The sequence below is a fragment of the Phalaenopsis equestris genome, unplaced genomic scaffold (genome assembly GCF_001263595.1).
Source record: "Phalaenopsis equestris unplaced genomic scaffold, ASM126359v1 Scaffold000495, whole genome shotgun sequence".
Classification (NCBI taxonomy): Eukaryota; Viridiplantae; Streptophyta; class Magnoliopsida; order Asparagales; family Orchidaceae; genus Phalaenopsis; species Phalaenopsis equestris.
In genome coordinates, this window is record NW_018164935.1 from 151,427 (window position 1) to 223,515 (window position 72,089).

The following is a 72,089-nucleotide window of genomic DNA, read 5'->3' on the forward strand; positions in this document are numbered from 1 at the left end:
TTTTAGAGATTAAGATATTTGGTATGAGAGAATAAGACTATGTTTTTCTATTGTAAGTAAAGGAATTTGTATTTTTGAAGTATTAAAAATTTTAGAGGTTCACGTAAGAAGAAAAGAATAAAAATTTATGAAAAATCTTTAAAGCTAATATAACTAATATAAATTTATAAAGTAAGCTAATATAAATTTATAAAGTAAATGAATGTGAAAAGTTTTTAACTTTAAGAAGAAGATAGTGAAGTTCAAAATCATTAAAAGATATCCAAATATAGTAATTCTCACATAAAAAAAAAGAGAAAAAGGATTGAAAATGATCTTGAAAAAGAAAAGAAAAAGAAAACAAAAGAAGAGAAAAATGATTTAAAATGATAATGAAAAAGAAAAGAAAAAGAAAAGAAAAAGGAAAAAAAAGAAAAAAATGTGAGGAGAAGCTTGAGGAGATGCCTAATTAAAAATTGGCTTCACTTGAGTTAACTTAAAGAAGAAGGTTTGGCTACATTTTCTAAACTTATATTTCAGTATTAGCATATTTACTAGTAAAGTTTCATGAAACTCTTTTTCATATGAATATTCTAAGTGGCTTTAATATGAATAATTTGTAATTTTTCTTAAAAAGAATAGAGAATAAAAAATCTTAGGCCTGACTGCTAGATATTCTTATACCTTTAGTATTAACTGGAGTGTTTTTACATTTTTCTTAAGTTATGCTAGTTCTTAAGTTATGCTATTGTATTTAGTAGACTAAAATATGGAAATCTAGAAGTTAAAATCTTTGCCATGAGTCATATTTTTTATGTACTAAAGGAGTAACTTGAGAACAAGTAACATTTAAGTTTGTGGGATTTTGATACACCAAAAATATATGCATTTTTAGACCCATATTTTATACTCATTTTTGGTGATATTGCACTTTAAATGAAGGTATTTTTCATGTTTTATTGCAGGTTGTTGATTTTTAAGACTTGCAGCAAAAAAGAAGCAAAAAAGATGGAATTTGGAGTCAAAATTGAATTTTCGAAGAATTGTTCAGTGCCGACGGTGTCAGACTGGCACCGACGGTGCTGTTTGAAAGTGAACACGACGGCGCTAGTGTCAGTGCAAACCCTGTGCTAGTGTCAGTGCAAACCCTGTCGCTAGTGTCAGTGCAAACCCTGTTTCTAGAAGATTTGATAAATTTGGACACTTTTTGAAGAGTTTTTGGTTGCACCTACTGGAAAACCGACCTTAGGATCTATTTAGAGCCGAAATTGACCAAAAAAGCACCTCTTCGCACTCCTCCATTTGTTTTTTGCCCCCTTCAACCGCTTTCCACTCCATTCCACACCATTAGTTAGTTGTTTTCTTTATATTATTGAGTTTTTGTGGTGATTTTAAGTGTTAATTCTTCTCTAAGATTGTTGGAGAGGGAGAAAAGTGAGAGATTTCTTCTTCCTACATTTCCTAAGAGAGGCTACAAGGGATTTGCTTAGAGAAAGAGTCTCATATAAGTGTTGTTTGTTTATTATTGTTGTATGAACATTCTTTTATTTATGAAATTCGTGTTTTGTTATATGTTTCTCATGAAGTCTGAGTAGTTTCCTTTATCTTTCTCCCTACTCTGAGATATGGTGAAATGAAGAGATAATTTGGATGTGCCAATATTAAAATATAAAATAAATTGTGATGATTTTTCAACTTCATTCTTAATTTACTTTTCAATCTAGCCAATTGAATTGTTAAAATATGTTGTGAAACATATGATCCGGGAAATGGAGTATGAGTTCTCCAACAGATTGAGAATCACATTTAAGTCCATGAAGTATTTCGTTCATGGAATTAAGTGCAAATAAAAAGAAAAATATACATTGTTGGGTGTAAAATTAGAGATTATTAGGGTGACAGACTAAAATCCTCAATTTGATCTTAGTGTTTAAGAACTAAAGTGAGAGTTAGCCTTCATGGGAACGAAAGTGGAAGCTCTGGAGTGGGAGTCAGTATCCTTCTAGCCTAGCCATGGATTTAGAGACTAAACCTAAGATTAGCGAATGATTTTCAATAACACTGAATCAGGGTAGAGAATTAAAATTGATCCTATTTGACACAATACAAATTTAAACCATTTATCTCATCTCATTTCACCAAAAAGCTCATTATAGTGAGAAAGATGTTTTTTCATATTAAAAAACTTCATCACATAAATATAGTTTAGTAGTTACTGCTTTAAAATTTGCATTTAAATTTTACTAGTAGTTAATAATTTAGTTTTGATAGTAACTTACACATTTGAAATGAGTGACCGTAAATTTGTTTGATTTCTGTGAATTTTCTAGTTAATTTATCATTTCAAATTTAAACCTTCCTCATGGGATCGATATTTAAAACTTGAATAGAAATTCTTATATTACTTGATAATGATGTGTATACTTGCGTAGAATCCCAACATTAACTGCTTAACATTCTTATTCATAAAATACCACATCAAGTTTTTGGCATCGTTGTAAAGCAAAGTCAACTTTACAAATTTTACACAACTATATTTCCGGGATCAAACATCAGCTCCAATGCCTCAATAAATGAAATGTTGATCATTGACTTCTTGAATACTTTCAAGAATCGAGAAAATTATTGATTTAGTTTTTTTTAGTCTATGAGGAAATGGTGGTGGTGGTCTTTCTAAGTTATTCCTAGTGGGTGAGACTGGTTTTTCTAAATTTTTGGAAAGGTCTTCCATTCTTCTTTTGGGTTCCACATTTTGTTTCTCCACCTCAGAATCTTTCTGGACCACTTCCTCCAATTCCCTTCCACTTTTTAATTTGGTTGCTTTCACAAACTCACTATTAGTTTCCATAGGGTTGACCTCAATATTTTTAGGAAGCATCACTTGGGGTAGACTACCAAGTGAGTTAGCAATCTCTCTTAATTGGTTCTGTATGTTACTAATAGTCGTACCTTGGCTTTGCAGCTGATTCCCCATTTGCAAAACAATTTCTTCCCAAGATAACTTCTTCTCCTTGAATTGTTAGTTTACATTATAACCAGGAGGAGAAGGTCGCGTGTTAGAATTACCTTGTTAAAATTCCTAAAAGGGTTAGGTGGATTACTTCCCCATTGTTGGTTTTTTGCACCTTGATTATTATTTCAACCGAAGTTAGGGTGATTCTTCCAAGTGGGATTGTAATAATTAGAATATTGGTTGTTAGTCCTATTATTGATTGCATTTAGGGTCTCAAAAGATCAAGTGTTAGCATTAACCAGTTGTCCAAATGAATTGTTAGCATTAAACAATTTTCTTTAATTACTTGTGGTCCTTGAGGCTGGTTCATCTCAACTGATCTAGCTTCCTAGATATACAGCTACTTGAGATGTTAAAACTGAATACACCACCGTGTCAAGCACACTTGATACCTTTTTGGGTTTCATTCTTTTAGAAGGCATTGAAAACTATTGGTAGCCACCTCCTTAATCATAGAATAGGCCTCATTAAATGACTTTGACATAAGCGATCCACCAACGACAACATCAATGATAGTCCTAAGCGATCCTACTAACCAGTTCTAAAAATTCTAAATTATCAACCACTGAAGCAGTGCATGATGGGGGCACTTCTTAAGAAGCTCTTTGAATTGTTCACAAGCTTCATAAATCAACTAACCTTCATACTAACAAAATGAAGTGATATCATTCCTAAGTTTACCCATTTTTGATGGTGGGAAATATTTAGCTAGGAATTTCTGGGCTAAGTCATTCCACATTCTTATTGATCTTGGTGCTAATGAGTTTAACCACATTTTTGCTTCGTTCCTCAAGGTGAAGGGAAATGCATTAGCCTAACAACATCGTTGGAAACACCATTATACCGAAACATGGCGCAGAGTTCTAACAAACTCGTTAAATGTAAGTTTGGATCTTTAGATGGGGTTCCCCCTAACTGATTGTTCTGCACAATTTAGATGATAACATGCTTCAGTTCAAATATTTTAGTTTCTATGGTAAGGGTTTGAATACTCAAATGTCATATGTTTTAGGGTCTACGTTCATTTGGATGTTGATGGAGAAGTTCATGAATCTTTAGGTTGTTTTGTGGATTATTCGCCATCTCTCCTTTGAGTTATTGAAGTTTCTTTTATGTTCTAATTTTCTTAGTAGTTCTATCTAACTTAGAATCATAATGCTCAAGTCTTGTATGTCCTGAACTATGCATATATGAATTAGAGATCCCTTATAAGTTCAAACACAAGCAAACAAAAATGTATTTGGTTTTTCTTGTTTTTTTTCAAAAATTAGTAAAAAAAATTTAAAAAAGTAGTTAAGACTACATGTTTTAAAAGGTTTCAAGTTTAAGACCTCGAAGTTCAACTAAAATTTGCCTAAGTCAAATCACTATCGCTCCTTGAGAATGATGTCAAAATACTTGATATCACTTCTAAGTGCAACCACACATTAGGGGCTCACACAAGTGCATGTGTTGTAGCAGTAATGTCAGATTTTTTGATTTGTAATATTGATCCCATAATGAACTAGGCAATTCAAAATAAAAAAAATTGTAACCTGCTGGTTTTAAGTCCAAGCCTAAAATTTAAAAATTTTATAGTATGAAAAGCTAATCTAGTGTCCTACAACTAACAATAAATTTAAATCTTATATAAGTAATCCTACTTTTAGCAATTTGGATTGAAAGATATCAAATACTTAAGAGGCTCTTCCTTGTAATGAGTTAATTGAATGACATGGAATGTAAAGTTGTAAGTACTAAATTTCTAGTGACAAATAGGAGCAACAATCTTTTTTACCTTCTTCCAAGTGCATAAAAAAGCATAAATAGAAATAAATTTAATCCCTTAAATCCCATAATTATCCATTTAAAGCACATTTCCCTAATATTTGCATCTCCCCACAAAACATTATCAAACTATACCTCATAGTTTAATGTGATTAACCTAGTTGATTCTACCATGGCTCACAATACATTTTAACAAACTACCTAGCTAGAATAAAAAGTAAATTAAGTTCTTAAAGTTAATCATCACTATTTAAAAAGAAAGAAATTACATAGTACTTCACATTGCATTCATCCTACCTAATAATCACTAGAAAGATTTAAGGGTTTACCCAAGAAGCATGTTGATTTCACCAAATAAATGCATTGAACACAAAAGAAATTCACTAAATCTTTATTATAAGAAAAATACACAAAGCAATAAAAAAAGATACTTAGTTATTCCTCCTTTATAATGACTAAAGCTGACTCTAAGCAGTAATCCTCCTATTTCTCCACTCTTGCATTGTAGAGCACCACTCCATTAGCACTTAGAAGAAGAACTATGGTTCCTCAAAGCCAAAAAAGCCATGAAATAATCAATCTCTCCTTAATCCCTCACAAAAGCATCAATCCTTTATCAATCTTCCACCAATCCTTCATCAATCCTTTCCTAAGGCAATAATACATGACTATTTATATGCTTTAATACTTAACATCCATGATTAAGTACCTTCAGCACACGATTTCCTTACGACCTGACACTTGAACTGTAGCAACTACCCAAAATAGTTGTTGGGGCTTAGGTGTCTGGGGTCTGGCGCCTAGGGTTTGGGCTCTCTATATGCTTAGGGTTGAACTAGTGCACAGGATTCCAATGGACTGGCGCCTAGGTGTTTGTATAGCGGCCCTTAGGCGCCCAATGGTTGGTGCCTAAGAGCCAACTTACCTGACTCGCAATTACACAATTATTTAATTTTATAGATATGGCCAAAAGTTTGACCCAATTTATATTTAGTGGCTAGTGTGCAAAATTAAATTTTATATAAAGATGTTAAAAAAAATTTACACATTAGGGGTACTATGCAAGTATATGTATTAATCCCATGGGAAAATGCCAAAACTCTTATAAAATTGACTTTAATAAAAATTACTATTAATTATAGAAAAACTTATATATAAAATGAGCATAACTATTTGAGAAATATCTAATCTTATAGAATTAAAGGAATGCTAGTATGCTAAGCAAATGTAAATGTAAATGCAAGTCTATTTAAAAAGGGATTTAAAATGCAAAGTTACCTCTACTCTAAACTAATAATGTATGAAGAGTTCAAATTCGTATAAAACATCATTTCCCTTGCAATGGGTTTATAATTAGTGTAGAAAAAAAATTTTAAAATATAACTAAGGTATTATGCCAAATAAGAGGAATTCTATTTTTCACCCTCGGTCAAGTGTATAAAGAACATTGGCTAATCCAGAGTTTGGTCCCTAAACCTATGGTTAGGCTAGAAAGATACAACTCTCTCTCTAGAGTTCTCACTTCCCATCCCCTGAGGGCTAACATCTCGCTTTAGTTTCCAAACATCTAGACCAAATTGGAGATTTTAGTCTGTCACCCTAAAATCTCCAATTCTACACCCACTAAAACTTATTTGTCTATTATTTGCATTTAACCTCATGGACTACATTCTCGTCCATGAGATCAAATGTGATTCTTACTATGTTGGAACATAACCCTTAACAACGGATCACTATATTTTACAATGAATTTTAAAATATCAATTGGTTAGATTGATAAGTAAATGAAACATAGAGTTTGAATCATCACAATTTATGGAATTTTAAAACACTTCTATTGAACTACATTCCTACACATAAATATTCCTCATTGTAGGGAGAAAGATAAAGAAAACTGCTCATATCTCATGATGAAGAAACAAGAACACATGAATTTATAGATAAATAAAAGTTTACCAGAAAAGACAAAGTAAAATAAACGAAGTACACTACTTATCATATACTCTTTCTCAAGCAATCCTTCAAGTTCCTTTAAATCACTCACTCTCCTTACAATTTACTCTAAACTTACTTGAAATCTGTAGTGAAGAAGACATCTCTCACTTCTCTTTTTCTTCTCCAAATCTGCAGCACGCCTTCAAGACTTTCTCCTCTCTAGGAAAATCCTAAGGTCCAAAACTCACAATTCACTCTTAAAGAGATCTAATGGTCCAGAATGAAAGAGTACAATAAAGATTGGCTCACTACCAGGGGATCCTGAGGTCACCTTGACTAACCGAATGAAGCCATAAGGTCCAAAACTAGTCGGGCCCTGAGGCGCACAAGAAGAAATTGGATGATCCAAGCACGACTATTTAGCCAAAATTAAGACAAAAGAGCAGCCACACCAAGCTTAGCCGGCTGAGCATAAAAACAGCCAGAAGATAAGCTCATATGTATAACATATCATAAATACTTTGACCCTTTTCAAATAAGAACAAAAAATAATGTCATTATTAAACCATCTCTTTCATAAAAGGAAAAAATAATTTATGAATAAGATACTAACTATTAATTAATGTTCATTCATTTCACTCTCTCTTTTTTTTTTAATTATATTTTATCTCTCAGATGTAATTTACGCATAAATTTGAGCTCAATAGTGTTCCATCAGGGCATTCAGACCTTTAGTCTGGTCTGAAAGTTTTTTTCCTAATAAAGACGGTAGGCCAATGCTTGCGGTGGAAAGGGTGCAGTTCTGAAGGTGAGATGCCCGTCTTTATGTTTTATTATAAATTTGTTTTATTAATGAGGAAGTACAAATTTTAAATGCTGATGAGATTAGCTGTCGCCCTGCCTATTATAGGTTTCCCTGATGAAGACATGTTCCTCATCTCGATAATGACCCATCCGTCTCTCTCTCTCTCTCTCACTATACAAATAAAATGTGGGACCTAATGATTTCGAGGAGTAGGGCTGTTAAAGCCTTTTTTTTTTTTTTTTTTTTTTTTTTTTTTTTTGTGTTCACCTCTTTAAGAAGTTTGTGTTCGTCTCGTTCGTTAAGTTAATGAGCCGAACAAAAACAAAAAATTGTTCGTTCGTGTTCGGCTCAAAACGTTATTCATCAATTACATATATAAGCAGAATTTTTAAAAAATTAATTTACTATAAGGCAATAAAAAATTATAATCAATTAAAGTATTAATTAAGAAAAAGAATAAAAATTATTAAATTTGATTGAAATGATATTTTAATATAAACAATAATTTTTAAATCTTACCCTACCCCTTAATATCTTATGACTACGTGATTAGGGTAGTCAGAAAGACATTTTACTCATGAACAGTTAGTGTTTGGCTCACTAAGCAAACGAGTCAAACACGAACACGAGCTGAATCTGACTCGCTCTTGTTCGGCTCGTTTACACCTCTAATTTCGAGAGTTCATGCTACTTATAAATAAAGAGCAATCAAATTAAGTATTTTATGATTATTCAGATTGTTTTGAATTAATATACTTCTCTCCCTTGGAAAAACAGTTCTAGATGAGTGTCGACTTTGGTTAAACTGAATTATGTAATAATCATGTAAAAAAATATTCAACTATAATTGAAGTGATGTAATAGAAATCAGAATGGTAAAATTAAAAAAAAATTATTTAACTATAAAATAAAAATTAGGGTGAAAAAAAAAATTGTTAAAAATATTTACCTTATAATAAACTATAAAATTATATTTCTATTAATAATAGTAATCTTCAACTTATATTCTAAAGTACACATTAAGTAGATTAATCAAAATTTTATCAATTAAGTTTTAATAAAGATATTTAATATTTCACAAATTATAGTTTCAATTTGGCACATAAAAATAAATATTTACCTAGTTAAAATTATATAAATTTTAATAAAAACATTAAATAATCTCTAAAAGTTAAAAATAACCATAATTACATTTAATATTTTAAAGTTTATCAGAAATCATGTCAGAGTGAAAAAGGATAAAATATAAATTTTTATTTTGTCTCATAATTTCTCATTTGGGACAACGCATAAATTTAACAAGGTTTTAATAATACATTTCTGCTATTTGGGAAAGAAATCAAAGCCAGTTGGAAAAATCTAAAAATCGAACCAATTGGCCTCCCAAAACTTTTTTGTTTATTTCTCACATATCTCATAAATCGGAAATGGTTCGACGGTTCACCGATCAGACCAACAATTTGATGTTGAAGTGATTTAATTAGAACCAGATCATTGACCGATTAATTGAACTGGCGTGTGTTCGTGTGTGTGTGTGTATGTGTGCGCGCACACACTAGTAAATTCGAAGCGATAGAGTAATGTATTTACATCTTTCTTTGTGTAGTATGAATATTCGACACACACAAGTAAAAAGAAAGTAACAGCGTGGACATCATGAGTTTTTACATAAAAACTTTTAAAGGAAAAAATTCATGAGGTATGACCCAGTTGAAATGATTTCGCTATATTATTGTAAGTCACATGGCTATGCTGACTCTTAATTGACTGGGAGCAAGATTACACAAGTGACGTGACTTTTCTCAGAGGAGTAGCATAACACGTCAGAGAAATGGCAGTGACTTGACAATAGTTGTTCAGTGAGATCTATAGTGGTCGTGATGACAAAGATCAGGCAATGGTGGTGGCAGCTCAACATCGACAACCATGTAGTGGTTGTCCAGCGATAGTGGTGGATGGTTCACAGTGGCCGAGAAGCAGCGATCGGTTGGCAGTGGTGGTGGTGGTGACAGTAACTCAACAATGACGATCTGACAGTGGTGTCGGCCAGTCAGTGGTGGCTAAGAAGCGACGATGGTGGTTTTATGGTGCCAGTGACGTGATGGTGGAAATAGTGAAGTGGTGGCGGCGTCAATCGATCGATGGTGATCGATAAGCGATGACAGTGGTTCGGTGGTGGTAGCAGCTTGATAGCTGCGACCAAGTAGTGGTGGTCTGGCGACAATATAGGCTAATTGAAGATTGTCGAGAAGTGACAACTATGTTCTAACAGGGGTGGCGGCTCAACGACAAGGTCTAGGAAGCTATGGTTTGTCAGTGGCGGTGGCCGGTAGGTGGTGATCTGAAGGTGGAGCTCAGAAACCTTTAAGAGCTTAGATCTTCCCTTCAGTCTCCTCCACTAGGTCTAGGTCTCAAGTCTCCCTATCATGAGGAGAGTGAAGTTCTATTTATAGATTTTGTGAGTGTCATCCTACATAAATACTGCATGAATCTAGATAATCCATCAATTGATCTAAAGTGATCTCTTTGATCAAACAGTGTTTTATAAGCATTTGAGCACATTAATGATGTCAAAATAGAATGATCATGGAATTGTTGGACTCATGTTAACGAAACACTGCATTTCAATAAAGTTTTGTTAGATTTGGAATCTGTTGACCATTCAATTTCCCATCTAAATCCTCCAATTATGTTTAAATGTCTTGATCTAAGCATGATCATACTCAAATGAAACTAACTTTAGCATCATTAGGCTTGTCTTTTTGATACTGTTAGTTTGACTACATATTTGATGAAATCAGAGATTGGATGATCATAAATTCATATTTGGAATTATTCTTTTCTCAAAATGCTTTAAGATTTGTACATGATAATTTTTTTGAGGACGTATTAGATGCGTCCTATTTTTCAAATGTTGCTATCAAAGACGTTTAAAATATATCTCAATTATTTGAAGATTTGTGATACAAAATAGTAATCTTTAAGGAAATGTAAGATGTAGTTTATCCTTTGGTGTTACCTTTGGCCTTATTGCATAGGTCATGACCCAAAAAGGTCTTCTTAATATTCATTTAAATATATTAACATTAAAAATGGACTGATAGTAAATGGTAAAGGTGATGGACAAAAAGTGATGATTTGGGGTGATGGCGGCCATAATACATGACAATAGCGGTCTAGCAGTGGCTGCTGCCAGATGGCAACATATGATGGCAACAACAAGATGGAGGTGGTTGGGCAGTGGTGGTTTGGTGGGGGTAGCATTTAGTCAACAGTCTAGTGGCAGCAAAAATAAAACAAAGTTTTTCTTGGATGTGGTGAAAGTGGTGGCTGAGAGGCAGCGGTGTGCATGTGCGCACGCAGAAGATCACATGCAACACACATCAAGAATGTAGAGAGCATGGTGCATGCTGATTTCATGAAGCATGCAGTGTGTGGATGTGAGTGCACCAATTATGCATCGTGCATAGACACCTAATGTGTGGATAATTTTAGCAAGTTGGATTGTATTTATATAATTTTTTGATGAAATTGCACTACTGTGAAAGGTATTTGGTTTTTATTTTGTAGGGAATATTAAGGATTTGAAGGGGTGTAGAATGAATGGACATGGAGTTAAAGTTGTCATTGGGCACCTTGGCACCCGGACATTGGTGCCTAGGTGCCAGAACAAATGTATAAAGAAGCAAGGACCCGAGAGCTTGACACTAAGGCGTCAGCCGGTGGGCGCCAAAGCACTGTGACTATAGCGTCAAGGTGTCGTGACTATGGAGCCAAGATGACGCGACTATGATGTCGACCACTTGGGCTCTTAGGATCCTGTTAGCTAGTCTACGACTGAGAACTTGACATTTAGGCGCTAGCCCTTGGGTGCCTAGGCGTCAGCAACTGTAATGTACAGTTGTAGTAATTTGAGACTTTGAATCATCGGAGATCGTGCAGAAGTATATGGAGATTATGGAAGCTAGGGAAGAGAACTATAAATAGCATGGAATTGCAGTGCTAAGAGAGGTTGATGCTGGGTTGATACTTGGTGGTTTATGTTGCTTGCTGGAGTCCAAATCATCTTTCTGAGCAGAGAAGAGGAGCAGTGTACAATAACGGATGCCTCGAAAGTCAGAGAGATTGTTGTTAATTCATATGCTGGTCATTTTAATAGAGAGAAGGTTAAGTCATTTGTTGAACTTTTTGTTGTCTTTTAGTTGTAAAGCATTGATAGTGGAATTCACTTTGAATCAATGAATCTTTTTGATGTTTTAAGCATGCTTCTTGAGTATGCTTTTTATTCTTCCTTGTGATAATTTAGTTGGATGGAATGAATTAGAATTGCTAAGTAATTTATTTATTTTGTATGGTGATTATTAACCTTCAGAACTTAATTTACATTTCATTCTGACCAAGTGATTTCTTAAAATATGTTGTGAACTATATGTTTTTCAAAATATTTCAAACTTGTGATAATTTAGTTGGATGGAATGAATTAGAATTGCTAAGTAATTTATTTATTTTGTATGGTGATGATTAACCTTCAGAACTTAATTTACCTTTCATTCTGACCAAGTGATTTCTTAAAATATGCTGTGAACTATATGTTTTTGGAAATATCTCAAACTGAGGCTTCTTCAGGCTTACTGTCATTGCTTCATTCTCGGACTTATCCACTTCGAAGCTTCCTTCCATGTCAATGTTGATAGTTGGATTCTTCCATTCAATAATTTTGTTAGTCCTTCCACGCTTGCGTTCCCGGACTTGATCTCGAATGTGTGGGCCAGAAGAACTTCCACCTTCTCGTTGTAACGGAGTGTTGAGATATTGTTGAATCGGAGCTTGGTGGTCCTGTCCTTTTGATCATTTAGAGTTCTCAATCTTCTTCAGCATAACGTCCATAGAAAAGACAATCTTCTTTGGGTGAGCGTAGTAGGCAGCGTCTTCGTGGATGCCTATTCTTTATACAATGCACTTGTCCATCTTTACAATATTTAGTGCATTGGTGTAGATAAGATGGAATAGAGTTATGCTCCTGAATCCATGGTCGACCAATTAAAGCTTTAAACGAAGTTTCCACGTCGATGATATGGAATTTTTTGATCATTCCTAGATCACCAATTTTCATGTATAGCTTTATTGACCCAGGTGCTCTTTCTCCTTTCTAATTGAATCCTTTCAGCATCATCTTATTGGTGGTAAGCTCCTGAGCGTCGATGTCAAATTAAGCTAAAGTCGGTAGACTCATTATGTTGAATGATGCTCCTAGATCCACCAAGCCACTGGAAATAAAGAATCTATCAATACTGACTAAAATTTAGAGAGGGCAGTTGTGGTCGACAGTACCAGGCAACAAGTCTTAATCGGTGAAGGATACCCCCGACTGTTCTTTTAATGAGCAAACTTTATCTGAGGATGTGCTAACCATTTGAGCTAAGCAAATTTTTGGATCATGTAGAACCTTGATCAAAACTTCTCTCATTTCCTTCGATGGTATCAAAGCGACGTAAATGCTTACTTTTGCTGGCAACTTACTAAGATTAGCTAACATGTTATACTATACTTTATTTGAACCTCTAATTTCTTATTGAGTATGTGTTCCTTCCATTGATGGAGGTGGATCCTCCTGAGAAACCACTTGTTTTCCTTTTTTTCATTAGAGCTGCTCTTGGGGTTAAGACTTTCCCACTTCTTAAATTTACCTCAGTTATCTTTTCCATTTTTTTGAATTTGACCCAGGGGTACCAATGCTACGGATGACTCTCCTGGCACTGATTCTGAATTGGAGGTATCCAATTCAATTGTCATCGTTGTTCCTTTGCATTTGAGGACTGGTCACTCGCTTTTTAAATTATCATAGCTGTTGTGACCGATGTATCCTTCACCTTTGGTGTTGTATTCATCGGGATCTTATGTGATTTGATGATCATTTTGGGAATCAAAATCGAGGTTAAATTGGTCGTGTTTAGTTACAACATCACTAGAAACAGTCAAAAAGTAGCCGAAATCACAACTCTTAGAATTATAAGATCACAGAGAGACATAAAGATAATCATATAAAGTCAGGGATTTGAGGGGAATTTCCCCCAAATCCAACACAACCAATCTAATAGGGGCAGCACCCGCTCCACTATTCATGCTATCTTCCTTTATTTTGTTAGAGGCCTCCTTCCTCTTCATCTCCTATTGATGCGACTGCTCTGGCGTAATGGTGAGCACTGATCTAGTGAGCTATAGATGCTGAGCCGAGGCTTGCGCTGGGGCAACCCGAATCTGATCCTATATCTTTATGGAAGGTTGAGTCCAAATTGTACACCATCCATTTTCCAATGCATACGAATCTATTGGAGAGTTCGGTTCGGCCGAAATCATATTTATAAAACCTCTTTCAGGTTCTTTTAAATATTATTTCGAGATTTTTATGTTTCCATTTTTGTAGTTTTTCTCGAGCCAATTATTGAAGATGAAAAAACCCTGTATGGTGTGCCCAAGCAATCTATGTTATAGAAATAGTTAAGTTGATCGTACTTGTCGACCTTTGCTGGTTCCTTCGACTCTGGCAACTTGAACTTTGACTTTTGATCAGGTTTCTAAACATCATAACCATTATGTCATCCCTGAATGAATACACTCTGGTCAATTGGTCTGCTATCGATGGACCCTGTCCTCTTTTTGTCCTGTATTGTCTCTACTGAGATGACAACTGACCAGGCTGATTGTACTGCTGATTGCACTATTGTGGTTGCTGAGATGACTCTAATTGAATCTTTATAGGCTACTTCCCTTATCCACAGTTGCCACCATCCCATACTTCTTCTCATATGCTTTCGCTGATCTGATCTTCTAAATCATTTCTACGGATTCTGTACGCTTCACCTCTTCTTGTTGGTTACTGGTCCACCTTAAAATTACTTATTTTTAGTGCATATTTTATGATTATTTTATGCATATTTTTAGTGATATTGCACTTTAAAGGAATGTATTTTGTATGTTTTTTTGTTTCAAGTACATGAAATGGACACTTAGAGAAAATGAGGGGAAAAATGAAAGAAAAAATGAGGCATTTTATATGGCGCCATAGCGCAGCTCCCTGGTGCTATAGTGCCACAGACGGGCGTAATGGGTGCTATAGCGCCCAGATTGGCGCTATAGTGCAAGTAACTACTATTCTAAAAAAATCAATGAATTTGGCCGAATTATGAAGGGGTGTTTGAAGCAACCCTTGGTTATTTTCAGAGATTTATAAAAAGGGACAAAAAATGGGAAGAAAGAGGGGTCTTTTTGGTAGCATTGAAGGGTTTAAGAAGTTCCACTTTTGTGTTTAAGCATGAGTTTAAGTGTGTTTTGTGTTTGAAAGAGTAAGAGTTTGAAGAAATCTTCAGGGAGACTCCAGAATTTGTGTTGGGGAGAAAACATAAGGTACTTTGTATTTGTGCTTAAGGTTTTTTTTTCTAAAACTTGGATTTCAATACAAATTATGTGTTTTTGTTTATTCTCCATGAATTATGAGTAGTTCCCTTTCTTTCTTCTTGCATTTGAGAATTAATCTTGTGAGATGAGAATGATTTAAAAATTTCTTTTTATTTTAATAATTTGTGATGACATTTTTACTGATTCTTCATTGACATTACAAATTGGTCACTTGTGAGGCTAAAATTCGTTTACAAACATAAAGACCCGAGAGGGCTATGATTTCACCCAACTAGTGAGTGTGACACTTCATTCTCGGTAGAGTCGTTGTGATCACCTAAGGGGGAGTGCAAATAGATAGGGAGATAATTTTTTATGGGCGTAGAATTGATATTTCTAAAGTGACAGACTAGATCATTTTTATCAATTTATTTTAAATTTTGGATTGTAAGAGTCTCTATTAGATCTTATAGAGATAACACGGTGGGTAATTTGGAGGCGAGAGACCAGAATCTACTCAACACTACTACACAAGCTGATGAAAAACTCTAAATTAGCCAATATTCTTTGCTAGCACTGGGAGGGCGTAAAAAATAAAAAGGCTCCTATTTATCACAATACATCATCTTATATTTAGTCTTTCAAGTCCTACACCAATTAATATCTCTTTGCAAGGGGAAATATCTTTCATAATATTCAAACTAGTTAAGTTTACTTTGTTTAACTGTTAAGTTTAGTCATTTCTTTCTGCTTTAAGTTAGACTTAATCTTTGCAATCATATCAACATTATTCTAATTTTATTGTATCTGCAATTTAGATATAATTTTGTGAGTCCGATTTAAAGAATTCAACTTTTCTCGTGGGATCGATATTGAGTTTTTTTTTTAAAAAATCCTATATTACTTGAAACGATAAGTATACTTGAGTAGTATCTCTTGTGTGAAGTTTTATTAGTTATTTTCTATATCATTTGATTTATTCACACTAACCACTAAATATAAATTAGGACAAAATTTTGGCATTATTTTGGATATTAAAAATACACGTAATTGCGGTCCAGATCAAGTTTTTGGTGTTGTTTCCAGAAATGTTGAAAAAATTATTTAAATTACAATTATATTTGAATTGTAGATTTTGTTTTAGTAAAATTAAAAAAAAATCGAAAAAAACAAAAAAATATAAAAATATAAAAATTAAGAAGTCTAATTTAATTTTGTTATGTTATTTTATTTTTTTAAATTTTATCATTTGCATGCGTAGTTTGGGATCTTATGATTTAGTGTCATACGATTATGAATTAAAACGTACTATAAGGAAAATTTGGAAACAAAGAAGTCTTCATGATTTGCAAGATATGACAAACACTTTGCAAAATAATATCGAGATTCAAAATGTTGAAAATGAACATCATAATTTATAAAAACTTTTAAGGGATTATCCAAATCCTACGACAGAAGAGATTTACTTAAATATTCAACTATAACGACTAATTCATTTGAATTTAAATCTGCATTTATATAAATGGTATAAAATAATCAGTTTAAGAAAACACCATATGAGGATCCAAATTTACATTTAACAAGATTTTTAGAATTGCGTGCTATATTTAAATATGATGGTGTATTAAATGATGTTGTTAGACTTATACTTTTTCTTTTTTCATTAAGGGACAAAGCTGAGGTGTGGTTAAATTTATTAGCACTGGGATCTATTAGAACTTGGGGAGATTTGGCACAAAAATTCCTAGCTAAATATTTTTTACCTTAAAAAACTAGTAAGCTTAGAAATGACATTACATCTTTTACTCAATATGAAGGGGACTCAATTTATGGAGCTTGGGAAAGATTTAAAGAACTCCTTAGAAAGTGTCCACATCATGCTTTACCAGACTGGTTAATCATTCAAACTTTTTATAATGGGTTAGCGGGATCCTATAGATCTATTATAGATGTTGTTGTTGGTGGTTCATTAATGTCTAAACCTGTCTAAACCATTTGATGAAGCCCCATTTGATGAAGCCTATGCTTTAATTAAAGAAATGACTACAAATAATTTTCAATGGCCTTCTAAATAAGTAAATCTTAAAAAATTAGCGTGTATTCATGATAATGATGTTATTTCAAAGGTTGCTTCTCAAGCACTTATTTTTATAACTTGCACCTGTACAATTTTAATATTTAGAACACTGTGATAGATAATAATACTGTAATAATTTTCTCTCTTTATTTTTTATTTTGTACTAAAATGTTTAAATCTATTTAAAAACTTAAGTTTTGGGGAGGGAGAATAGCTTTTAAAAACTAAGCTTTATTTATCCTCAATTAAGTAAAATTTAAAGTTATTTTGAAATAACCTATGGTATGCAGTGTTATCATTAGATAAATATTTTATTGATTCTTTGAATGTTATAGTAAACTTAACTTAAAATTTTTTATAATAAGGAATAGTTCTAGAGATAAGGTATTTGGTATAACTGAATAAGGATATGCTCTTACTATTTATAATAGGAAAATTTGTATTTTTGAAACACTAAGGATCTTAGATTTACACTTTAAAATGAATTGAAACTCAATGAAAAATAATTTTTAAACTAATACACATTATAAAGTAAGGAATTGTGATAAGTTTCTAACTTTAGGAGGAGAATAGTGAAGTTCAAAATCAATAAAGACTATGTAAATATAGAAATCCTCACATAAAAGAGTAAGGATTAAAAAGATCCTAAAAAAGAAAAAGAACAGAAAAAGAAAAAGTAAAAAAGAAAATATGTGGGGAGAAGCTTGAGGAGATGCCTGATTAAAAATTGGCTTCATTTGTATCCTCTTAAGGGATGAAATTTAATTACAACTCTGAGCTTATATCAATTCTAAAGGTATTAGTTAAATCTTTACTAATGGAGTTCTCATATGATTCTTCTAGGATTCCTAATTTTAGTAGATTGAAATTATTTTTTAAATAAATAAAGAATCAAAATTCTTAACTTGACTACTAAATACTCTTATACCTTAGTTTTAAACAGAGTTATTGAAGTTTTTTCTAAAGTTTCACTATCACATTTATAGGGTAAAACTATAGGAATCTTCAATGAAACCCATTGTCATAAGTTAAAGCATTTATTTTATAAAATAGAAGAGTTACTTAAGGACAAGTAACGTTTAATTTTGGGGGAGTTGACATGCCTAAAAATGTGATACTTTTTTTTAATGATATTGCTCTTTAATGGAAGGTATTTTGCCTGTTTTTGATTGCATGTACACGAGTTAGAGTTCTGGAGAAAAAGGAACAAAAACTGAGCAAAATAGAGTCAAATGGAGCAAAGGATCACAAAGTGAACTAATGCCTAGGCGCCAGCTTCAAGCGCTAGCATCAGCCATCAGCTTCAGGTGCCTAGGCGCCCGACCGGTACATGAAAATAGAGAGACAAACATCATGACACCAGGATTAGGCACCTAAGCTACAAGCAGTTATATTGTGCTTTTTGTAGGTTGGCGCCTAGGCTCCACAAATGGGCGCCTAGGCACCAGAATCACTTTTGATTTTATGCATTCAATTTAGATGAATTTTGGAGAGGCATTTGAGGTGACTCTTGGGGATTTGTAGAGTTATTTTAAAAAGAGTTGAGAGGCCCAAAATGAGGGTGTGTGAAGGGGGATAGGTGTGAAGAAGCTACTTTTTTGGTGGTGTGAGGGAGAGCTTTTGGGGTGTGTGTGTGTGTCTCTTGGATTGAAATTGTAAGAATAATTGAGAAATCTTCAAAGAAAATTCAGAAAATTTTCTTGGAGAGAATTTTAAGATAAGTACTTAGTATTTTTGTTTGAGTTTTGTTTATTGTGTAAATCTGAATTTTAATACAAATCATGTTTTTTGTGTTATCCCCATGAGATATGTGTAGTTTTCCTTATCTTTCTTCTTACAATAACAATTAATCATATGTAGGATTAGAATTGTTAAAGGTTTCTCTTATTTCATACTTGTGATGATCTATTGCTTCTTACTTAATTTACATATTTAATCTGGACAATTGGTATGTTAAAACTTTATGTGAAGGAATAATAACTCAGGAGGGCAATGTATTCCTCAACTAGTAAGAATCACATTAGTCTGGTGGATGAAAAGGTAGCCTATTAGTTATTGCAAATAGATAGGGAGATAGATTTTGATGGGTGTAAATTGGTGATTCTAGGGTGATAGGTTAGAACCTTAACCATTTTGATCTAGAGGTTGGAACTTAAGGATCAATTAGTTCTAAAGAGAGGGCACAGTGGATAATCTAGAGTGCAGGCTAGAACCTACCTAACATAACCTAAGATTTAGGAACTTAACTCTAAGTTAGCCGATGTTCTTTATGCACTCGGAAGTGGGTAAAAAATTGTTATGTTTCTATCTTTCACAAAACTTCATTTAAAATTTAAACATTTGATTCTTACACTGTTTATGATCTTATTCCAAGGGGAAAAACTTTCATATAATTTGAACTCTTCTACATAAAGTTAGTTTAGAAACACCTAGAATTTTCTTTCAGTTTTTAAACTTAATTAGTAGGAATTAGTTACTTCTTTTTGCATATAAAATTGGCACCTTATTTCCTAAAAAAATTGGCTAGAGTTTAAGTTAAGTTTTACTAAGTTTATAAAAGAGTTTTCACTTTCCTTGTTTGAACGATACTGAGGCTTCAAAATAAACTCATATATTACTTGAATGATTTGTGCACTTGCATTTCAATCCTAGTGAAGCTTTGAAATCAATTACAAGTAAATTTAATACCTACTTCACTAGGAGCAGCCACATAAAAATATAAAATTATATTATTAGCACGGAAAGGGGATCAATTTTTTAGTGCCTTTGCCAAGAACTAAAATTAAGGAAGATATACACAAAGCAAGTACATCTTACAAAAGTGTGGTTTATCTATCGATGATCATGTTAAGAGGCTGTCCCAAAAGCTTCAGGAGAGCATCACTTTAGATGTGGATCGCTTCATCAAAGAAGGCCTTGTTGACCCCAAGTGGGCTGACATGAGTCTGTTCGCCACTTTCCTTTCAATCCTAGAGGATGATAGTGAAAAATCTAAGGTAGCAATTGGAGAAGGAGACAACGATTGCAGATCAAATGCTTCTTAGGCTTCTTTTTCACATTTTTGTCTATACATTCAGAAAGGAAATTTTGTTTTTTGGATCGTAGAAGACAACATTGTTTAGTTATGTAGAAAAGGTTGTATTAATTTTTTGATAATGGAAAATTTATTTTTTATACCTTTCGTTTTACCTTCATTGCACTTTTTACTGCTCAGTTGTTTGTGATGCTGGACATGGTAAATCAATCAACTTTGAGATGTTTTGCCGGTTCACTTTGATTTATAATAACTAATATGACAAGTCTTACATCATATATGTATTCTTTTCTCCATATGATCATCACCTCGGTCGAGATGTACCTTTTACCAGGTTTTAAGTGGTGATCTCGTCCCTGCCTTTGTTGCGGTAAACACCGAGACTTACTACTTGGGTGATATGTGTAGTACCCTTGAAGGAGTTTATCACTACTAGGTAAGGATCCACCTCTAATTCATGTCGAGTTTAGAGACAAGGGCTTTTCGAAGCTTAGTGTTCCAATCATATGTGACTTTTCGATGGTACGTCAGTTGTTGTTATTGGTCAAGCTTCAAAGTTATACCGATCAATCATTTTGCACTGTTGTAGAGATTTTTGTAATTTGTACTAATTAGACAACTTTTGTCACTGTCAATTTTTGTTATTGATGCCCAAATCTCGTCTTAAACCTTCCAAGTCTTGATTTCTTGGTTAGATTTACTCTTTAGATGAATTACCTATTGTGTTTGGCTCATTAAGTGGATTTTATCCCTTCTTTTGCAGTGTTAACCTCTGAAACTTGTTACTCGGATGATTTGTGTGGTAACCTTTGCAAATTTTGTGGTTACTTGGTAGGGAACCACCTCCAGGACTTTATTTAATTTAATTTTGGAGACAAATGCTTACGATAAGAAAGCATTAAAGATAATTCTCTATGTATATTACTGATTAAACATCTTTAGGATTATTGTCGGCTTTGCTACGTAGATTTAAGTTTCAGAGTACTATTGGCTATCTGTCGGAGCACATGGACAGTTTGAGTTTCTTGAGTCTTGAATTAAGCTTGAAACATATTAGAAAAAGTAATACAATTTAGAGAAAGTATAGAATATTAAAAGAATAATGCATTTTTATTGCCAAGGAAGGTGTCAAATGAAGTATTAGACATGATCCTTTATCAGTGTCGCACAATAAGGGTTGCGCCTTGGCTTGGGTTCCTTCAATCGACCTTCAACAAGATTGGGCCATAAGTATTTCATGTCGGGACCTATGCCTGGATGACGTCGGTCGACCAATGTCGGCTAAGTGTTTTCATGGTGTCATTGGTTATTTTTTCTGCAGCGAGTTCCTCGATAATGAGGAGTTAGTTGTATGTTTCTATGTGACACTCGGTTTTGAGCCAAAATCTCTCAGAATATGTTGGAAACGTGAGTATTTGACTCCTGGACCTACCGATGCATAAACTCCTTGACACGAACACTCCTTGACACAGTTCGTGTTAAGAGTGTCTCTGTGACGGGTTTTGCCTGTTTGGTATTGCTCTTCTTCTTGTTAGTGATAAGCTCCACTCTCGCCACACCTTTACGAATGTTGAACTTGAATTTGTCCAAGAGGCTTACCCATGATATTTAAGTGTTTGAACCAAGAGAAAAGAAGAAAAAGGATATAAAGAGAGAGGAGACAAGAGTTTATAGTGATTTGCCTCTCCGGGGAGAAATGGTGTATTATTGAGCTCTTGTGAACCTTTTTATATAATTGTTTGTTTTTTGGTATATGGAGAGGGTATAGAGCCTAAATCCCCTTCTTATACATGAGAGAAGGGAGAGAAGCCAAAAGTACTATGACATGAAAAGATTCCTCAATTTATAAGAGATAGTGAGTAATGAAAGAAAATTACATTTTTAACCTTTCTCTATGTGGAGTTGTATGAGTTATTTTAGTAAATAAACCATTATGACTGAAAGTCTTGTTGTTCTCTAGCTCGGTCAACTAGGGTCGAAGAGGTGAATCGATCAGAGTTATTGGTCGGCCTTTTGGTCTGGCACCGTCAGTCAATCGGCCCTTTAGGTTTCGACAAACCGTGGATTCTTGAAGATAGTTGGGGAGATGGATTCGTTCAACTAATGTGGGCCAACTCAAATGAGTTAAGTCAGTCATCAGTCCTCGATTCCTGTCGGAGGAATTCTCTTCGACTGAATGACTTGTTTGTTCGAGTAGAGGATGCTTTCTAGGCGTGTGTCATTGGGTCGGTTCAGATGAACACTTGTCAACGTGAACATGTTGATTTTATTGGCTCCCCGGGTCACTTTTCAGTGAATGGTGGGTCCAACTTTGCCATGTATTTTTTTCTTGGGCAATCAGATCGCCTTGAGGTTGTTGCTCACACATTATTTGTGTACAAGTATATTAACTGATTTTTTTTTCCTTCCTCGACTTACATAACAATCTATATTGTGTGTCGATTTTCCTTTTTTTGCTTTTAACTACATATTGTTTGTTGAATGCATCATTTCAACATTATTTCCCCAATTTTTAATAATATTTATGCAAATAAAAAATATAAGATAAGGGTGCAGCCGGCTTCGATATAACTTTGATTCCGTCTTGTACATCGCTTTCGAACCTTTTAATAATTGACAACTTTTATTAAGTCATATTATTGTGTTGCTATTTTATCTGCAACCTATATAAATTTTATTCTTCTATATATAATAATTTTTTTTTCAGGATATCTTAATTAAGAAAATTATCAATGATGAATATTAAAATTGTTGAAATATTTTAAAATCAGTGAAACATATAATAATAATCAGTTAAACCTTACAATGCACATATCTTGAATCAAATCTAATAAATTTGAAATTTATCTTATATTTAATTTGATTAAGATATTCTTACCTTCTTTTTTCTTCAATAATCATTAATTATGTTCTTAACATACATGGCAATCACCATCTTATCATGTTCAATTATCCAAAGATCATTACGACAAGTTTAAGTAAAACATACTTATACTATTTATACAGTCATCTTAATAAGTGGAGAAGCACGAATCACTTTAGGGTTAGGTAGCTGGTCAGGCTCTATCACCTACTACTGGTGAACAAACCTTGCATTAGATCACTAAAATGTCTATCTCATGCAATATTTACTTAATGGTTTTTTTCTTATTAAATTTAGGGACAAATTTGTGAGCAATATAAGATTATTTTAATATTTATAAAAATAATTTTTGTTTTGTTATATCATAATAGCATTGCTCATTTTAATTCTCAATTATTTGAGTAAGTTTGTAATGATTAAGTCATAATATAAATATATGATTTTGAGATTAATTTTGAAATCAAGGATCATTGTTGGAATCTTTTTATATTGTGTTTGAACAAATGATTGCAAAATTGTTCATCCACTATTGTTAGTGACAAGTCATATCCATTAATTTGATCACTCAGATGATAATAATAGGCGTAAATGCAAAGTCAACTATCACCAGCTTGCAAAGTCACAAGTATTACAACTGTGAATCGATCATAAAATAATTATTGTAATGAGCTTAGAAACATTAAATGGACTCTTAGCAACAGATTAGCAACTTCAAAACAAAATTTAACAACTTAGGAACAATTAGACACTAAATCACAAGCAAAAACAGCCCCTTACTTTGCAAAATTAACTTCCATATGGTAAATTGATTGATTTCACATGGTTTATGTAACAACAAGTTATTCCATGTTGAATATTGTTGAAGCTATTTAACTTTAACTTCCATTGATATCTTGTATAAGCGCACGTTAATGAACACATAATAAGGTGATTTTACTTTTTTTAGAATAAAGGTCAAAGTTTAATAATTTATTATCATTATGTAATAAAGCTATATTAAAAAATAAATTCAAAATGAATTTTGCTATCAATAATTTGGATAATTTACCTAATGGTTGTGTCAACATTAATTGCATCACATTATGGCTTTAGCCTAAAGTGTGTCATAAGAAAATGTGTATTAACAAATCTAATATAAAATTTCATTGAGAAGCTTTTCATGAACTTGAAAAAGCATCATATCATATCATCAAAAAATTGGTATTGTTGTACATTTTCTTACGGAGCAGGATTGGGTGGCACATAAGAGCAATGGTGGAGAGCGACAAGGAAGTGGTCAGGCATAATGTGGCACGAAAGGACAATGACGAAAGGAGGGTAAAGTGGTCGACGAGGAGCAGACCATCATAAAGGAGCTACAAAATAGAGGTGCAAAATAGAGCAATAATGCTGATCATGATAACAAATTTGAGAGGACTATTGAATCTCATGGTCAGAAGAGTCATTAGAGGTTGTATATTGTTCATCAAGGCGAGTTGCATCGAGGAGAAGCATCGACCAATGTTGTCACATGTAGATGAGGATGATGTTGATGCAAGATATTTTAAGATTTTGAGAGAAAAGTTCAAATGATGGTTCACCTCCACTGTGTTTAGAGTATTTTGCAATCACCTATGAATGGTCGCAAATTAATGTGACTTGCAACTAATCATGAGTGGAGTTGCCATTAATGTTAAAAATAAACATTACAGTGGATCTAAACTTTGTAAATTAAGAAATAATAATAATTTTATTCTCCAAAATCTTCTAGATGCTCACTAATGTTAAAATTCTTCAACAATATAGTTTACAATGGATTTATACATTCAATCCAATAAACAAAAAAAAAATGCATTATAATAATTATATGTTAATATAAAAAAAATAATAGATTTGCTATTTTCTCATCTGCTAAAATATTTTAGTTGAAAAAAAAAAATTGATGATTAGTGCATTAGACCAAATTTTAAACCTTTTTGAGCAACGATGCCTAACAAGTGATATCAAGAGTTGATAATTTGAATTTTTTTTTTAATAAATGGTTTTCATGGAGTTGCAGGGTAATTTTATGGTGAAATTTGACATCAACATGGAAAAACTACAAGTTATGTAAGATCAATGGAGGTTGATGTTATCAAGAGTTGATGGTTTGATTATGATTAAATAGTTCACTTGGTCTTTGACATGCTATAAATATTGGCATCTTCTATCATAATTGGCATCTGATTTATGACACATGATAACATTAAAAATTTTCTACTCAGAGGGAGTAATAATGAATGTTGAGAGCCAAACATGGAGAGACTTTGTTAAGACAAAAGAAAATATTTGAAAAATAGTTTATTTATTGATGAATCACAGCAAATTTTGATCCAAAATCCTTCTTCTTTTTAAGCTACACTTTTAAGAGAGGAAAAAACTGAAAAGTCAGTTTAGGTAAGCATATATTTATCTGCTTAAAATTATAATTTTTTTGTATTTTTATAAAAAATAATTTCAGTCTAGCACAAAAAAAAAATTTCTTGTATGCATTTCTAAATTTGGAAAAGTAAATATTCTTGCCCTGTTGCCCCCATATTGATCTTGTTGCCTATTTTTCAAACAAAAAGTTAATTCCCTTGAAAGAATATTTATCTTTTTTTAGTCGAATATATGCTTATATCTTCTCCTTTTACTTTTTAGCTATATATATATATATATATATATATTTATAATTTATTTAATTATTTTTTATGTCGCTTTGAAATAATGTAAAGCCTCCTAGATTCCGGGGAGTTAACTTATAAAATTAATTACCTCAAACTTTGAATTCATTAAAAGCAATTAGCACCCAGCAATGATGCAATTAAAGTTAGGTAATCAAGAATAAATTCTCACTTAGGGGACCGACCACATTATTCGTGACAGGACTGGCTCATAATTAACGAAAAGTACGGTGGTTCGTGCGAGGTAAATCGTACTGTACAAGGGTGATGTCGCACGTGAGACCAGTTACTAGGAAGCCTCCTCCCACATGGATACCTTCGCCGACAGCACAGCTACCAAGGACGGCACTGATCTGGCCAGTATTGGAGGTTAAATGGGGGCCACAATATCCAACGGTTGAAATGAGGCGAGCTGCACCATAGATGATTATATGGGAACAATTTTCTCAATGTGGAAAGAGGACAAGCGTGGTGAGAAATAAGAGGAGAGATTGGGGATCGGATCGATTAAATTTTGCCCAATCGGCGGACTGAGTGAGCCCACCTCACCCTTTGCCTCGTTTGCGACAATTCTTTGGCATCACGTTATTTGTTTTGGAGAATTAAGTAAAACTAATTCTCTGGGCCCAATCATCAGGGATTCTTTATGTAGAGATACTTTGAGAATTCAATAAAATCACGCCATTTGGTGATAGAAAAAAAAAATCGCTTTAGCACAATAGAACATTCTCCCGTGTTATTCCGTGTTATTCAGGTGTTATTGTAATAGTATTCATGTATTATTGTGTTCTATAAATATTCTCGTTGTTATAATAACATAATAACAATCAATACTACCACAATAACACCAGAATAAAACAGAATAACACGGGAGGAATATTGTTCAGTGTTACTAGGCCGAATAACAAGAACACGAGTTATTTTTTTTTTCAACTCCACATAGAGATGATTCATTGGACTCCGGACGTAATAATTTCCCTCCCCCCGCAAGTAAATAATTCAAAATAAATATTTGTAACATAGCTATTTCAGTGATTATTGATGTGATTTCATTTTCTTATACGTTAGGGAATGCAATAGTAATTATAATGGAATTTTGTATGGAGTTTTTTTTTTCTTCCAAAATATACAATAAGAAAATAGAAAATTCTGTAAATTACATACATACCAAATAGAAAAGTACTATATTTAGATTATGTAATATTTTACTCTCGTAATCACAAATTAGTATTGGTAGTGTCTATGATATGAATCATTCGAGTATTCTGCGAATAATTTTTTTCCCATACAAGGACAGTCACAATCCTTACATATTTACAAATTAACACTTTTATATATATATATATATATATATATATATATATATATATATATCACACAAATCTAAAATACTTTTATGAATGATCAAATATATGTGAGATTTCACTTGTACAATTAGAAAAGGGCTAACTATTTCTCAAGTGTTACATTTAATAGATTATGAGTGACAGAAATATTTAAGGGAAGTATAAGAGAGGCAGTCATTTAGCCTCTCACGGTCTCGATTCATGATTGTCTTCTTTCTAATAAGTGAATTGCATGCCAAATATCATAAAATAGTTATTTATAAGGAGAATTTAGGGCTGTAGAATCATGAATGCTCATTTTAAAGTTATATAAAAATCCACCACACATTTATAGAATAAAAGTAAGTGACACCATAAGTTTTTACTAGGAAAATCCACAAAGGGAAAAAAATATGGGGTCTAGTGTAGTTAGAAATAATCCACGTCAGTATAGGTACAGACCATTGTTCCTCGGGCAAGAAGTGTTCATGAACTTACAGTGTGCATATGCAAGAAGGCTTGCTGCATAACGGTCGAGAGCAATTGCTATTTTCGAAACTTCGATACATCGTCCTCGGAGTGCGTCGCTACGCAATGTTTAGGACAATGTGTTGCTTCGTCGAATGCTCTGTTGGTCTGCAACATTGGCCGCTCCTCAACACAATGCTTCGATACTTTGCAATGTTGGTCATTGTTCAGCAAGGTTCTTTGTTGCAACGAGCAGGGGACGGTCGAGGGCGCTCAGGAGCTGTGGTTGATGGTGATTTGTGGTAGCTGAAGTAGGAAGCATTCACCAGTTCTTTGGTGTAAAGTAGTGGACTTCAACTCCTTTTCCCTCAAGCTCAAATGTTAATTCTCTTTTTAAGAAGGGGTAGGACTCTATTTATAGAGTCTCGAAGAGGCTTCCTAATACATAAGAAAAGAATCTGAACCACTCCATCTGATAGACCAAAGTGATCCCTTAGATCAGATGACATTTAGTGACCATTTGAGTGTCTTGATAGTGTTAAAATAGTGTGGTTTTGGGCTCATCAGATTCATCTCATCGAGCCACTTGATTTGATTATAAAGCTGTCAGATTTTGATTCTATTTAGACCTTCCAATTAGGAAATATAAAGCTTTTAAAAATGATTTAACTACTCGATCGATGCTTGATTTGACTCAAATTGGTTCAATATTGGTGTCATTACCTTCTTCTCAGTGACTTGATTAGTTTAGCTATAAGTTTGCTCAAATCAGAGCTCGGGTAATTTTTATGTGAGTTTAAGTATTCGTTACTCAAAAATTATCTTGAGATTTATGTCAAATGATGAAAATTTGTTGATAGTGTATGTGTTGCCCATCTACTTTTAGATGAGGCTAATATTATTGTACAAAAATACCTTATATATATGTGTGTGTTTGTGTGTGTGTGTGTGTGTGTGTGTCTATATATATATATATATCACACATGCACACACACACACATATATATAGAAGGAAACTTCTAGTGCCAAATTAGAAGATTAAAAGCATTCCAAATCAGACAAATCTTATAATCAAATTGAGTGTCTCTATGAGACAAATCAAACTAACCCAAGATTACTCAATCTCAACAGGGTTAGGTCACTAAAATATCCACAAAACACCGTCCAATCATGGTAACCACTCTGGGCCATTCCATGGAGTGAACCTAATTTCTTTTTTATTTGATCGGAAGCCTCTCCCACATTCAATAATTAGAGCCCTATCTTCTTCGTGAAAGAGAGGTTAGACCTTAGATTAGAGGAAGCTCGAAGCTTTGAAGAGAGAAACTAAGATCTAGTGTTCTACACTAAAGGTCCAGCGAATGTCACCCATTCCTGAAGTCGTTGATCACTGTTAACCACTATAAACCATCACTTGTCAATCGCCATCAACTACCTTCTACTCCTGCTCTTTGCAAAAATTCTCCTTGTAGAATAATGTTGTGCACTGCAGAATCCTCGCATAAATTTCAGAGTAACGAAGCACCCTACAGAAAAGTGCAATGATACACCCCAAAGGTGATGAAATTTTGCAGCTATATTCTTGTAGCTCACTGGCAATTTTGATACATCAAAATAATATACTATTTTAAGTACCTATTTTATGCTTATTTTTGGTGAAATTATATTTTAAAGAAGAGTATTTTCATGCTATTGTTGCAAGTATATCATTTTATGCATTTGGAGCAAAGATGGTAAAAAAGACGAATTAGGAGCAAAAACAGTGAATTTCGGGATTTTGGCGCATGATGCGCCAAAATCCAGAGAATTGGCACATGATGCGCCAGGGATGACTTTTTCAAATTAAGGCGATTCAAGATAAATTTTTGCCCAAATTTCAAAAGAGCACTTGGTTTACACACCTCTTGGAGTAATTCAATACATCTAGACACTTTAAAATATACTTTTATGAAGGGATATGACTCTTGGATCAAATGACACATTTTTTTAATTCAAAAGAGTTGACTTTTGGAGGGAATTTTGAATTCTTTTCCAAAGGAGGCAGCCAAAAATAAAAGAAGAAGACTTAAAAGAGGCTTTCGGTGTGTAGCAAGAGAGAGAGAGAGGGGGCTTGAGTTAGAGATAGAGAGAGAAGAGGAGATTTTCTTCTAGGGTTGTAAGAGTTGTAACTAGGGTTGTAAGAGGAGAGTGAAGGTGAGAGGTTTCTTCTTCATTACACTTCTAAGAGAGAATTGGGAGTGATTGTAAAGAGAGAAAGACTTGGAGAAAACTTTTAAAGATTCGCTTGGGAAGGATTATGAGATAAGTTGTATTTTTATTTTTTTTTATTTTATAAACTTGTTTTTATATCTAAAATTCATGTTTTATGGTATCCTTCTCATGAATTTTGAGTAGTCTTCTTTATCCTTCTCCCTAGTTTGAGATATGATTTTGTTAAGAATAGATTTTGTTTTCCACTATTTTAAATGATAATAATTTGTGATGATTTCAACTCTGATCTTCATTTACTTTTCGATCTGACCAATTAAATTGTTAAAACTTGTTGAGAGACATATGTTTTTAAATGGGATATGATTTCTACAACATAGTGAGAACCGCATTTAATTTCATGGGAGAGTATGTCATCCATGGGATTGAGTGCAAATAAATAAAAAAATATACTTTGTTGGATGCAGAATTAGAGATTTTAAGGTGATAGATTAAAATCCCTAATTTGGTCCAGTTGATTAGAAATTAATGCGATATTTTTAGCCCTCAGGTGAGGGAGTAGTGAGAGCTCTGGAGTGGAACCCGCAGTGGACCCCGCTATCCTCCCAGCCTAACCACAAAATTAGGGACCAAAATCTAGATTAGTCGATGTTATTTATAGCACTCGGAAGAGGGGAAAGAATAGGGTTGCTCCTATTTGACACAAATGCTCCTATTTGATACAAAATTATTTGATACAAAATAATTTTTATATATATTTTCAAATTATTTCAATTTCTTCACAATCCATATACTCATTGTAATGGGGAATGATGCTTTCTTAAATTTAAATTTCCGTCACAAAAAAAATTTTGTTTAATTTTCGTAATTTTACTTTTAAAATTTTAGTATTTAGTTTAGTTTAACTTTTGTAGTCTTACATCTGCATTTTAATTAACATTCACTTGAGTAGTTAACTTTCAAACTTCGCACTTTACTTTTACTTTTGTTCTTATTTTTGTTATAAAAATTTTTTTCATAATTTACTTTAAAATTTTTCAACTTTCCTATGGGATCGATATCTAGTCCTCCATTAGAGCCCTTTATTACTTGAGTGATACATATACTTGCGTTGATTTTAAATGAGATTTGGTAGTTTTAAAAGAGTTTTAAAAGATAAATTATTTTCATAAAAAATATTTTTGTTGGGATTATATTGCATATTTATTATATATCTGTCGTGTGTAATTTTGTAATATTGAAAAATATTTACAAAATTCTCACACTAAATCCACCCGCATCAAGTTTTTGGCATCGTTGCCGGGGAAGTAATGAAAAATCTTAGTATTTTACTTTATTTTATTTAAAAAAAAAAAGTGTTTGTAATTTATTTTGAATATTTTCTTTTTTAAGTGTGTTTGTTTGTTTTTAATTATCTCCTTTATTTTGTTTATGCATAGTGTAAGATCTGAAAATTTAGTACCTTACGATTTCTGAGTTAAAAAGAACTGTTATAAATATTTGAAAATAACAAAAAGAGAAAGATCATTTTAGCAAAATGGCTTGCAATTTAAACAATGCTGAAAATGAAAATGAACATCATCAGAGACCTTTAAGAGATTATGATAATGCTACAGTAGATGAAATCCATTTGAGTATTCAAAACTTTGTTGTAGATGCTAATTCATTTGAGCTTAAACCTAGTATTGTCCAAATGGTTCAAAACAATCAGTTTGGGGGAAAACCTACTGAGGATCCTAATTTACACCTTGCTAGTTTTCTAGAATTGTGTGCTGCATTTAAATATGATGGAGTGTCGAATGATGTTGTCATGTGTAGAATTTTTTCCGTTGTCACTAAGGGATGAAGCTAAGATGTGATTAAATTCATTAGCATCTGGATCTATCAGAACATGGGGAGATTTATCACAAAAATACTTATCTAAATATTTCCGACCTTCAAAAATTGTTAAGTCTAGAAATGATATCACATCTTTTTGTCAATTTGAAGAGGAATCATTTTATGAAGCGTGAGAAAGATTTAAAGATCTCCTTAGAAAGTGTCAACACCATGCGTTGCCAGATTAGTTAATAATTCAAACTTCTTATATTGGGTTGGTTGGATCTCTTAGATCAATAATTGACACTGCTGCTGGTGGATCATTAATGTCAAAACTATTTGATGAAGCGTATTCATTAATTGATGAGATTACTACAAATAATTTTTAATGGCCCTCTGAAAGGGTCATCCAAAAAGAGTAGCTAGTATTCATGATTCTGATGTTATATCTATTTTAGCTGTCAAAATAGCTGTTATATCAAAGAAGATAGATCAATATAGAATGAATTATTCTCAGATAACACTTGTGATTAAAGAAAACTCATTGGGACAAATGATAGAATCTCAATCTTCTTATAAGACTTTAAATGCAATAAAAAATTATTTTAATAATCTTTATGCCAATTATAATAACCTTGGTTGGAAGAATCAACCAAACTTTTGTTGGAGTAACAATAATTCTAATGCTGCAAATCTGCAATGGGGAAACAACACTGCTGCAAACCCATTGGGAAACTCCAACAATCAAGGGAATCAAGCTTATAAACCTTATTACCCCCCAGGTTTTAATAATTTTCAGAGTAAGGAGAAAAAAACTATCAATGGAAGAATTGATATTGCAAAAGGGTAGTTAATATCAAAGTCAATGAGCTAATATCAGAAACATGGAAAATCAATTGAGATGTATTGCTACTGCACTTAACAATAGACCTCCAGGAACATTGCCTAGTAATGTTAAAGTAAATCCTAATGACCAGAACAAAGAGCAAATTAAAGCTATTCAATTGAGAAGTGGAAAAGATATAGAGAATAGAGGTCGACAAGAAGTTGAAGTTGAAAAAAATGAGGTTGAAAATGAAAAATCTGGTGAAGATTTTCATTTTGAAGTAGAAAATCCTATTAAACTAATGAAAATCACTATAGAAAGACCACCACCTCCATTTCCTCAAAGATTGAAGCAGAAACATATAGATAATCAATTTTCAAAATTTTTGGAAATTTTGAGGAAATTAACGATAAACATTCCATTTGTTGAAGCTTTGGATCAAATGCCAAGCTATGTGTATACTTAATAAGAAAAGGAAATTTGTAGAAAATGAGACTGTTGCACTCATCGAAGAGTGTAGCGCTATAATTCAGAAAAAGCTTCCTGAAAAACCTAAAGATTCTAAAAGTTTTACAATTCCTTGTGGTATTGGCAAACTATTTTATGGAAAAGCTTTATGTGATTTAGGAGTCAATATTAATCTTATGCCATTATCAGTTTTCAGAAGGTTGGGCTTAGGAGATATTTTACCTAAAACTGTAACTCTTCAGTTAGTTGATCATTTAATTACCTATCCTAAAGGAGTTATAGAAGATTTTTAGTAAAAGTTGATAAATTTACTTTTCCTGTAGACTTTATTGTACTAGATATGGAGGAAGATAAAGTAATTTCTATCATTTTAGGAAGACCATTCCTAGCCACTGGAAGAGCTTTGATAGTTGTGCAGAAAGGAGAACTAACTATCAAAGTTAGTGATCAAGAGGTTACATTTAGTATTGCAAAATCAATGAGATACCCTGGAAAAGAGCAAGAGATTGAATGATTCAGAATGGATATTAATGAATATTTAAGCTATGAATATTTTAAGAAAACTTTTAAAAGATAATTTAAAAAAGGAATGTATGGAATATCAATATGAATCTATGGAAGTGGTAAAGAGGATATGGATTATGTTCAGGAAAGATTTGAAATGTTATATCTTATAGAATGTAACAAGAATTTGATTCCATCTATTGAGAAACATCCTGAACTAGAACTAAAAACACTTCCTACACATTTGAAGCATGCATTTTTAGGAGATTTATCTACATTACCTGTTATAGTATCCTCAGAATTAACTGATAAGCAAGAAAAATAGTTGTTGGAAACTTTGAAAAGATATAAGAAAGCCTTTGGATGGGCATTAGCTGATATTAAAGGAATCAATCCTTAAATTTGCATGCATAGAATTTTATTAGAAGATTAACATAAACCAAGAGCTGATCCTCAAAAGAGATTAAATCCTATGGAAAGAAGTTGTAAAGAAAGAAATTTTAAAATAGCTAGATGATGGAATAATATATCTTATTTTTGGATTATGTTCAGGAAAGATTTGAAATGTTATATCTTATAGAATGTAACAAGAATTTGATTCCATCTATTGAGAAACATCCTGAACTAGAACTAAAAACACTTCCTACACATTTGAAGCATGCATTTTTAGGAGATTTATCTACATTACCTGTTATAGTATCCTCAGAATTAACTGATAAGCAAGAAAAATAGTTGTTGGAAACTTTGAAAAGATATAAGAAAGCCTTTGGATGGGCATTAGCTGATATTAAAGGAATCAATCCTTAAATTTGCATGCATAGAATTTTATTAGAAGATTAACATAAACCAAGAGCTGATCCTCAAAAGAGATTAAATCCTATGGAAAGAAGTTGTAAAGAAAGAAATTTTAAAATAGCTAGATGATGGAATAATATATCTTATTTTAGACAATGCTTGGGTTAGTCCAATTCACTGTGTTCCAAAGAAAGGATATGTGACTGTAGTGACAAATGAGCATAATGAATTAATATCAACAAGACAAGTCACCGGTTGGCGAATTTGCATAGATTATAAAAAATTAAATTCTGCCACTAGAAAGGACCATTTTCCTTTAACCTTTTTGGACCAGATGTTGGATAGATTAGTTGGGAATAAATATTTTTTTTTCTAGATGCATATACTGATTATCATCAAATACCTATTGCTATAGAGGATCAAGATAAAATAACATTCACTATTCATTATGAAACTTTTGCTTTTCAGTGAATGTCTTTTGGATTATGTAATGTACTTGCAACATTTCAAAAATGTAAGATGTCAATTTTTAGTGATTTGATTGAAAAAGGGATTGAAGTCTTTATGGAAGATTTTTCTGTATTTGGAACTTCAATCGAAATATGTCTAAATAATTTAGAAAAAGTTATAAAACATTGTGAAAAGACTAATCTCGTATTGAACAAGGAAAAATGTCAATTTATGGTTGTAGGAGGAATTGTTCTTGAGCATAAAATTTTAGAAAATGACATGGAAGTAGGTTCTGCAAAAATAGAGGTTATATCAAACCTACCTCTACCTACCACAGTCATAGCAGTTAGGAGCTTTTAGAACATGCTGGATTTTACAGGAGATACATTAAGATTTTTCAAAAATTACTAAACCTTTATGCCAACTTCTGGAAAAAGATACAAAATTTTACTTTAATCAAGAATGCCTTACAGCCTTTGAAATTTTAAAGAAAAAATTGATCACTCCTCCTATAATTGTTTCGCCTAATTGGGAGAAACCTTTTGAATTAATATGTGATGCTAGTGATTATGTAACTAGAGATGTTCAGGGCAGAGATATGATAAAATTTTTAAAGTTATATACTATGCTAGTAAGACTCTTAATGATGCTCAAATTAATTACACTACCACTGAAAGAGAGTTATTAGTTATTGTGTATGCTTTTGATAAGTTTAGATCATATATGATTAGAGTTAAATGTGTATTGCATACTGACCATTCATCTATTAAATATTATATGCAAAAGAAGGAAGCTAAACCAAGATTAATTAGATAGGTACTTCTAATGCAAGAGTTTGATTTTGCGGTAGTCAATAGGAAAGGGATTGATAATCAAATTGTTGATCATTTTGTCTAGGCTAGAACAAGAATAAATGCTTGACATGGAAAAATAAATTAATGAAACTTTTCCTGATGAACGACTTTAAGCTGTAAAAGGATAGGAAATACCTTGGTATGCTGATATAATAAATTATATTGTTAGTCGTATTTTACCATAAGGATTTACAAAACAACAGGAAAAGAAATTCATTCATGATGCAAGATCTTATTTTTGGATTGATCCTTATTTATGTAAGCAATATAAATATTTAATGATGGGATGATGTGTACCTTATAAAGAAATTCATGAAATTATTTAGAAATCTCATGATTTTGAATTTGGAGGATATTTTAGGAATGATAGAACTGTTCATAAAATATTACAATATGGATTTTATTGGCTTACTCTATTATAGTGTTAATATATATATATATATATATCAAAGCATGTGATTGGTGTCAGAGAGTAGGTAATACTTCAAGAAGAAATGAAATGCCTCTTAATTTTAATTTGGAAATTGAAATTTTTTTTGCTGGGGATTAGATTTTATGGGACTATTTATACCCACTTTCAGAAATATATACATATTGATTGCAGTGAATTACATTTCAAAATAGATTGAAGCAATTGCTTTACCTCGATGTGATTTACCTCGATGTGATGCTCGGGCTCGGAGTGTTTCAAAATGTTTATATAAAAATATTTTTACAAGATATGGAATGCCAAGAGTAATCATTATCGATGTAGGATCTCATTTTAAGAATGTAACAGTTGCAAGATTGGTGAAAAAATATAATATAATGCATAAAATTGCAACTTCTTATCATCCCCGGGCTAGTGGTTTAGCAGAAGTATTTAACAATGAAATTAAGAGAATTTTGGAGAAGTGTGTTAATCTTAGTAAAATGGATTGGTCTACTAGATTGGATACTACATTATGGGAATACAGGGTAGTCTATAAGACACCGATAGGAATGTCCCCTTATAGATTAATTTTTGGGAAGACTTATCTCTTGCCAGTTGAATTGGAGCATAAACCTTATTGGACAATTAAAAAATTCAATTTTAATTTGAAAGAAGCTGGTGAGAAAAGATTATTGCAATTGAATGAACTTGAGGAAATTAGGAATGAATCTTACTATAATTTGAGGATTTATAAGGAAAAGATGAAAGAATGACATGATTGGAAGATAATAAAAAGAGAATTTGAACTTGGACAGAAAGTTTTATTATTAAATAAAAAAATAAAATTATTTCTTAGAAAATTGAAGTCTAGGTTGAAATGGCCATTCAGAGTTATAAAATTCTATCCTTATGGGGCAGCTAATATTGAAGACCCCAAGACTGGACAAATATTTAAAGTGAATGGGCACAGACTGAAATCATATTTTGATGGTAAAAAACTAGTGCTTAAGGAGATTGTAATGTTGGGTCACGTAAAATAAGTCTGGGAATGTCGGGCTGATTACATTAAACCAAGCGCTTTGTGAGAGGCAACTCATATGTATCGTTGTAGTGAGTTTTTAAGTTTGTTTTGTTTGAAATATTTTACATATTTTTATTTTTATGTCTTTATGTAGTCCGTGTATTTGATAAAATATTTAGAAATATCTTTATTTGCCCAATTTTATAGAAAAATTGAGAATTTAATGGATCGAAATATAAACAACAAAAATTTTGGAACTGGCGCATGATGCGCCACTTTATAGAGAGCGGGCGCATGATGCGCCACTTTCCAGAGAGTTGGCGCATGATGCGCCAGATTGGCCCGAAAATGTTTAAAACATGTCAAATGGCGGTTTTTGGTGTTTTTGGCAGTTTCTTCTCCATATAACTCCTAAAAACCTACTCCAAACCATATTTTAGGGCGGGAAATGAGGGAAGAGTCACCACATTTCAAATCCTACGGCTTCCCACTCTAAAAAATTTGCTAGATTTTGAATTTTCAACCGGAGAAAGTTTGTCAGTTTTGATGCGCAAAAGTTACATGATCGAGTTATAGTGAAGAAGAGGCTTTTCAAAGAAAGAGGATTTGTGAATCGAGGATTCAACATGCCGAATACTCGAGTAGAAGATATTATTGCGCAGAGACATTCAGAAGTGCTTTACTACACTACTTCCATTGTTGTTGTTCCCGTAGTAGGAGAATTTTATGAAAATCTTCATGGGATCAACCAAGGAATGATTTACATGCGAGACAGGTTTGTGCAGTTCACTCCTTCAAGAAGAAACGAGATGTTTATGAATGAAAATGTGCCTATCAGCCATTTTGCAAAGTTTACCCCTACAATAGAGAATATCAATGAACTCTACTGCTACCTTACGAATGAAGATGCAAATTGGGCTTCTTCATTTCAGCAAAATTCATGCCTACTATGAAGATTAGTAAGATAAGAAAGGAGAGCGCTATTTTAAATTATTGCACTCAAATCGGAAAGCCTATTGATGTTGGAGCTATTATTGTTAAATTAGTTTTGGGTTTGATTGTAAATGGATCTGCAACTAGACTTGGACATCCATCCACTATTTTCCTACTATGCAGTCAATCACAAGTACCTAATGAAAGTTGGGAAAAAGTCCTTGGAAACCTTCCTTGGAAACTGATGGATCCAGAAGTCTATTGCAATTGTATTAGAATGGGAGATGAAAATGATATGAATGTACTAATGGATCAAGGATCTCAGAATTCATCACCCGTTCAGCCCTACTAAAACTCGAGTGCCCTTTCAAAGAGGATCAAGAAGATAGAGAAAGATGTACAGAATCTTATGAACGTGATTGAAAATATTATTGAAATGTTGGATCATCTGGATTGGAGACTAAAGGAACATTTTGAACGTACAGGGCATATTGAAGATGAATTGGTATGTTTGTTCAAGAAAAATGCTTGGATTGAGAAGAAATATTCAGCGGATGAATTTTCATTTCGACCCTTCTACAATATATACGTGCACTACCAATCTTTGGAAGATATCCAGGAAGACGATAGTGAAGAAGATGTTTGATCTTAATTTATGCACGAAACATTTTGTTTAGTATTGTTTGTTTTAGTTTGTTAAGTTGGATTGCATTTATTTTCTAATGAACACTATCTATGTTTATGTTTTGAATTTTGATGTTTAGATTTCAGTGTTAGGATGTTGGTTTGCTTTAGAACACTGAATTTGATGTTCGTTGGCTTGAAAAATGATAGTTTGTAATACCGTGGATTTTATATATAAATGTGAGTTTTGTGTTGTTTGCAAAAGTTTTGTGTGAATGTGATGTTTATTTATGCTTACAAAGGTTTATTTGAGTCAAATAGAGGTTGATGTAAAGCGATACGGAATAGATTTCCATAAAAATCAAAATCCGAAGAATTTAAGCTCTTTCGCATCATGATATGCCAATTTATAGAGCCTAGACACATGATGCGCCAAAAGTTCAAACATGCCTTATTGCTTAGAAAACTGCAAAATTGCACGGACGAACTGCATTTTCACTGCTTGAGTCATCACCTACATCAAGACCTTGGTCTAGGGCATCACATTGTCGACGAAAGAGAAGGATTTAGAGGCTAAAAACCATAGATTTAATCTTCTCTTGATAAAAGCTTCACTTTAACTTAGAAATTTTTAGTTTTCACCATAGATTTGGGAAATCCAAAATTTGGAAGTTTTGATGAAAAAGCTTGAAGACAACTCATGGTGAAAAGTTTCTTACCAAATAATCTTGCTTGAGGAGTTAGATTTTTAATTTAGTGATTTATTTGGAATTTTGTAGAATTTCCAAATGGCTCCCCAAGTTAAGAGAGGAGGGCCGCCCAAGGAATTCAATGCAAGAAGATTTGTTAGTTTCAAAGCCCAACATAGTTACAATACTCATATGAAGACAAAAAGAATGATCCAAGAATGGGCGTTTGCAAACCTGGGTGGCAAGGTCGAGAGACGAGGTCGAAAGACTGATTCTTGTCAGGAATTGGGAAAGATTCTGCTACTTCACTGCTGTAGCAATTGTCCCGATGGTTCAAGACTTTTATGCAAACCTGAGGTTCACTGATGAAGATCACATCTTGGTGAGAGGTAAGCAGGTCAAATTTTATGCTGAAAGGATCAATACTTTTTTTTGGGCTTAGAAACGTGTTTCATGGTGAATACGCTGCATTTGTGAAAATTGATTCATCACTGAAGGAATGAATTACATTTTTGACAGTTGCTTCCATGTTGACTATTTAGTTAAGAGTATGACACCACTTCATTTCTACAAGACTTTTGCAAAAAAATCATTTGGTTGATGTTACCAAAGGTAGAGCTGTATTAAACTATTGCATTCAAAGTATGAAGGAAATAGATGTTGGTGCACTTATAGTTCATCATGCTTAAAGTATAGCTAGTAGTTCTACTACTGGAGGTTTGGGATACCCTGCCTTGATTTTCACTCTATGTGAACAATCAGGAGTAGAATCTCATAGAATTGAAGAGAGATCGCAAATACGAAACCCTATTGGGAGGCATATGATTCCAAGAGTAGAATCATTTTTGAGTCTAGAAGTGGAAGAAGGGTGTGCCTTCTACATCTGATGTAGGGCATCTACTTCTCGATCTACAACGCTTGAAGGTATTATGGATCAACTCATGATTCAACAAATGGATATAGTTAATATTCAAACTTAGTTGGGAGAGATAAGGGTGAGGAATGTATATAATGATGAATATCAGCAGAGGAGAGCACAACATGATATTGAGTTTAACAATGCCATGGTAAGACATCTTAGGGGTGAACCTAATGTGGACTTTCCTGCTTGGCCCAATTTTACTCCTTATACTCCCATTCATGATAAAGAAGAAGAAGAATAAAAATTAGATGATGAAGAGGAAGGAGATGAGGGTTGATATTTTATGAGTTTAGTTTAGTTTGTTTTTGATGTTTGATTGTGATGTATTTTCATTTGAAAATAGTTGTAGTAAAAACTTGTATGTTGTGTTGTGAACTGATATCTGTAATAGTAACTATAGACTTTCACTTTTTCTGCATTTTTAGTATTTTTCAGTTTTTGTATTTATGTTTTTTAATTCTCAGCGAGTTCTCTAGAATATATTATATTTTATTTCATGCTTTAAAGTCTGTATGTAGTTTTACAGTTAGTACCTGTAGTATACCAGAGCACAGTTTCATAGTCAGATATCCTCTACATGTTAGTTTTTATTTTTTTATTTTAATGCATTTTCTTTTATTTTAATGCATTTTCTGTTTTCTTTCACCTACTAAGTTTTATACTAAAAATATCTTTAAAATCACTTAAAAACTTAAGTTTAGGGGAAAGAAAAATTTCTTTTGAAAAGGATTAAACTAAATTTTATTTTTCCTGAAGTAAATATATTTTTAAAATTAATTTAACAAGGCTTGGGATATTAAGATTTAACTTTAAATGATTATACTTATGTTTATAAATATTATGGTAAATTTAGGTAAAAAGTTTTTTTAATAATGAAGGTCAATTCTAAAGTTAAAGATAATTGGTATGATACGATAAGACTATGTTCCGCTATTTAAAGTAAAGAAAATTGTATTTTTGAAGTATTAAGAATTTTAGAGTTTCATATATGAAAAAAAGAATGAGTTTAAAAATCATAAACAAATATGAATTTATAAAGTAAAGAAAGGTATAGAGTTTTGACTTTAGAAAGAGGATAGTGAAGTTCAAAATTATTAAAGGCTATCCAGATATAGTAATCCTTACTTGAAAAAGAAAAGGAAAAAGAAAAGAAATGATTGAAAAGATCCTAAAATAAAATAAAAAAGAAGAAAAAGAAAAGAAAAATAAGTGAAAATAAGCTTGAGGAGATGCCTAATAAAAAATTGGCTTCACTTGAATCAATTGTAATAAAAAATTGGCTTCACTTGAATCAACTTAAAGAAGGAGCTTTATTACATTTTCTAAACTTGTATTGGATTATTAGTAGCATTCCTAGTAAAGTTTCCATGAAGTTCTTTTTCATATGAGTTTTCTAAATGTCCTTTATATGATAAAGAGCAATTTTTCTTGAAATGAATAAAGATTCAGAAATCTTAAACTTGTTTACTAAGTATTCCTAGACTTAGAGTTTGAATCTAAGTTATTAAGGGTTTTATCTTAAATTTTACTTGTCTATTTCTTAAACTAAAGTATAGAAGTTATAAGTTAATCTCTATCTTAAGTCACACGCTTTTATGTAATAAAAGTGTCACTTGAGGACAAGTAGCATTTAAGTTTGAGTGATTTTGACATCTAAGTTTAGGTGATTTTGATACACAAAAATAATATACTATTTTATTTATTTTTATGCTTATTTTTTGGAGATATTGCACTTTAATAAAGGGTATTTTCATGTCTTTGTTGCAGGTATATCATTTTTAGGCATTTGGAGCACAATTAGTAAAAAAAAACAAAATTTGGAGTCAAAACAACAAATGTTGGGATTCTCGCGCATGATGCGTCAGATCGACGCATGATGCTCCAAAATCCAGAGAACTGGTGCATGATGCACTAGTGACAACTTTTCAAATTAAGGTTTTTCTAGATAAATTTTTGTACAAATTTCAAAAGGACACTTATTCTACAAGCCTCTTAGAGTAATTCAATGCAATAAAAATTCATCAAGTTGGTGAAATGAGAAAGACGGTTAAGTAGTATGAAGTAGAGTTCACTGCAATATCAAGGTTTGCCCCACAGCTGATAGCTACTACCGCAGAGAAGTGCTACAAAATCCTTTCAGGATTAAAGGATTCAATCAAGCATAAGTTTGTGCCTAGACATTGATGACTATTCAGTGTTAGTGAAATGGGTTAGACGAGTAGACAATGATTTTCAACTTATTCAAAAATGTAAGGAGACAAACAAGAGGAAGAGTGTTGATGAAGGAGAGCATGCAGATCAATCAGAAGGATTCAATGTGAAGAAGCCCAAGTTCAATTATGATAGATTCAGTGGTGGTGATTCTCGTAGTAACATAGTCACTTGTGCAAAATGTGAAAGCAACATAAGGGTGAATGTTTGATGCATTCTCATATATGCTGCTTTTGTCGTCAACCTGGTCACATAGCTAGATATTCCCCTTCACTTAGCCAAAAAATATTAAAAAAATAGAAATTGGTTAGAGCACTTTCACAGAAAACTGCAGATAGGCAGAGAAGAATAGAGTCAACAACTTTAGCTCCTACTCAAGTTCAATCAAGACTGTCAGTTAAACCTCAAGTTTATTCTCTTACTAATAGAGAGTTTGAAGAACCTACTACTGATGTTGATACTATTAGGGATTGATGTTTTTCATGCTTTATCATGTGTTATATGAATGTGAATCTAGTGTATATCTTTCACAGAGGAGTCATGTTATTGTAATGTTACCATGCTTCAAGTGTCATGTTACCCTACTTCAATTGATGGGAGAAGTTTAGTTATTTTATATCAAACCTTTGTTTAGTTATATACATGTGTTCTTAAATGAAATATGATTTCTACAACATAGGGAGAATTACATTTGATTTCATGGAAGAGTATGTCATCCATGGGATTAGGTTCAAATAAATAGGGGAATACACTTTGTTAGATGCAAAATTGGAGATTTTAAGGAGACAAATTAAAATCCACAATTTGGTCAAGTTGATTGGAAACTAATGCAATATTATTAGCCCTCAGGGAAGGGAGTAGTGAGAGCTCTGGAGTGGCAGCTGGTATCCTCCCAGCCTAACCATGAAATTAGGGACCAAACTCTGGATTAATCAATATTCTTTATAGCACTCAGAAGAGGGTAAAGAATAGGATTGTTTTTATTTGACACAAAATAGATTTTATATGTATTTTCAAATGATTTTAATTTCTTCACAATCCATATACTCATTTTAAAGGGGAAAGATGATTTCTTAAATTTGAACTTTTCATCGCAATAAAAACTTTGTTTAATTTTTGTAATTTTACTTTTGAAAATTTAGTATTTAGTTTAGTTTATCTTATGTAGTCCTACATCTGCATTTTAATTAGCATTCACTTGAGTAGTTAATTTTCAAACTTCACACTTTACTTTTACATTTGTTTTTTTTTGTTATAAAATAATTTTCATAATTTACTTTAAGATTTTCCAACTTCCCTGTGGGATCGATATCTAGGACTCCATTAGAGCCCTTTATTACTTGAGCGATACGTAAACTTGTGTTGATTTTAAAGGGGATTTGGCAGTTTAAAAAGGGTTTTAAAAGATAAATTATTTTCATAAAAAGTATTTTTGTTAGGATTATATTGCATATTTATTATATATATATCGTGTGTAATTTTGTAATATTGAAAAATATTTACAAAATCCTAACGCTAACTCCACCTGCAACAAGTTGTTGTGGTTCTTTAATTGGCTTTAAAATTCTCACGCTAACTTGCCTTTCTTACTTTAATTTCTACTCCCCCAAACATAAGCGTTACTTGTCCTAAAGTAACCCTTTTACTACTTAAAAATATGAATTAGGATAGGAATTAACTTATAAATTTTAAACTTTAATTTAATAAATAAAATAGTAAAATTTAAGAAAAATCTTTAATAACTTAGATTCAAATTCTAAGCCTAGGAGTACTTAGTAATCAAATTTAAGATTTCTGAATCTATATTTATTTCAAGAAGAATTGCAATTTATAATATCAAGGATACTTAGAACATTCATGTGAAAAAGAACTTCATGAAAACTTTACTAGTAATGCTACTAATACTCCACTATAAGTTTAGAAAATGTAATAAAGTCTTTTCCTTAAGTTGATTCAAGTGAAGCCAATTTTTGATTAGTCATCCCCTCAAGCTTCTCCCCACATTCATTTCATTTCTTTTCTTTTTCTTTTCTTTTTCTTTTCTTCTCTTTTTTTCATTTAGGATCTTTTCAATCCTTTCTTTTCTTTTATTTTTCTTTTATTCCTTTTTTTATGGAGGATATTTTCAATCCTTTCTTTTCTTCTCTTTTTCAAGTGAGGATTACTATATCTGGATAGCCTTTAATAATTCTGAACTTCACTATCCTCTTCCTAGTCAAAACTCCTTACCTTTCTTCACTTAATAAATTCATATTAGTTTATGATTTTCATATTAGTTTTTATTAGTTTTAATGATTTTTTATAAAGTCTCATTTTTTTCTTCTTACATGAAACTCTAAAATTTTTAATACGTCAAAAATACAATTTCCTTTACTTTAAATAGAAAAACATAGTCATATCCTTTCACACCAAATATCTCTAACTTTAGAATTCACTTTCGTTATTAAAAACTTTTACCTAAATTTACCATAATAATCATAAAGATAAACATAGTCATTTAAAGTTAAACACTAATATCTAAGGTCATGTTAAATTAATTTTAAAAGTATAGTTAATTGAGGACAAATAAAATTTAGTTTACTTCCTTTTAAAAGAAAATTTTTCTTCCCCCCAAACTTTAATTTTTAAATATTTTACACTTAATTCCATAAAATGTACTAGGAAGAAAAAGTAACAATTGAATCTACTAACTACTACAACATCCTATCAAATTCATATACGTGCATAATCAGGATAAAATGTTTGCCGGAGAAAGTAAATCTAGCCTAAAACATGCTTGCAATAATATTAAACTAAAAGTAAGTATACTAAATTATTTTTTCTTCCTACCCCCAAACTTGATTTTAAACATGTATAACATTCAATACAAAAAATGAGAACATGAGAAAGTAAATCTAGCCTAAAATATGCTTGCAATAATATTAAACTAAAAAGAAGTATACAAACTTTAAAATTTATTTTTCTTCCTACCCCAAAACTTGATTTTAAACGTGTATAACATTCAATAAAAAAAATATGAGTAGGAAGAAAAATAATTTAGAAATTCTACCTATCACAAACATCTACAAGTATTCATCAGGACAGAACAATATGCAATAGAAAGCAAGTCTAAACTAAAACATGCTCAATAAAATGGAAAGAAAGGTCTAACAAGAAGAATAAGTGTTGGCTTAGGAATATATATATTTATGTGTTCTCCAAATCTTTATAATATTGTAACACAAACACAAACACACATGATAAATGAGGTCAATTCTTCCTTTAACTCATTGCATCTCACTAACTTCTAATTTCTAAAGGAATCACTGCACAAATATATTAGGTACTTATAAATGATATTATAGATTATGTTCCCAGAGATAAGATTATCCCTGATATATTGGCTCTCGAGCACCAACCTCAGGCATCACCTTATCCCAACAATTAAGCATAATTAAGCACCAAGCACCTCTAGCAGCTATAAGGATAGTGTAAATTCATCCACATGTTACTCATCAAATAGGTTAGCTACTCCTATCACATGAAAACAAAGTAAGAGAAAAGAAATAAAAATATGAGATGGAATTATCATTGTTAAAATTAATGATGTCTGTTGTAAAACTTAAGCTCGGGTGAGACCCGAGTCATAGTGGACTTGTTAATCCAACAACTACAAGCAAATATATAAGTCTAGCCATAATAAAAAGTTAAGAAATCACCTCCCTCATGACACACAAAAATCAAATAAAACCACTAACAATCCAAACATCTACCAATCATCAATCAAACTGATCAATCCACTCTAAAGAAAACACAATACAACACTAACAATCATAACTCTTAAGCACACTAAATCAAACCACACTGATAACTATGAGTTTCCTCCCATAAAGCGCTTTATTTAACGTCGTCAGCCCGACAAATGATTCCACTTGGATTAAAATTTTATTTAAATAAACCTTGATCAATCACCCAATCTTTTCCGGATTCAGAGATTCCTATAAAGTCCTCAAATTTAAGTTTTTCCTTCAGCTCTTCCTTGTCAAATTGATTAATATCATTGTTTCTCATATTTCTTTCTAGATCCAATATTCCTCTAGTAATTTTCCCAATTTTCATATTAATATCATCATTAAAATTTATAAGAAATGGATCTTTATAAGATACTTCATGATCTCCCAAATATTGGATCGGATTCTCTCTAGATAATTCAAATTCTGGATCAAATTCTTCTAGGTTACTCTTTCGTTCATGGATTTTCTTTCAATTCTTCCCCTTGGTACAGGGTCAATGGTAGAGGAGGTCTTTCTATATTTATCTTAGTTGACGAAATAGGTTTTTCTAAATCCTTAAAATTTTTTTTTCTGTTGGTCTTTAAATCTCCTTATCCTCATTTCTCAACTCAAAGGTCTTTTGAAGCATATCTCAAATTCTCTTCTAAATATTAGTTTGATAATTTTAATTTGCTCATTATTCATCTCCTTAGGTTTTATCTACCCTAGTTAATTTTCTATATTTCTTATTGCAACCTCTTGATTTTCCAGATCACTCTTCATTTGAATCAAAACCTCTTCTAACATTAATTCCTTATCCTCATTCTATGGGTTGGAGTTAATTTGAGCAGAATTATTAATTGAGTTAATAAAATGCCCCAATTGGTTTTCCATATTTCTTATTGCAGTCCCTTGACGCTCGAGCTCACTCTCCATTTGAATAACAACCTCTTCTAATAAATCATTCTCCTCATTATGGGAGTTGAAGTTAAAATTAAGAGGAAAAGAAAGTTCATCATTAAAATTACTCTAACTATTCTAATTACATGTCTGAATTGATTATCTTCTGATTATCTTCCCAAAATTGGCCTTCTCCTCCAAAATTATTATTCCTGTTAAAATTCGAATGATTTTCCCAACATGCATTGTAATAATCGGAATAAGAATTATGTATCTCATGACTAGTTTCGATCCATTGTCTAAATGAATTTTACTCAATGATTGGGGTTCCTTGAGGATATATTTATATGTATTGATCTAACTTCCTCTCAATATCTGCAACCCGAGAAACTAATATTGTAAGCATATCTTCTTGAAAATTTTCCATTCTGTTGAGGTTTACTCTTTCAAAGCTATTAACATTATAATCCATATATGAATATTCATTATATTGTTGATCTGTTATTTCTACATTAAATTCATGAAGTCTTTTCAAATCTCTTCTAAAAGTTCTCTCCAAATTTCAATCGTAAAATTCAAGGTCTACAGCTCCTGAACTATACATACAAATTTAAAGACTTAACTCATTGGACAGACATCAAAAATAATTTTGGTATTTTTAATTTTCTTTAAAATAAACACACAATAATTAAACACACTATATAATAATACTATAAATTCTAAATCTAAGTCTTACATGTTTAACTAAAATTCTCCTCAAGTTTTTACGGAAGCTTCCCCGACAGCGCCAAAAACTTGATGTGCCCTTAGTCTGTGCTATTTTTTTGCATGTTTTATGTCAGTTTAAATCTCCAGTAATAGTGCCAAAAACTTGACCCATCCTGAAATTTATGCAGTAATTTTGCTTTACCCAATTTATATTAAGTAGTTAATGTGTAAAATCAAAATGTTATAAAAAATATAAAATAGTTCACACACTAGTGGTTCTGCGTAAGTGCACGTATCACTTCAAGTAATATAGGACCTTCTTTAAAAACCCCAGTATCGATCCCATAGAGAAGCGTAGTAAGAAACCCCTTAGGCAAATTCAAGTCTACTACTATCAAGTCTTAGTTTGTATGATGGAAATTATTATTATAATAACATAAATCACAATATTCAAACTATAAAAATTAAAGTAAGAAAGTAAATTTAAAATGGGTTTAATGAATGCTAACATAAATGTAACAAAAAGAACAAAGTTTATTAAACTAATTTCTAAACTTCAAAGTTAAGTTTACTAAGACCAAACAAAGTTTTGTGACGAAAAGTTCAAATTTAAGAAAGCATCCTTCCCCTTTACAATGAGTATATGGATTGTAAAGAAATTAAAATCATTTGAAAATATATAAAATTTTTTTGTGCCAAATAGAAGCAATCCTATTCTTTACCCTCTTCTGAGTGCAGAAAAAATATTGACTAATCCAAAGTTTGGTCCCTAATTCCGTGGTTAGGCTGGGAGGATACCAGTTGCCACTCCAGAGCTCCCACTACTCTCTTACGTGAGGGCTAACAATCTTGCATCAATTTCGAATCTACTGAACCAAATTGTGGATTTTAATGTGTGACCTTAAAATCTCTAATTCTACATCCAACAAAGTATATTTCCCAGTTTATTTGCACCCAATTCCATGGATGAAATACTCCCATGAAATCAAATGTGACTCTCCCCATATTGTAGAAATCATAGCTCTTTTGAAACATATGTTTCTCAACACTTTTTAATATTTCAATTGGCTAAATCAAAAAGTAAATGAAGATCTAGATTCAAATCATCACAAATTATTGATATTTAAATTTGTATAAAACAAAATCAATTTTTCACAAAACCATATCTCAAAGTAGGGATAAGAATAAAGAAGACTACTTAGAGTTCATGAGAAGGATACAACATAACACGTAATTCATTAATAAAAAGAAGTTTACAAAATAAAAGAAATAAAAGACACAACTTATCTCACAATCCTTCCACAATCCTTCCCAAATAAAAGACACAACTTATCTCACAATCCTTCCCAATAAAATCCCTAAAAGTTCTCTTCAAGCCTAACTCTCCTTACAAGCACTCTCAATTCTCTCCTAGAAATGTAATGAAGAAGAAATTTGTCACTTTCCCTCTCCTCTTACAATACTTGAAGAAAATCTCCAAGCCCTTAACTTTCTCTTGTTCTCTCTTGCCTTCTTCTTCTCCACGCCACACACACACACACAAATACCCCCAAAACTCACACCCCAAAACTCCTCTTCAAAAAACTCCTTCAAGCCCTAGACTTCCCTTTCTTTTATAAAAGGCTTCCTCCATCCTAAAAGAATTCAAATTTCCCTCGAAAATTTTATCCAAAAGTCAACTCTTTTGAATTCAAAAGACATGTTCATTGATCCGAGAGACATATTCCTTCATAAAAGAACCACCCAAAGTGTTTAGATGCATTGAATCAGGGGTGTTTAGACAAGTGTCCCTTTGAAAGTCTGTGTAAAATTTATCCCAAAACACCTTAATCCACCAAAAGTGGTCTCAAGTGCATCATGCACCAGTTCTCTAGATTTTGGCGCATCATGCGCCACTCTGTAACAGTTCCACCTTATTGCTTTGTTTGTCTCCCATTCAACTCCGTTTCGCCCATTTCAATTGTGTTTCACTCACAGCTATACCTACAAAATAAGCATGAAAACAACCTTTCTTTAAAGTGTAATTTCATTCAAAAATATGTGATAAATGTAAAGTAGATTAAGCATAGAAAGACTTATCAAAATGTACTAAGTTAGAATTTACTTTCTTGCTCATTTTTACTCCAAATTGTAACATTTTTGCTTCATTTTCTTCAAAAGTTCATTTCTTGTACCTGAAACCAAAAATATGTAAAATACCTAAACCAAAAATATGCCAAAAATATGTAAAATACCTTCCTTTAAATTGTAATATCATTAAAAATCATTAAAATTGAGCATAAAATATATATGAAAATGTAGGTAATTTTTAGGCATGTCACTCACCACTATGGTCTACGTTAGCTACTACAACCTATGTAGTCCAAAATTCATGCATCTCCCAACTCGAGCTTTTTGCAACTTACAAATATTATCGCAACATACCAATATGGCCTACGTGATCAATTATGACAAATTTAGACTAAAGCTCATGCAACTCTCAACTCTGGCCTCTACAATCTAAATACATTTTAACATCTGACCACTACGACTTATGTGGTCAATAGCTCATTCAGCTCCAAACTACAGTCTCTGTTGCCTATAAAAATTATCACATCTCAGATTGTGTACTATACGGCCACTTATGGCATACACGTTCCACATCTCATGTAGCTTCCAACTTCAGCCTAAGTGGTCACAACTCATGTAACTCTTGACTCCGGCTTCTATGGCCTATAAAGATTATCGCAGCTCATAACTATTATGACCTCCGTGACTAACTAAGGCTTAAGTGGATCACAACTCATGCAACTCCCAACTCCATCCTCTAAAGCTTTTAGGCATTATCTCAAATCATCATCATGCCTACATGACCAACTACTTTTTATGTGATCAACATTTCAAGCAACTCCGGCCTCTGTGTCCTACGAATGTTTTCATAAATCATGATTACAAGCTACATGACCAACTACAACCTACGTGGTCCACAAAGTATGCAGCTCTCAACTCTTGCCACCGCAACATACATGATCAACTATGACTTAAGTAGTCCACACCTCATACAACTCCCAAATCCAGCCTATATGGTCCTTGGGGGTTATCACATCTCACAACTATGACCTACATGACCAACTATGGCCAACATGATCCACAGTTCATCCACTTTCAACTTCAGTCTCTGTGGTCTACGTACATTATTGAAACTCACTACAATGATTTATGTGACAAACTACGGCCCACGAGACACACAACTCCTGCAGCTTTCTATTAAGGTCTCTAAGGTCAACTAAAGTTCCTAAAGCAACCATTCACGCCCCCACATGACAGACTATTATCATTACTTTCAATTACGACCTCTATGATGTGCTGGCATTACAATTACTATCTATAATATTCACAGTGGACTGCTACCTGATACGAACTTAGAGCTACACACTAATTCAAGTCAAGTCTCTGATAACGGCGCCAAAAAAGTTAACCTGACCCGCTATTATGCAAGTATTTATACTGCAAAATTTGCCAAAAAGTTGGCCCCAAATTATATTTAGCGACTATTATGAATAAGTAAAATGATTTAGAAAAGAAATAATAAGCATTTTGATCTTGATTCTCTTTAGAGATGTCAATGTGATTATGTGATTATATGCTTAATTTCTTTAATTATAATTCTTAACTTTCAACAAAGTCAAAACTTAATCCCAAGCAAAAGCTAGGTAAATTTCTAATTTCAAAGCAAATAAGGATACATTTATAATATTTAATACAAAATACTATGCAAGTAAACATATCGTTATCAAGTTATATTAGATATTTTGATTAAGCCCTGAATATCAAACCCACATGGAAAATATATTATGCACTTTATAAAATAGGATAAATTAGATAGCAAAATTCTATTTAGGAAAACATTCTTACTTAAACTTTAGATACTAAAATAGAAATGAAAGTTCAATTCTTTTTATAATTTTTGATAATTGAATATAAAGTAAGAAAGAAACTAACTTAACTAAATATCTGCAAGATGAAGGAAATATAAATAAAATATCTTTTTCTTTATCATGAATCAGTAATAAGTATAAAAATTTTGTTGTGAAAGTATTCTAAATGTTTTGTGCCAAATAGAAGTAATAATATTTTTACCCTTACTAGAGATGCTATAAAAACATTGACTGATCTATAGTTTGAATAATATTGAAGACGTTAGGTAAGGAGGATAGTAGCTCTCACTATAGAGTTCCCTCTTCTCCCTCCACCTGGAGGCTAACATCTCGTATCAAAACTTAAAATTATAAATCAAATTGGGCCCTTTAGCCTGTCACTCTTAAGTATTATATTTTTTTTTTTCTTTTCTACACACTTCAAAGTTTATTTTCCTATTTATTTTCACTCAACCCCATGAACTACATTCTCATTTATGAAATCAAATGTGATTCTTATCATTTCCATTTGTTGACTGAGAACTGAGATAATACCATATCGGATCTTACATGTTCTCACAACAAGTATTAACATCTTAATTGGTCAAATCAAGAAGTAAATGAAGTACAAGATTTAAAATCATCACAACTTATTATAAAATTAAAGTCAAATACTTCGCACAACTTCTCTCCAATACTTAATCACTTATCATTTTAAGGAAAAAGATAAAAGAAGGAAAAAGATAAACTACTTAGAATTCATAGAGAAAACATAACCACACTTGAGTATTAAAGTAGAAATCATGCACACAAACAAGAAGTCTAAATTAAAACCAAATGTAGTCACAAAGATAAACACTTATCTCAAATCCTCTCCTCCAAATTTCTTGAAGTTCCTTTGAATCTCTTTCTTCACTCACAATACAAACTACACTCAAAATAAGAAGAAAAAGTGGTTGGTGGCTGCGGTGATGGGCGACAACAACGGCACTTACTCTGGATGGATGGATGATGATTGACTCCCTCCTCCCTGGATAATCCAAGTCTTCTTTTATAAAAATCCAAATGGTGCCTCGGTGTCTCTTCAAATTTTGTCCCTTTTCAATGAATATTTTATAAGTTGTCTCCTTTCAAAAGCCAATTGAATGAATTTTCGTGTCCATTAACTATTTCACACATTTTCTCCAAGGTTCATTCATACACCCATATTTGATCCTTTTTCACTCCTTTTACCAATTTTCTCCATTTGATTGTACTTGAACTAAAAACACACAAATACCTTTCATTAAAGCATAATATCTTGAAAATATGTATAAAAATGTGTACATAAAGACTATATATTTTAGGTGAATCGAAATTCCCCAAACTTAAAATGTTACTTGTCTCAAGTGACACTTCAATCCTTAAAAAATTAAATAAGTAGACTACGTATATGAGTTTCTTTAGGAGTTTCTAAAATTTTGATGTAGAAATATAGTAGTCTGATATACCAAAATAATATGTTGTTTTAAGCATACATTTTTATGCTTATTTTTGGTGATATTGTACTTTAAAGAAGGGTATTTTCAAATTTTTTTATTAGGTATATCAATTATAGGAATTTGGAGCAAAAGTAGCAAAAAAGATGAAATGTATAGCGAAAACAACAAATTTTGGGAATTCTTGTGCTTGATGTGCCAGATTGGTGCTAGAAGCGTCATTTTACATAGAACTAGCGCCAGAAGAGTTAGATTTGGCGCCTGAAGTACCAAAACCCAGAATAGCACGGTCTTAAGCAAGTTGGCGCCTGATGCGCCAGAACCAGCGCTAATGTGCTAGAGATGACTTATTAAGGATTAAGGCGGTTCATGACTAATTTTGCATGAATTTTGAAAGGGACATTTTTTTAAACACCCCTTGGAGTGATTCAATGCATCTAAATACTTTAGAAGGTTCTTTTATGAAGTGATATGTCTCTTGGATCAATGGACATGTCTTTTTAATTAAAAAAGGTTGACTTTTGGATAAAATTTTGGAGGAAATTTTTAATTCTTTTTGGAGGGAGACAACCTTTAATAAAAGAGAGGTTTTGGAGTGTGTGTGAGTGTGGCATGTAAGGGACGACAAGAGAGTTTGGAAGAGAGAGAAGGTCAAGGGCTTGGAGATTTTCTTCAAGGATTGTAAGAGGAGAGAGAAGGTGAGAGATTTCTTTTTCATTACAGTTTTAAGAGAGAATTGAGAGTGCTTGTATAGAGAAAAAGGCTTGAAGAGAACTTCTATGGAATTTTTTAGGAAGGATTGTGAGAGAAGTTGTCTTTTATTTCTTTTATTTTGTAAATTTGTTTTTATATATGATTATATATGAAATCCGTAATATATGAAATCCGTATTTTGTCGTATCCTTTTGATGAATTCTGAGTAGTCTTCTTTATCCTTCTCCTAACTTCGAAATATGGTTTTGTGAAGAATTGATTTTGTTGAAGAATTGATTTTGTTTTATACTTTTGTTTTATACGGTTTTAAATGCTAATAATTTGTGATGATTTGAAATCTAATCTTCATTTACTTTTTGATTTGGTCAATTGAAATGTTACATTGTGTTGAGAACTATATGTTCCAAAAGGGCTACGATTTCTACAACATGGTGAGAAACATGGTGAGAATCATGGTGAGAATCATATTTGATTTCATGAGAGAGGATGCCATCCATGGAGTTGAGTGTAAATAAATAGGGAAATATACTTAGTTGGATGCAGTAGAGATTTTAAGGTATCAAATTAAAATCCCAATTTGGTCCAGTTGATTAGAAACTGATTCGAGATTGTTAGCCCTAAAGTGAAGGGGTAGTGATAGCCTTGGAGTGGTAGTCGGGATCCCCCAAGCCTAACCAAGCCTAACCACAAAATTAGGGACCAAACTCTAGATTAGTCAATGTTCTTTATGTACTCGGAAGAGGGTAATGAATATGATTACTTTTATTTGACCCAAAAAAAATTATAAATATATTTTCAAATGATTTTAATTTCTTCACAATCCATATACTCATTGTAAAGGGGAATGATGTTTTTTTAAATTTGAACTCTCCATCACAAAAAAATTTATTTAGTTTTCATAAATTTTACTTTTGAAAATTTAGCAATTAGTTTAATTACCTGTCTTTTTACTGCATTTTATTTAGCATTTACTTTATTACTTTATATTCAAATTTCACACTTCACTTTTGTAGTTTTAATTTGTAATTTACGTTATAATCTTAAGAATTTACTTGTAGGCATTTCTAACTCCCCTGTGGGATCGATATGTAGGACTCCATTAGAGCCCTTTATTACTTGATCGATACGTATACTTGTGTTATTTTTAGGGGATATGGCAGTTTAAAATTTTTTAAAAGAAAAAACTATTTTCACTAAAGTTATTTTTGTTGGGATTAATTTGCATATTTACTACTGTATCTGCCGTGTGTATTTTGTAATATTGAGAAATACTTGTAAAATTGACACACTAAATCCACCCACTTCAAGTATTAGGTGTCGTTTCCGGGGAAGTAACGGAAAGTAGTAGTAAGTTATTTTATAATTTAAATTATTTTTATTTTAAAGTAAAAACTAAATAAAGTGTTTGTAGTTTAGTTTGAATATTTTCATATTTTATTCTGTTTGCTAATTTTAATTACTTATTATGTTTGTTTATGTGTATTGTAAGAACTAAAGATTTAGTACCTTACATTTTTGAGTTAGAAAGAACTATTAGAAAAATTCAAAAACAACAAAAAGAGATAGATCATATTAGCAAAATGGCTTGCAATTTGAGTAATGCTGAAAATGAAAATGAACATCATCAAAGACCTTTAAGAGATTATACCAATCCTATAGCAGATAAAATTTATTTGAGTATACAAAACCCTGTTGTAGTTGCTAATTCATTTGTGCTTAAACCTGCTATTATCCAAATGGTACAAAACAATCAGTTTGGGGGAACACTACCTGAGGATCCTAATCTCTTTGCTAGTTTTCTAGAATTGTGTGCTACTTTTAAATATGATGGAGTGTCAAATGAAGCCGTTAGATTAAGATGTCATACTTAGACTTTTTTCCTTTTTCACTAAGAGATAAAACTAAGATGTGTTTAAAATCATTAGCACCTGGATCTATCAGAACTTGGGGAGATTTATCACAAAAGTTTTTATCTATATATTTCCCACTTTAAAAAACATCTAAGCTTTGAAATAATATTACATCTTTTTGTTAGTTTGAAGGGGAATCAATTTATGAAGCCTGAGAAATATTTAAAGATCTCCTTAGAAAGTGTCCACACCATGCATTTCTAGATTGGTTAATAATTCAAACTTTTTATAATGGATTGGTTGGATCTCTCAGATCGACAATTGATGCTGCTGCTGGTGGATCATTAATGTTAAAACCATTCGATGAAGCATATTTTTTAATTGATAAGATGTATACTAATAATTTTCAATGACCCTCTGAATGGGTAAATCTAAATAGAGTAGCTATTATTCATAATTTTTATGCAATATCTATGTTAGCATCCCAAATAGCTGTTATATGAAAGAAGATAGATCAATATTGAATGAATTATTCTCAGACATCACCTGTGCTTGAGGAAAACTCATTGGGACAAATGATAGAATCTCAATCTTCTTATGAGACATTAAATGCAACAAATAATAGTTCTAATAATCCTTATGCCAAATATTATAATCTTGGTTGGAAGAATCATCGAAATTTTTATCAGAGTAATAATAACTTTAATGCTGCAAATCCACAATGGGCAAACAACACTGTGAATACATTGGGAAACTCCAACAATCAAGAAAATCCAACTTTTAAACCTTATTACCCTCCAGGTTTTAATAATTTGCAGAGTAAGGAGAAAAGTTATCGATGGAAGAATTGATATAGAAAATGGGAAGCCAATTACAAAGTCAAGGAGCTGCAATTAGAAAAATGAAAAATCAATTGAGATGTATTGCTACTAAACTTAGCAATAGAAATCCAGGAACATTGCCTAGTAATGTTGAAGTAAATCCTAAAGATCAAAATAAAGAGCAAATTAAGGCTATTAAATGAGAAGTGGAAAAGAATTGGAAAAAAGTGTTAAAAAAGAAGTGGAAGTTGAAGTTGAAGTTGACAAAGATGAGGTGGAAAATGAAAAATATAGTGAAGATTTTCATTTTGAGTCAGAATGTTCTACTAAATCAACAAAAATCACTGTAGAAAGACCACCACCTCAATTTCCTCAAAGATTGAAGTAGAAAAATAGAGATAACAAGTTTTTAATATTTTTGGAGATATTGAGGAAATACACGATAAACATTCCATTTGTTGAAGCCTTGGAACAAATGTCAAGCTATGTAAAGTTCATGAAAGATATACTTAATAAGAAAAGGAATTTTGTATATAATGATACTATTGTATTCAGTGAGAATTGTAGCTCTATAATTCAAAAGAAGCTTCTTGAAAAAATTAAAGATCTTGGAAGTTTTACTATTTCTTATGTTATTGGCAAAAGATTTTTTAGAAAATCTTTATGTGATTTAGGTGCCGGTTTAATTTTTAGAAGGTAGAAGGTTGGGTTTAAGAGATAATTCACCTACAACTGTAACTCTTTAGTTAGCTGATCATTCGATTACCTATCCTAAAGGAGTTATAGAAGATGTTTTGGTAAAAGTTGATTAATTAATCTTTCCACTAGATTTTATTGTATTAGATATGGAGGAAGATAAGGAAATTTCTATCCCTTTAGGAAGAAATTCCTTATCACTGGAAGAGCTCTGATAGATGTGGAGAAAGGAGAACTAACTATGAGAGTTAATGATCATGAAGTTATATTTAATATTACAAACTCAATGAGATGCCCTGCAAAAGAGCAAGACATTGAATGCTTTAGAATGAATATTAATGAATTTTTAAGCCACAAATATTTCAAGAAGACATCCAAAAAAGAATTAGAAAAATAATATGTAGAATATGAGGATGAGGATAAAATTTAAGATGAATCTATGGAAGTGAGTAAAGAAGATATATTCAGAAAAAATTTGAAATGTTAGACCCTACAAGAAGTAATAATAATTTGATTTCATCTATTTAGAAACCTCCTGAACTAGAACTGAAAACACTTCCTACACATTTAATGCATGCATTCTTAGAAGATTTATCTATATTACCTATTATAGGATCATCAGAATTAACTGATACGCAGGAACAACAATTGTTGGAAATCTTGAGAGGATATACGAAAGCCTTTGGATGTGCATTAACTGATATTAAAGGAATCAATCTTTCAATTTTTATGCATAGAATTTTATTAAAAGGTCAACATGAAGCTGAAAAGCTCTATTTTGGCTCCAAATTTCCTCCTTTTCATTACTTTTGCTCCAAATGCCTAAAATTGATATACCCACAAAAAAAAAAGATGAGAATAACCTTATTTAAAGTTCAATATCACAAAAAATAAGCATAAATGTACACTTAAAGTAACACATTATTTTGGTGTATTGAAATCCCACAAACTTAAATGTTATTTGTCCTCAGGTATAATTTAACTTATAAAATTTTATACTTTAGTTTAATAAATAAAATAGTATAATTTAAGAAAAACTTTTAATAACTTAGATTAAAATAATAAGTATAAGAATACTCAGTAATCAAATCTAAGATTTCTGAATCTCCATTCATTTCAAGAAGAACTATAATTTGTTATATCAAGGATACTTAGAATATCCATGTGAAAAAAAATTTCATGAAAACTTTACTATTAAGGGTGCTAATACTCCAAGTTTAGAAAATGTTAGAAAATGTAATAAAGCCTTTTCCTCAATTTTATTCAAGTGAAGCCAATTTTTTATTAGACATCTCCTCAATCTTCTCCTCGCATTTTTTTTTATATTTAGTATCTTTTCAATCCTTTCTTTTCCTTGCTTTTTCAAGTGAGGATTACTATATCTGAATAACCTTTAATAATTTTGAACTTCACTATCCTTTCCTTAAAGTTAACACTTTTTACCTTTCTTCACTTAATAAATCAATATTAGTTTTGATGTTAGTTTTTGAAGTCTCATTATTTTCTTCTTACATGCAACTCTAAGATTCTTAATACTTCAAAAATACAATTTCCTTTACTTTAAATAGAAAAACATAGTCTTATCCTTGCATACCAAATATCTTTAACCTTAGAAATAACCTTCATTATTACAAACTCTTGCCTAAATTTACCATAATATTTACAAACATAAATATAGTCATTTAAAGTTAAATTCTAATATCCAAGATCATGTTAAATTAACTTTAAATATATAGTTAACTGTGGAGAAATAAAATCTAGTTTACTTCTTCTTAAAAGAAATTTTTCTTTCCCCCAAACTTAAATTTTTAAATATTTTACACTTAATTCCATAAAATGTTGCAGGAAGAAAAAGTAAAAGTTGAATCTTCTAACTACTACAATATCCTATCAAATTCATGTAAGTGCACAATCAAGATAGAATGACTGCAGGAGAAAGTAAATGTAGCCTAAAACAATGTTACAATAATAGTAAACTAAAAGGAAGTATAATAACTTGAAATTTTATTTTTTTTCCTACTCCCAAACTTTATTTTAAACATGTATAACATTCAATACAGAAAATATAAGCAGGAAGAAAAATAGTTTAGAAATTCTATCTATCACAAACGTCTATAAGTATTCATCAGAATAGAACAATATGCAATAAAAAATAAGTATAAACTAAAGCATGCTTAGTAAAATAGAAAGAAAGGTCTATATATATATATTTATGCCTTCCATAAATCTTTATATTATTGTAACACAATCACAAATACACATTATAAATGATGTCAATTATTCCTTTAACTCATTGCATGTCATTAACTTACTTCCAATTTCTAATGGAATTACTACACAGATACATTGGGTACTTATAAATGATTTTATAGATTCTAATCCCAAAGATATGATTATCTCTGATATATTGGTTCACGTGCACCAACCTCAGACATCACCTTATCCCAATAATTAAGCACCTTTAGTAGTTAAATGCATAGTGTAAATTTATCCACATGTTACTCATAAAAAAGGTTAGCTACTCCTATCAAATGTAAACAAAGTCAGTGAGAAAAAGTAACAAAATTCAGATGAAATTTTCATTGTTAAAATTAATGATGTTTCTTGTAAAACTTAAGTCCAAGTGAGACCCGAGTCGTAGTGGACTCGTCAATCCAACTACTACAAGAGAATATATAAGTCTAGCCATAATAAGAAGTTAAGGAATTGCCCCCCTCATAATACAGAAAGATCTAATCAAACCATTAACAATCCAAACATCAACCAATTATCAATCAAATTGATCAATCCACACTAAAGCAAACACATTACAGCACTAACAACCATAACTCTCAAGCACACTAAATCAAACCACACTGATAACTATGGGTTGCCTCCCATGAAGCGCTTTGTATAACGTCGCCAGCCCGACAAATGATTCCACGTGGATCAAAGTTTCATTTATGTAATACTTGATCAATTATCAAATCTTTTTCAGATCCAAGGATTTCTACAAAGTCCTCAAATGTAAATTTTTCTTTCAGCTCTTCCTTTTAAGATTGATTCATAACCTTTTTCCTCATATTTCTTTATAGATCTAATATTCTTCTAGCAATTTTTCTCAATTTTAATATTAATTTCATCCTTAAATTTTGTAAAAAATGGATCTTTATAAGATACTTCATTATCTCCCAAATTTTGGATCAATTATCTCTAGATAATTTGAATTCTGGATCAAATTATTCTATGTTACTCTTTTGTTCAGGGTTGTCTTTCAATTCTTCTCCTTGGTACTGAGTAAATGGTAGAGGTGGTCATTATATATTTACCTTAGTTGAGGAAATATGTTTTTCTAATTCTTTAGGAATTTTTTTCCTTTGGTCTTTCAATCTTCTTATCGTCATTTCTCAACTCAAAGTTCTTCTCAAACATATAAATATTAGTTTGATAATTTTAAATTGCTCATCATTCTTCTCCTTAGGGTTTATATCAGGGTCACTATGTCTCTGGGGGGGGGACTATTAATTATATTAATAATCTACCCCAGTTGGTTATCTATATTCCTTATTGCAACCTCCTAATTTTCGAGCTCACTCTTTTGACTTTCCAACAGCCTTGCCAATTGATTCACATCCTCTTCTAACAGTTACTCCATCTCCTCATTATGTGGGTTAGAGTTAAATACATGAGGAAAAGAAAGTTCATTCTTATAATAGTCAAAATTATTCCAACTACAAGTCGATTAAATTGATTGCCTTCCCAAAATTGGTCTTCTCCTCCAAAATTATTATTCCTGTTAAAATTTAAATGATTTTCCCAACCTGGATTGTAATAATTGGAATAATATTTATGTATCTCATTGTCAGATTCAATCCATTTTCCATATGAATTTTCCTCAATAATTAGGGTTCCTTTAGGATATCTTTCTATGTATTGATCCAACTTCCTCTCAATATCTGCAACCTGAGAAATTAAGATTGTAAGCATATCTTTTTGAAAATTTTCCACTTTCTTAGGGTTCACTCTGTCAAATCTACTAGCATTATAATCTAAATATGAATATTCATTATATCGTTGATACATCATTTCTACATTAAATTCATGAAGTCTTTTTAAATCTCTCCCAAAAGTTCTCTCCAATTCTGACTTGTAAAATTCAAGGTCTATAGCTCTTGAACTACACATACAAATCTAAAGGCTTAACTAATTGGATAGATATAAAAAATATTTTTTGTATTTTGGATTTTCTATAAAATAAACACATTAAACACAGTATATAACAATATTATAAATTTCAAATCTAAGTCTTACAGGTTTAACTAAAATTTTCCTAAAGTTCATATTGTACCTTCCCCGGTAAAGGCGCTAAAAAACTTGATGCGTCCCTGGTGTGTGCTATTTTTCTAAGTATTTTATGTCAATTTAAATCTCCGTTGACATTGCCAAAAATTTGACCCGTCCCAAACTTATGCAGTAATTTGGGTTCCAAAATTATGGTCAAATTCTTGACCCAATTTATATTAAGTATTTAATGTGCAAAATCAAAATGTTATATAAAATATGTAAGAAAGACCACCAACTAGGGGTTCTATGCAAGTGCACATATCGCCTTAAGTAATATAGGGTTTTCTTTAAAAACCCTAATATCGATGCCACAGGGAAGCGCAACAAGAAATCCCTTAGGCCAATTCTTGTCAACTACTATCAAGTCTTAGTTTGGAAGATGAAAATTCTTATGATAATAACATAAATCAAAATATTTAAACTATAAAAATTAAATTAAAGACAAGTTAAAATGGGTGTAATGAATGCTAACAAAAATGCAACAACTAAAAGAACTATACTAAAAGAACTATGTTTACTAAACTAATTTCTAAACTTCAAAGTTAAATTTACTAAGTCTAAACAAAGTTTTTGTGACAAAGAGTACAAATTTAAGAAAGCATCCTTCCTCTTTACAATGAGTACATGATTAGTGAAGTAATTAAAATCATTTAAAATTATATATAAAATTTTATTGTGCCAAATAGGAGTAATCCTACTCTTTTCCCTTTGTTAAGTGCCTAAAAAATATTAACTAATCTAGACTTTGGTCCCTAATTCTGTGGTTAGGTTGGGAAGATACTGACTCTCACTCCAGAGCTCCCACTTCTCCCTCGCCTGAGGGCTAACAATCTCACCTTAGTTTTCAATCAACTAGACTAAATTGGGGATTTTAATCTGTCACATTAAAATCTCTAATTGTGCATCCAACAAAGTATATTTTCCTATTTACTTGCACTCAACCCCAGGGATTACATTCTCACCCATGAAATTAAATGTGACTCTTACCTTATTATTGAAACCATACCCCATTCGGATCTTATGTTTCTCAACAAATTTTAACCTTTTAATTGGTTAAATCAAAAAATTAAATGAAGATCAGATTTTGAATCATCACAAATTATTGACATTTAAAACCGTATAAAAAAAATCAATTCTTCACAAGACCAAATCTCATTATAGGGAGAAGGATAAAGAAGACTACTTAGAATTCATGAGAAGGATATGAAAAAACACAGATTTCATATATAAAAACAAGTTAAAAAAAAAAGAAAGAAAAGAACACAACTTATCTCACACTCCTTCCCAAGAAATTCCCTAGAAGTTTCCTTTAAGCACTTTTTCTCTTTACAATCACACTCAATTATCTTCTAGAAATTTAATGAAGAAGAAATCTCTCACCTTCCCTCTCCTCTTACAACCCTAGAAGAAAATCCTCTCTTATCTAAAGCCTTCCTCTTACTCTCATGCTAAACTCATGCCCTAGACTCCTCTCCTTTTTAATTAGGCCTGCCTCCATTCAAAAAGAATTTAAAATTTCATCCTAAATTCTCTCCAAAAGTCACACCTTATGAATCTTAAAATCCATGTCCATTCATTCAAGAGACTTATCCCTTTGTTAAAGAGCCTTCAAAAGTCTCTAGATCCATTAAATCAGTCCATGGGACATTTAAAACATTTAGAGCCTTCAAGTATTATCTCTGGAACATCTGACACTAATTCTGATGCCTCAGGCTTCAAGTTACTTAAGTTCATGTTGTTCTAGGCTCTAGCGCTTCTAGCGTCGAATCTGGCACCTCAAGTGCCGCTTCTCTATGTAGTGGCGCCTCTGGTGATAGTTCTGACACCTCAAGCCAGAATCACAAAGTTATCAATTTTGACTCCAAATTTCTATCTTTTACTTCTTGTACTTTTGCTCCAAATGCCAAAAATTGATATACCTACAATAAAAACAAGAAAATACCCTTCTTTAAAGTGCAATATCACAAAAAATAAGCATAAAATTTATACTTAAAATAACACATTATTTTGGTGTATCAATGATCCACCAGCAGCAGTGTCAGTTATAGATCTAGAAAATCCAACCAATCCATTATAAAAAGTTTGAATTATTAACCAATCTGGTAACACATTATGTGAACACTTCCTAAGGAGATCTTTAAATCTTTTCTAAGCTTCATAAATTGATTCTCCTTTAAACTGACTAAAAAATATAATGTTATTTCTAAGCTTAGTAGTTTTTTATGGTGGGAAATATTTAAATAAAACTTTTTGTGGTAAGTCTCCCCAAGTTCTGATAGATCCAGATGCTAACGAGTTTAACCACATCTTAACTTTATCTCTTAATGAAAATAGAAAAAATTATAAGTCTAACGATATCATTTGACACTCCATCATGTCTAAATGTAGAACATAATTCTAGAAAACCTACAAGGTGTAAGTTAGGATATCCAATCATTATTCCCCCAAATTGATTATTTTGTACCATTTAGATGATAGCAGATTTAAGTTTAAATGAATTGACAGCTACAGTAGGGTTTTGTATACTCAAATGAATTTGATCTACAACAATATTATCATAATATCTTAAAGGTTTCTAATGATGTTCATTTTTTATTCCAGAATTATTCAAACTTATAGCCATCTTGTTCAAATTATCTATCTCTTTTTGTTGTTTTTGAGTTTTTGTAATAGTTCTTTCTAACTTCGAATCGTAAGGTACTAAACCTACAGATCTTAAACTACTTATACACATACACAATAAGCAATTAAAATAAGTAAACAAACTAAAATAAATAAATATTTAATTAAATTACAATATTTTTTTCAATTCAAACAAAATGTTCTAAATTATAAAGTAATTTATTGTTACTTCCCAGCATTGGCGCCAAAAACTTGATGCTCGGTTTTTGTGGTGCGTTGCAAATATATTTCAAAATTACAATACACACTCGATAACATAAAACAATAAATATGTCGTTCAATCCATCTAAAATAAACCCAGTTTAAATAGTTTTATCTTTTAAATTTTTGAGCTCCCAAACTGTAATAATAATACAAGTATACGTATCATTCACGTAATAATGAGCTCTAATGGAGTCCTAAGTATTAATCCCATAGCGAGTTGGAAATTCTTATAGTTATAACGTAAAACAAAATATTCAAACTACAAAACTTAAGTATGCAAAATAACTCTAAAGTAAATTTACTATATGCTAAATGAAATGCAGTTAAAACAACTAGGTTAACTAAGCTATTTGTTAAACTTCAAAAGTAAACTTATTAAGACTAAATAAAGTTTTGTAATGAAGAGTTCAAATTTAAGAAAGCATCCTTCACTTTTATAATGAGTTTATGGATAGTGAAGTAATTAAAATCATTTAAATACATATAAAATTGTATTGTACCAAATAGGAGCAATCATATCCCTTACCCTCTCAGAGTGGATAAAGATCATCGACTAATCCAGAGTTTAGTCTCTAAATCTGTGGTTAGGTTGAGAGGATACTAGCTGTCACTTTAGAGCTATCACTGCTTCCTCCTCAGAGGGCTAACAATCTCGCTTTAGTTTCCAAGCAACTGGACCAAATTGGTGATTTTAATCTGCCACCACAAAACCTCCAATTTGTCGTGCAACAAAGTTTATTTCCTTATTTATTTGCACACAACCCTCTGGACTACATTCTCACCCAAGAAATTGAATGCGACTCTTACTTTGTTGTAGAAAGCATAGCCCTTTCAGATCATATGTTTCTCAACAAATTTTAGGATTTCCATTCGTCTAATAAAAAAGTAAATGAAGATCAGAGTTTAAATCATCACAATTTATTGACATTTAAAACCTTACATAAAAAAAATTCTTCACAAAATCATATCTCATTATAGGGAGAAGGATAAAGAAGACTACTCAAAATTCATGAGAATGATATTACAAAACGTAGATTTTATATATAAAAAAAAGTTTACAAAAAAAAAGAAAGGAAAAAACACAACTTATTTCACACTCCTTCTAAGCAAATGACTTGAAGTTCCCTTTAAGCACTTTATCTCTTTGAAATCACACTCAATTCTCTCTTAGAAATGTAATGAAGAATAAATCTCTTATCTTCCCTCTCGTCTTACATCATTAAAAGAAAAACCTCTCTTCCTTCAAGACTTCTCTCTCACGCCACCCATTATATTCTTCAAACCTCTCACCCCCTCTTCAAACCTCTCACCCCCTCTTTAAACCTCTAACCCCATCTTCAAACCTCTCTCTTTTTTATTAATTCAAGCCTTCATTTCAAAAAGAATTCAAAATTCCCTCCTTTTTCCCAAAAGACACGCCTCTTCACACCAAGAGACAAAACCCTTTATCCAAGAGACATATCTTTCAAGACCCTTTCTAAAGTGTCTAGATGCATTGAATCACTCCATGGTGTGTTTGAATTAATTGGAGCATTCTAGAACCGCTAGAAAAAGTAAATAACAGCCTTACTCCATCTTAATTCTTCTCTGGTGCCTCTGACACCAGCCTACTGAAGTTCTCACTGTTATCTGGATTCTAACACTTTTGGCACCGCTTCTCTGTAAAATGGCACATATGGCGACAGTTTTTGGTGCCTATGGAGCTTGCTTTTGGTATAGTGTCTCTTTTGGAACCAGTTCTAGTGCCTCTGGTGCAAAGATGTTGAAAAGCTCCATTTTGGCTCCAAATTTTCTCCTTTTTGCTAATTTTTTCTCCAAATGCCTAAAATTGATGTATTTACAACAAAACATGAAAATACTCTTCTTTAAAGTTAAATATCACCAAATTTAAGCATAAAATGTAAATATAAAATTGCACAATTTTTAGGAGTATCACACGTCCCTCAACTTGTTGTGGAGACGGGATAACTCTTCACCAGTCTTCCCTAATTTGACGGTAATCCTCTCCAAAATTAGCACTAGGAATCTGTTGAAATAACTTTAGGTAGCCTTATGCACAAACTTGCCAGCATTTGCACTTCCATTACTCTTAATGTCTCTTGAAGCAAGGATTTACAAGGTTGGGATGATCTTCCTCTTATCTCCCTCTAGAATACTTGGAATTGTAAAGAAGATGAAATAAAATGACTCCAATCCCATCAAACTAGTTTATATAGAGCAGAAGGGCCAAAAAACCATAAATTGGACAGTTTTAGGAAGTTATTCTGATTGTAGCGCTATGCTGGCAGACCTGGCGCTATAGCGCCAATCAAAAATTTTTTAAAGTTCAATTTCTTTCGTACCCACATTAATTTAATCAATAAATTGTTGTTTTGTATCACCTAAATAATGTAAGAATCAATATAACTTCATAAACTCATTATCATAGTAATCATAAAATAAGTCAAACCACACTGATAACTATGGGTTACCTCCAACAAAGCGCTTGGTTTAACTTCATCATCATGTTATATCTAATGTTTCAATTTGGTTGATCCAACATCAGGATATCCTCAAATGTAAGACTATCTCTAGTTATATAAGCTTTTAACATGTTGACCCTACCCACAATTATGCAGAAATTTATGCTCTTTAATATGCCAAAAACTTGACCCATATTATATTTAGTGTCTAGTGATAACAAATTTAATATGATTAAGTAAATAGTTTTCTCAGTAGAGGTACTATTGAAGTATACATATCATTTCAAGTAATTTAGAGTTTTCATTAAAAACCCTAATATTGATCCCACGAGGAAGCCGAAAACAAGTAAACAATAAAATGAAATACTACAAGAATTTTAACTTTAAGAAAACTTTATTTAAGATTGTAGCAACTATCTAAAGATGAAAATTAAGTTTACTAAATTCTACAATATGTAAATAAAAGTAAATGTAATAACCTGGACAATATATAAAAGAAACTTTCTCCTTGACAATAATTCATAATTACTATAGGATTTCAAAATTTGTTTAAGAACTTAAATGTGATATTGTGACAAATAGGAGCATACATATTTCCTTACTTTGTTTTGAATTGTGCAAAAAACATTGACTAACCTAAAGTCGGTGTCGACCTGTATAGTAGTGTTCGGTAGGATCTAGACTCTCACTTCTAGATTACCTATTGTGCCCTCTCTATAGAACCTTTCAGTGACCCTTAGTTCCAATCTCTAGACCAATTTAATAAAACAATCTAACCTGTTACCCTAGAAAAAACAATTCTATGCCCATCAAATCTTGTCTCATCTATGTCCCCCCCCCCCCCCCCGTTAGACAATCGTGACTGCTCTTTCCAAGGTAGAATGGGATACTTACAAGTCAAGAAATCTTAGCCCTTTCGGGTCTATAAGTTTCTCAACAAGTTTTAACAACACAAGTGGTCAATTTTTAAAGTAAATGAAGGATTGACAAAAAATATCATCAATATTTTTAGGAATAAAAGAAGTTCTAAGAAAATTAAAATCATTTAATTACTTCATATTGCAAGGAAAAAGAAAATAAAACTACTAATGAAGTGAGGGGATAACAAAACAAAATAAATTTATAAAAATCCAATCCAAAGTACAAAACTTAAGGACAAAGATATAAATACTTATATGGAATGTTCCCCCAAGCACTCCTTTGAACTTCTCTGACTTCTCTGACTCCAACAACACTTACAAGACTTACAAACTCCAGAAATAACAAAGACTCGCAAAGAAAACTTCTCACACACTTAACACACTCACACACTATGAGACTCTATATATCTGGCCCTCTAGCCTTTTGAATTAATTTATATTTATAGAGTTTCAAAAATGACCAAGGTTTGCTTCAAAAATATCTTCAAAATTCAGCCTCATTCAATGAATCTTTTAGAAGATATTTGTGGCTCCTTGGCACCCAACTGTCGCGCTTAGGCACCAACCAATTTCTGCATCTGGCATCTAGGCGCCAGAATCTGGCGCCTAGGAGCCAGTTCGATCGGTTTGGTATTTTTCTTCAATTTAGCACATTTTGCTCCTTTCTGAGGTATTTTTGCTCCTTTTTACTCTTAAACTCCTTTTCTTGCATCTGCAACCAATAACATAAAAGTTCCTTTCATTTAAGCATAATATCCTCAAAAATTGAGCATAAAATGTACATAAAAAATAAATAAATTTAAGATGGATCACAGGTGTCCATTTATCTTTATCATTCTTCTAGTTTTAGGATCTTCAATATCAACATTACCATATGGATAAAATCTTATCATAATAAATGGTCATGACCACCTGGATTTAAGTTTTATTGGAAATAATTTCAAGATAGTATTATATAATAAAACTTCTTATCTAGGCTCAAAATGCTTTTTCATTATCCTTTTATCATGCCACATCTTCATTTTCTCCTTATAAATTTTAGTACTCTCATAAGATTCAGTTTTTATTACAGCAAGCTTATTTAATTACAATAATAGTTTCTCTCCAACATCTTTAAAATTATAACTGAACTCTTTCATGGCCCAGTAAGCTTTATGCTCTAATTTAACTGGTAAATGACAAGCTTTTCCATATTTAAGCTGCTGGGATTTCATTTCGATAAGAGTTTTCTAAGCAGTCCCCCATAATAGACTATCTAGCCTAACAGACCAATCCTTCCTGTTAGGATTAACAATTTTTCTAAATTTCTTTTAATATAACGATTAAATACTTCTACTAGACACCTAGTTTAAGGATGATAAGCTGTGACAATTCTATATTTAATTCCAAATTTTTGAGTTATTATTTGAATCATTCTATTCTTAAAATTACTTCCCCCATCTGTAATAATTACTCTCGGCATCATTCCAAATCTCATAAAAATATTTTTTCGTAAAAAAATTACGACACTCTTAGCATCACAACAGGGTAAAGCAGCAACTTCAATGCATTTAGAAAAATAATCCACATCTATCAAAATATAAATTTTTCTTGAGGATGGTATAAATGGTCCCATGAAATCAAGACCCTAAACAACAAAAATTTCAACTTCCAAAGTAAAATTTAGAGATATTTCATTTATTATAGAAATATTGCCTACTATTTGACATTAATCACAAGTTTTTATATAATTATTAACATCTCTAAAAAAGTTAACCAATAAAAACAAGAATGTAAAATTTTAAATGTAATTTTATCAACCCCAAAATGCCCCCATAATCTAATTTATGACATTTTGGCATAATTTATTGAGTTTCTTCTATCAGTAGACATAATTGAAAAACTAAGTCCTTACATTGCTTATATAAATAAGGGTTATCCCAAAAGTAAAATTTTTAATAATGAATGAATTTTTTATTTGATGGCTATCTAGTTTATATGGAAAAATGATACTAACTAAGCAGTTAACTATATCAACATACCACGGAATTCGCTATGCATAAATGACATTAAATTGTTCATCAAGAAAGTTTTCATTTATCCCATTATTGTTGTTAACATTATTTTCTTGTTCAAGCCTTGACAAATGGTCATCTATTTGATTATCAGTACCCTTCTTATCCATCACTTTAAAATCAAATTCTTGCATTAGAAGCACCCATCGAATTCTTTGTGGTTTTGCATCCTTCTTCATCATTAAATTTTTAATAGCAGAATGATCAGTATGCATAATACATTTAACTCCAATAAGATAAGATCTAAATTTATCAAAAGCATACACTATAGCTAATAATACTTTTTTGACCAGCGGTGCAACTAATTTGAGCCTCATTAAGGATTTTATTAGCATAATATATCGCTTTCAAATTTTTATCGTATCTTTGCCCTAATGCAGCTTTGATAGCCTAATCACTAGCATCACACATTAATTCAAAGAGTTTTCCAAGTCAGGTGAAATAATAATAGTTGAAGTGATTAAATTTTCTTTTAATAATTTAAAGGCATTTAGGCATTCCTCTTTAAAATCAAAGTTTGTATCTTTTTCTAAAAGATGACATAAAGGCTTCGCAATTTTTGAAAAATCATTAATATATTGCCTATTGAACCCAACGTGTCTCAAAGAAATTCTTGCTCCTCTTACAGTCGTTAGAGGTGCTAATTCAACAAAAACTTGAATTTTTGTTGGATCTACTTCTATGCCACTTTCAGAAATCTTATGTCCTAATATAATTCTTCATGCAATCATAAATTGACATTTTTCCCACATGAGAACAAAATTTGTTTCTTTGCAGTGTTTTCGAACTCTTGTTAGGTGATCTAAACATGAATTGAAAGAGAGTCAAAATACTGAGAAATCATCCATAATAACTTGAATTCCTTTCTCAATTAAATCTTAGAAAATTGATGTCATACATATTTGAAAAATTATTGGTGCATTGCATAATCCAAACGACATTCTCCTAAAAGTAAAAGTTCCATATGGACTAGTAAAAGTTGTCTTCTCTTGATCCTCAGGAGCTATGGGTATTTGGTGGTATCTAGAATATTCATCAAAAAAGTAGAAATTATGATGCTCAACAAGTCTATTCAACATTTGGTTTAGAAATGAAAGATGGAAATGATTTTTCCTAGTAGCGAGGTTTAATTTTTTATAATCAATACAGATTCACCACCCAACGACTTGTCTTGTAGGAATTAATTCATTCCTTTCGTTAATGATTACAGTCACAAGTCCTTTCTTAGGAGCACAATGAATGGGATTAACCCAAGAACTATAAAAAATAGGATAAATGATAGGTTCTTGTTGAGTAGATGAAGCTGTAGCAACAAACCCCATGTGATTTGTTTGAGTATCGAGCAAGATCTTAGAGTTTTAGTGTGGATGGTTCTCAGTTTAGAATAGATGAGGACAATGAGCAGATGACGTCCATTTGCGTGTGTATTGATACAACTGTAAAGTAGGAGTCGGACGGGAGATTTATATTTGAACAACGAGACAATGAATCAAAATGTGTCGTGTGTGCTTTCAGAGCTGCCGAGGTTGAACTGGCAGTCGCGTGGGTTTGTGATTTAGTTAAATACTAAAACTTTAAAAAGGCATAACTTGGTGTAGAAAAATCATAAAATCAAAATAAAAATATATTTTTGCTCAACAATAAGAGTATTATGGACTAAAAATACCATGTATTTTATTTTTAATTAATTGAATACTCTGGATAGTATTTTAATTATATTTAATTAAATAGTAATCACCACAGCTTGAAATTTAGAGGGCTTATTTTGCATATGATTACAGACATTCTCTGATTTTTCCAAAGTCAGAGAACACCTCTAACTCTAAAAGCCTTAATTTTCATGTATTGTTGCCTATTTCTTCATAAAATAATTATAAAATTTAAAATATAAATAAAAAAATATGAGATTTATTTTGGTAGGTTTCCTGTTGTTAGAGGACACTATGAAAAATATAAACTAAGTTTAAATAATTATGAACATTACTATAACAAATTAAATCATTAAAACTCATAAAAATTTAAATAAATGTAATATAATCCAAAAAAATTACAAAGAAAGGTTCCACACTATAAATAATGATCATTTTAACTCACTATAAAAATTTGAAACCCATTTAATTTGATTTGGCCACTAAAGTCTATTTTTCAAGTAAAATGGGATTTTTGCGTTAAAATAATTATAATAAATTAAAAAATAATAAGTAAAATTATGATAAGTGATTTTAAGCGTTCCTTGTGATCATAAGCATCGAAGAAAAATAAAATTTATATAAAAATAAATAGTTCATTTTTGAGTTACTTTTAAATTAAAAATAATTTAAAATTACAAAAATATAAAAATGTACCAAAATGTTTCAAATTGTTCCCTTTACTTGGGACACTTTAGTATTTTTCATATTTTTTCTAATTTAGTTATGTATTTTTTAAAAGATAAAAATGTATTTTTCTTAATTTCTCATTAAAATAATTATAAGAAATAAAATAAAAATTTTATTTTTCTGAGTTCTCTGGACTTAAAGTGATTTAATAAAAATATAAAAAGTAATTCT